The sequence below is a fragment of the Nycticebus coucang genome, chromosome 18 (genome assembly GCF_027406575.1).
Source record: "Nycticebus coucang isolate mNycCou1 chromosome 18, mNycCou1.pri, whole genome shotgun sequence".
NCBI classification, from domain to species: Eukaryota; Metazoa; Chordata; class Mammalia; order Primates; family Lorisidae; genus Nycticebus; species Nycticebus coucang.
In genome coordinates, this window is record NC_069797.1 from 53,793,542 (window position 1) to 53,860,947 (window position 67,406).

The 67,406-nt window shown below is 50.9% G+C and overlaps 5 protein-coding genes and 1 non-coding gene across 14 annotated transcripts; 4 read left to right on the forward strand and 2 right to left on the reverse strand.

Annotated features, from left to right (window-relative positions):
- The first annotated feature begins 1,898 nt into the window (after positions 1-1,898).
- SP6 (Sp6 transcription factor) lies at positions 1,899-7,367 on the forward strand. The gene is made up of 2 exons (XM_053568497.1): positions 1,899-2,141; positions 4,523-7,367. Exon 2 carries the CDS (start codon positions 4,576-4,578, stop codon positions 5,704-5,706), a length of 1,131 nt encoding a protein of 376 aa, XP_053424472.1. The 5' UTR covers positions 1,899-2,141; positions 4,523-4,575; the 3' UTR covers positions 5,707-7,367.
- A 4,471-nt stretch (positions 7,368-11,838) lies between these two features.
- On the forward strand, positions 11,839-16,002 carry SCRN2 (secernin 2). Of its 4 annotated transcripts, none has more exons than XM_053568498.1 (8): positions 11,839-11,978; positions 12,390-12,563; positions 12,868-13,049; positions 14,091-14,290; positions 14,712-14,927; positions 15,026-15,194; positions 15,292-15,472; positions 15,707-16,002. In XM_053568498.1, exons 2-8 carry the CDS (start codon positions 12,390-12,392, stop codon positions 15,863-15,865), a joined length of 1,281 nt encoding a protein of 426 aa, XP_053424473.1. In that variant the 5' UTR covers positions 11,839-11,978; the 3' UTR covers positions 15,866-16,002. The 4 variants fall into 4 exon arrangements, with proteins under 4 accessions (XP_053424473.1, XP_053424475.1, XP_053424474.1 ...); XM_053568500.1 differs by having other exon boundaries at positions 15,029-15,194; XM_053568499.1 differs by lacking the exon at positions 11,839-11,978 and adding an exon at positions 12,026-12,310.
- A 392-nt stretch (positions 16,003-16,394) lies between these two features.
- On the reverse strand, positions 16,395-21,692 carry LRRC46 (leucine rich repeat containing 46). Its single transcript, XM_053569084.1, has 8 exons — positions 21,359-21,692; positions 21,153-21,258; positions 19,613-19,721; positions 18,304-18,350; positions 17,892-18,001; positions 17,618-17,687; positions 17,189-17,337; positions 16,395-16,944 (listed from the first exon to the last, which is right to left on the reverse strand). Exons 1-8 carry the CDS (start codon positions 21,366-21,368, stop codon positions 16,574-16,576), a joined length of 972 nt encoding a protein of 323 aa, XP_053425059.1. The 5' UTR covers positions 21,369-21,692; the 3' UTR covers positions 16,395-16,573.
- Positions 21,693-21,796: 104 nt separating this feature from the next.
- MRPL10 (mitochondrial ribosomal protein L10) lies at positions 21,797-33,325 on the forward strand. 2 transcript variants are annotated; one of them, XM_053569085.1, is made up of 5 exons: positions 21,797-21,874; positions 25,204-25,373; positions 30,333-30,497; positions 30,754-30,898; positions 32,158-33,325. In XM_053569085.1, the coding sequence occupies exons 1-5, from the start codon at positions 21,823-21,825 to the stop codon at positions 32,412-32,414; spliced, it is 789 nt and encodes a 262-aa protein (XP_053425060.1). In that variant the 5' UTR covers positions 21,797-21,822; the 3' UTR covers positions 32,415-33,325. The 2 variants fall into 2 exon arrangements, with proteins under 2 accessions (XP_053425060.1, XP_053425061.1); XM_053569086.1 differs by lacking the exon at positions 21,797-21,874 and adding an exon at positions 21,897-22,032.
- A 156-nt stretch (positions 33,326-33,481) lies between these two features.
- OSBPL7 (oxysterol binding protein like 7) lies at positions 33,482-48,307 on the forward strand. Of its 5 annotated transcripts, none has more exons than XM_053569081.1 (23): positions 33,482-35,343; positions 36,667-36,821; positions 36,934-37,059; positions 37,248-37,301; positions 37,907-38,020; positions 38,348-38,446; positions 38,565-38,682; positions 39,311-39,414; positions 39,755-39,847; positions 39,932-40,064; positions 40,146-40,240; positions 40,434-40,529; positions 41,320-41,372; positions 41,833-42,017; positions 42,631-42,878; positions 43,081-43,218; positions 45,168-45,231; positions 45,343-45,421; positions 46,240-46,384; positions 46,497-46,641; positions 46,727-46,853; positions 47,033-47,155; positions 47,301-48,307. In XM_053569081.1, the coding sequence occupies exons 2-23, from the start codon at positions 36,747-36,749 to the stop codon at positions 47,407-47,409; spliced, it is 2,523 nt and encodes an 840-aa protein (XP_053425056.1). In that variant the 5' UTR covers positions 33,482-35,343; positions 36,667-36,746; the 3' UTR covers positions 47,410-48,307. The 5 variants fall into 5 exon arrangements, 4 of the variants coding, with proteins under 4 accessions (XP_053425056.1, XP_053425058.1, XP_053425054.1 ...); XM_053569083.1 differs by having other exon boundaries at positions 33,482-35,279; positions 41,235-41,372; positions 41,924-42,017; XM_053569079.1 differs by having other exon boundaries at positions 33,482-35,279.
- An 18,334-nt stretch (positions 48,308-66,641) lies between these two features.
- On the reverse strand, positions 66,642-66,803 carry LOC128571415 (U1 spliceosomal RNA). The gene has a single exon (XR_008375832.1). It is a non-coding gene; the product is annotated as a U1 spliceosomal RNA (small nuclear RNA).
- Positions 66,804-67,406: the final 603 nt, after the last annotated feature.

Genomic DNA, 67,406 nt, shown 5'->3' on the forward strand with positions numbered 1-67,406 from the left:
ATTTTTTCATGGTTTGTGGACTCAGTTTAGCAGTTTTATTTTATTTTATTTTATTTTATTTTATTTTATTTTATTTTATTTTTTTAAGACAGAGTCTCACTTTGTGACCTCAGTAGAGTGCTATGGCATCATGGCTCACAGCAACCTCAAACTCTTGGACTCAAGCGACTCTCTTCCCTCAGCCTCCCAAGTAGCTGGGACTACAGGCATCTGCCACAGCACTCAGCTATTTTAAAGATGGGGCTCAGGCTGTTCTTGAACCTGTGAGCTCAGGCAATCCACCTGCCTCGGCCTCCCAGAGTGCTAAGATTACAGGTGAGTTTAGCAGTTTTAAAGTCATGCCTAGGTCGGGTGCGGTGGCTCACCTGAGCCCAAGAGTTTGAGGCTGGTGTGTACTATGACACGATAGCATTCGACCCAGGTCAACAGAGTGAGACTCTGTCTCAAAAATAAATAAATAAATAAATAAATAAAGTCATGCTTAGAGTGTGTACCAAACTGGACCACAAGACAGGTAAACTAATGGGGTGTGGGATAGCGGGTCTAAAGGTGAGATTAACTCAGCTCAAATTCCATTTCAGTTGTACCAATCCACTGTAAAGACAAAAATGAAATTTTAAACTGCCAATGGCAAAGAGCAGAGAGGAAGCCACCCCCCCCCAGGACAGAAATAGAGAAATTGATCTGAATTCCTCTGCAAAAAAAGGGCCATCTCCAGAGGTAAACGTGCTGGCAGGGGAAGATGCCCACAGGGAAGGAACCACCGGGCAACCTCAGTGCCAAGGCCAGGAAAGTGTGAGGAGTGGACCCCATTGACCATGCTTAGCGGGTGGGTCTGAGATCTGGACTGATCCGGATCTTGACAGTTTATAAGTGAGCACTGTAAATTTTACCAGAATGTTGCATTGTGTGTGTGCATTTGTTTTTCTCAAAGGAATCCATGACCCTTCTCCAACATTAAGAACCTTGGGTTGAAATACTCAGGTGAGACTTGGAAAGGAGTAGTGGCAAGGAGTACCTCAATTCTTTCAAGAAGTGTCCCTTCTCAGGGTCATCCAGGTGCCTGCCCAAACTTCAGAACTGGGCATGCCCGGGTGAGGGTGTCAGGCATAGGCTGAGCAGCTCCAGGACGGAGAGAAAGGGGAGAGGCGGATTTGAGAACTGGATTTAGGAAGCACTGGGGTTGCTATCTAAGGGGAGGTGTGGTGAGAGCTGCGGGGCCCTGGGAGACGAGTAGGGTCAAGCAGATACCGGCCAGGGATGGGGGACATTGAGGGTAGGGAGGAAAAGAGACGGTCACCCAGAAAGTCAGAGAGGGAGAACTGGAAAGCGAGAGGGGAGAGGACGGGGGAGAATGGTTGGTGGAGAGAAGCGGTGAAGGAGGGCAGCCAAAACAAATTTCTCGTGGTCTAGGTCTGGAGGTGGACTAGACACGTACTAGGAGCTCAATTCTATTTCCTTCTTTCCCCTTAGTTCCAGGACAGAGCTGCCCCGCCGGGACGGGTGGGAGAGGGCTGTCGAGGCAACCTAAGAGTTGCCAACTAAAGGTGGCTCAGTCTCACCTCTAGCACCCGCCCCCTCCTCCATTCCCTGGGGCCTCAGTCCTGCGACCCCTGCTACACCCAGCCAGCTCGAGTGCAGTTTTCTACTCCACGGGGCGTCTCAGACCCTGGCAATCGCTGGGCCCGGACCTCTAGCACAGGGAGTGGAAGGGACAAGGGAGGAGCGAACAAGTGGACGGAATGCGGCCTAGTTAGCCATCCCTCCTCCACCCCACCCCCTCGCCGGGCTGGGCCTCCGGTCCCGCAGAGCCCGCAAGGGTTAAAGGCGGCCGCAGGTGAGGTGGGCGGGGCTGTGAGTTCGGGGAAAAACCAGCGCTGAGGAGAGGATGAAGGCAGAGAGCGAGGTGAGTCACGGGTGTAGCTGGCTGTCCTCGCTCGCTCGCTCGCTCCCTGGCTGGCTCCCGCCCGCCCTCCGCCCTCCTGCCGGCTCCCACAGCCTCCTCAGCGGCTGCCCGCCGCCGGGTCTGGATCGCCCTGGACTCGGGCCCTTTGCCTCTGGATAGCCAGCGCGCAGGGCCGATGAGCGCCTGTCTGTAGCGCACCAGCCAGCAGAGCCGGGAGCCAGAGCGCAACTTCCAGGTAGGACCCCGGGTCCGGGGAGCCCCGGGTGCGCGCTACGGAGATACTGTCGGAGAAACGCGCTCAGAACGAACCGCAGCCTCCGGTGGCCTTGGGAGGGGGGTGGTTCTAAAAGATCCAAAGGCTTTAGATCCCCGACGAAGGGAAAACCAGGCGAACGGGAGAGACTGGAGGGACTAAGGAGGCCGGAAACTGGGGAAACTGGAGCAACTGGGACAACCGGAGGACTGGAACCTTGAGAATTGGGAGTACAGAAGTCCCGACCACCTGAGTGCCAGCGGCGCGGAAAGGCAGCAGTGGGAAGGGACATCAGGGTGTCTGTACTCGCCTTCCTGCGTTGAGGAGAGGGAAGCCTTGGGTGTGCGCCCCGCTCTCCTTGGTAGCAAGACAATGCATCCCAGGCTAGGGCTCTCTAGTTTTGGAGTGGCCGCTCTGGAGTCTGGGTCATGCTAGCTTCCCCACCTCCACCCCCTGGGGCAGTTCCCAGGCGCCAAAGTTATTAGGGTCCCGAGCCTCGCTGCTCCCGCCCAGCCCCTCCCGGGCTGCCCCGCCCCGGCCGGAGGCTCCATTCCTGCCGCTTCACCCTGTTCCTTTCTTGTGGTGAGGCCGCTGGAGTAGAGCAGGCGCCCCAGTCCTCCTCTCCCTTCCTCCCCCAGACTACCAGTGCCACCTCCCTGGTCCCAGAGGCAGGAGGTGGTAAGGGTCAGCTGAACCCTGCTGAGGGTAGGAAAAGACCCTGACCTGAATCACTGACTTCCTCCCCCATCATCAGAGGAAGCTCAGGGATACAAACTCACCTCGGGGACAAGCCCCAGGGCTCCCAGGCCTTAGGAAGAGGTGGTGAGAAGAATATATGGTGGAGAAAGAGGTGGGGGTATTTAGTACCTAATGGTTTAGGGAAAGAGACTAGGACCAGGAGTTTGGAGACTTGGTTCAAGGAGGCCCTATGCAGCACCTTATTTGTTGAGTGAATAAAACAGACATCCTTGTCAAGTCATTGCTCCAAATTCAGTTTGTTTCCTCTTTAGAATAAGAAGGTTGGCAGGGAGCAGGGGTTCTCAACAATTGGCTGCATCTTAAAATCACAGCAACTATTACACACGCCTGGGATGCATCCCCTTGTATAATCTCTTTGGGTGATTCTTATTCTTAAGTTCTGTAATTATGGCTTCTCTTGTTGCCCTCCTCTTCCCCCACTCCGACCCTGCATCCATTAAGGGGGTGGCAATTGTATCTTTTTCAGCTCGCTGGCAAGCTCTTCTTTGGCTTCCTACCTCTTCCTAGCTTCATATCTAGGTCTCCCTATCATGGAGAAGGGCATGGGTAGCAACCCAAGAGTTGGCCAGCACCTGTGTGGGTCAGGAGAGAGAAGGGGACTTGGCTTTCTCTGGTAGAGAGAACTCCCCCAGAAACTAGCATTGCAGCTGCACCCCAGGGAGGTGAAGTTCCTGCCTGAGGGAAAGGGGTGGGGACCATGTGTGGGAGTGGGTTTGGTGAGGAGAATGCAATCAGGCCAGGCAGCAGCCAGCTGGGGGGAGTAGGGAAGAGAGGTGAAATGATTTTCCTCTGGAAGTGCCTCAAGTGATTGCATGAGAACTCTTTCTTCAAAAACTCAGGACCTGCCTTGGGCTTCTGAAGGGCAGGTCATCTCAAGCTTTGGATTTTAAAAACAGACCATCCCCTCCCCCTGTCCGTATCTGTATCCAGACTTAAGGTGAGGTCCTGAGATGGGTTTAGTAGAGCTTCCATGTGAGCTGGGAGCAGGTATGCAAGGGGAAAGGCCTCTGCCCCTTGTGCTGGCCTGGACAGCTGAGCTGGGGATAGTTCTACCACTGCATTGTAGAGGTATCTGATTTACCAGCCTTGGAGCAGCCCAATTCTAGGGATAACCTGGGTTGGGTCTTTTTTTTTTTTTTTTTGAGACATAATCTCAAGCTGTTGCTCTGAGTAGAGTACTCTGGTGTCACAGCTCACAGCAACCTCCAACTCTTGGGCTTAAGCGATTGTCTTGCCTCAACCTCCCAAGTAGCTGGGACACAGGCGCCTGCCACAACGCCGGCTACTTTTGAGGGGTTATAGTTGTCATTGTTGTTTGGCAGGCCTGGGCTGGATTCGAACCCTCCATCTTTGGTGTATGTGGCTGGAGCCTTAACCGCTTGAGCTACAGACGCTGAGCTCATGACCTGGGTCTTATGGGAGGGATCACCAGATAAATGTTGACCTCCATCATCCTCTGCCTTCCTAGCACTCCCAAATTCTCTTTAGTCCCCACCCAGAGGTGCATCCCTCTTTTTCACCTGGGGGCCAGAGAGGAGGGGATCTGGGTTAGGAGAGAAAGTGAGCTGATTACTTTCCTTACTTCTCTTCTTTGCCTCCTTTAGGTACCATCTGAGGTGCCCCTGACCGTCCCTGTTCCCCACCCCTTATCCCGGCAATGCTAACCGCTGTCTGCGGCTCTCTGGGCAGCCAGCATACGGACGCGCCTCACGCCTCCCCACCGCGGCTTGACCTGCAGCCTCTCCAAACATACCAGGGCCATACGAGCCCGGAGGCCGGGGACTATCCCTCCCCGCTGCAGCCTGGAGAGCTGCAGAGCCTCCCGCTGGGCCCGGAGGTGGATTTCTCACAGGGCTATGAGCTGCCGGGGGCATCCTCGCGGATAACCTGCGAGGACCTAGAAAGCGACAGTCCCTTGGCCCCGGGACCCTTTTCCAAGCTCCTGCAGCCGGACATGTCACACCATTACGAATCATGGTTCCGGCCAACACACCCAGGCACCGAGGACGGCTCGTGGTGGGACCTTCATCCGGGCACTAGCTGGATGGATCTCCCACACACGCAGAGCGCGCTAACTTCACCTGGCCACCCGGGGGCTCTTCAGGCGGGCTTGGGGGGCTATGTCGGAGACCACCAGCTTTGTGCCCCGCCTCCCCACCCGCATCCTCACCACCTCCTCCCACCCGCTGGAGGGCAACATCTTCTGGGGCCGCCAGACGGGGCTAAAGCCTTGGAAGCGGCGGCCTCGGAGTCGCAAGGGCTGGATTCAAGTCTGGACACGGCGGCCCGGCCCAAAGGCTCCCGGCGGTCAGTGCCCCGCAGCTCAGGCCAGACCGTATGTCGCTGCCCCAATTGTCTGGAGGCGGAGCGACTGGGGGCTCCGTGTGGGCCTGATGGGGGCAAGAAGAAGCATTTGCACAACTGCCACATCCCGGGCTGCGGGAAAGCCTATGCCAAGACATCGCACCTGAAGGCACATCTTCGCTGGCACAGCGGCGACCGTCCCTTCGTATGCAACTGGCTCTTCTGTGGCAAGCGCTTCACGCGCTCGGATGAGCTGCAGCGCCACCTCCAGACCCACACCGGCACCAAGAAGTTCCCCTGTGCAGTCTGCAGCCGGGTCTTCATGCGCAGCGACCACCTGGCCAAGCACATGAAAACCCACGAGGGCGCCAAAGAGGAGGCTGCCGGCTTGGCCTCGGGCGAGGGCAAGGCCAGCTGCACAGTGGAGCCCCCGGGGGGCAAAGGCAAACGGGAGCCCGAGGGCAGCGTGGCTCCCTCCAACTGAGCTCCTGGTGCTGCCTCCATGCTGATCTGGGGGCACTGGGTTAGAGCCCCCAGGTCTGACATCCTTGGGGGACGACTTGAGTAAAAGGGGAAGGTGGTTATTTATTAAGGAGGGGGGAAATGGTGCGGGGAGAGAGAGATGAGGCGCTAGGAGAGGGTTAGTTTTCTGGGGCTGGACAGAACGCGTTTGGCTGTTTGGGCCGGGAGAAGCTGCGTGTGCCCCTCAGTTCTCCCCTTCCTCACTATTTCACTTGCCTCTGGGTGGGGGATTAGGGTAGATTACCCCTACCGCAGCTGGAGGGTGGAGGGGACAGGCTAGAGGAGCCAAGAGGAGTGGGGCCGGTCGGGGCGCTGGGGGTAGCTGTCTGGACACGTCTCTAGCCCTGGGAACCGGAACATAAAAGCGCCTCCGGAGCCGCCCTGTGGCCTGGGTCTCTTTCATCCCCCATAAAACGCTTCTGCCCCTAGGGCTTCCGGAGGGAGCTGACATGGGGTGGAGAAGGCTGGGGGTCTTCCTTGGCGGGGGGGTGTCTCTATCTGCCTTGGAAGGTTGTTGCTGTAAAAATAATTCCTTTGATGCACCTCCTTTATTAACCCTTTCTGACCAGTCTGATGGAGCCATGAAGGAAGAGGGGAAGAGGACTGGAATCTCTGACAGTGTCACAGCCAGGGCTGTGGGGTGGAGGGCAGAGTTAGCTGTGTTTGTGTGTTGGGGATGAGTGGGGAAGTCTCTTGCTAAAAGGAGAGAAACGGATTTGGTGAGGGAATGGAAAGAACTAACTAGCCCCTTCCCTTTCCAATTCTGATTCCGTCTTAACTCCTGGTCATTATAAAAACTGAAGTCCAGTGGCCCACACTCCCTATCTAGTACCCTAGGTAGGTTTTCAAGGCAGCCAGAAGCCCTAGCTGTAGATTTTTTTTTTTTTAGACAGGGTCTCACTTTGTCACCCTTGGTAGAGTGCCGTGGAGTCACAGCCCACTGCAACCTCAAACTCTTGGGCTTAAGATATTCTCTTGCCTCAACCTCCCAAGTAGCTGTGACTACAGGTGCCCGCCACAACAGACGGTTATGTTTTCAGAGATGAAGTCTCGCTCCGGCTCACGCTGGTCTCAAATTCATGAACTCAGGCAATTCATCTGCTTTGGCCTCCCCAGTGTTAGAATTACAGGCGTGAGCTGCCACGCCCGGCCCCAGCTGTAGAGTTGATGTAATCCCTTACCCTATGTTCCCATCAGTTGCCTTTCCTTTGGGGATGGAAGGAAAAGGATTATTTGGGATGGGGGGGCCAGATTATGCATGTCCCAAAAGAGGGAACTCCAGCAGTTCCCACTGAGAGTGGAGGACTCTGCCCCCTCCCTGGGCATCTCCTAACCATCAGTCCTGCTTCAGTATGATATTTGCCTTTGCCTCACATCCGCAAGCCTTGCCCTTGTGGTAGAGGCTCCTTCCTCCCCATCTTGCAGTGGTTCTCAACCTTCCTAATGCCGCGACCCTTTAATACAGTTCCTATGGGTCGCAACCCTCAGGTTGAGAACTGCTGTATAGGGGAATCTTCCCCCTCCTTAAGAAGGAGTTGTTCTCCCACTGGAGGGGGTTGTGCCTTCCGAGGTGACATCCAGGAAGCTGTCCCCATTCCCTTCTCCTTTAGATGCTAGAAGTACATATTGATTATGATCATGAGATTGGGAGGGAGGAACAGAGGAGGGGAGAAGCCCGGCAGAGGCTGGAGCCAGGCAGAGGGGAAAGAAGTGAATGTGAGAAAGGGTCTGGTAGGCCACAGGCCCCTGGATTTGGGGGGGGGGGGGCTTTCCCAGTCTCAAGGGCAAGGCCTCTGATCCCTCTCCCTCCCCTTGTTCCCTTTCTTTACTCAGAGCCCTCTGCAGGGATTAGCTGTGTATTGATTTTTAAGTTATAAACAAAGGGTATTTTATTTAATATTAGGTCATGTATGTGTGCGTGTTGTGTGTACCTGTGTGTGTATGTTTCTCTACTGAGCCTGGGGTCTCCGGCCAGGGAGACCCCATCTTGTTCACCCGTCCAAGGTCCTGGGGCCTAGGCCCACAGCATCTCTTCCTCCTTGGGGATGCTGGAGCCCAGTCCAAGTTCTAGGAGCTACAAGGGAAGCCAGGGCTGGGATCTGGATGGGAATATGTGTTGGTGTAGAAAGGGGCCCTCCTTAAAAGGGACAGGAGTGACTTTCCCTGAGGGCCTCATTAGCCTGGGGTATTTTAAGAGGTAATGTTCTTTCTTTAGTCTCCCTCTCTTCCCTGCTTCCTGTTAACCCAGCCAAAGGTCCCTTTCCTTGCTGAGAGGGTGAGGGGGCAGGAGGAGAGTTGACAATGCCTGCAGGTTGACTGGCCAGGTAGAGGGGGACAGAGAGGGAGGGCACTGTGGGTGTGGGATGCCTTTCTCCTCCACCCATCGAAACCAGCCACCCCCTCCTGGTGCCACTAAGACACTCTTTTCCAGTGGCCACTTTATGGGGAACTCCCAAGTGGGTGTTGGTGGTGGGAGGACATGGATATTCCCCCCATAAGAGCCCCAAGTTCTAAGGTATGCATTGGGGGCTTTGGATAGATTTTCTTCTGATCCCCTCTCTTATAGGTCTAGGTTGCTTGGCTACCTGCCTTTCTAGGCAGCCCCCCTAGAGGAAAATGTAGGAATTTTTTTTTTCTTTAACTGCTGTGAACCCACTTTGGGGGGGAGGAGGAGGAAGAAGAAACAGCCTGTGTTTTTATGCAATAATAAAGTCATCAACCACATTGTGCTTCATTTGTGTTCCAGCTCTGTTTCCTTTTAAACTCAGTGCCCCTGAACAGTGAGGACCAGGTCTGGGTTGCAGAGTGGGGCAGACACTTCAGTGCTGCAGTCCTTGGGAATCCTCACCTCCATGGGGTTGGAGAGCTGGGGCCCAGGGTCTGACCCTTCCCAGAGGTGGTTGCTACAGAAGGTGGGGGCATGTTTCCTTTAGGTTGATGGCTGGGCTGTCCTTTCCTGGTCTTCACCTGTGGAGATGAGAAGGTTCTCCCTCCTCATTTAAGCCCCTTCTGTCCCCTCTTCTGCTAAAAACACCTCCCTTAGCCTCTTGGCTTCCTCACCCTACCCCGTGGGGGTGTGCATGTCAGTCCATCCCTTTGGTGGGGGTGACTGGCTGTGATTTCTTCACCCAGGATGATCCTTATCAGGGACAAGGCGATGAAAGGCATCAGAGATATCTGATGGGCTCCCGCCCAGCTGGAAAGTATGAGGGAAAGGCTCCTGCTACAACTCACAGCTAGAGACCTGCCACAGTTACACAACCACTGTGGTGTGCACAAACATACCCGCACTGGACCATCATGTGTCTGCCCTCAGAGAAATGCAGAAATACCCATCTGTACACATTTTCCCAGGCCTCCCCATGCCTGGCACATCGTTGGTGCCTAATTCATAAAAACCTCATGACTCCAGAGCTTCAAAGCTAAGACATTTAATAGAGGATCAGTTTTTGGCTCCAAAGGAGCAGGGGTAGGTTATTGTGTTCTTTCACCTTTCTGTTCTACCTTTTTTGCCAAAATTATTATTTTCCCCTCATGGGAAATTCCACCCCCAATTTTTCAAAGCCAAATCTGATGTTCAGGTCAGCCTATCCAATCACTTGTTTGGGAGATTCTGGGAGTGTGGGTGCATGCGTGTGTGGGCGCATGTGTGTGTGGTGCATCTGTGTGTGTGTGTACGTGTGTGTGCCTGTGTGGTATGTGTGTGGCCGTGTGTGGGTGCTTGGGGGGGCACAAAGTTTAAGTCCAACTTGGGATGAGGGCATGAAAATAATTTAGGGCTTTATAGAGGGATCCAGACTGGTTTGAGGGCCAATTGTTTGTGTCCATTTGCTCCTGAATTTAGAAGGCTGGGAGGAGGAGGGACAGGTGTGTGTTTTCCTGGGATCTCTTTCCGGCTCCACTCCTGCAGGTGCTTCTTTTGTCTTTTTGGTTCTGGGGTAGTTAGACCCCAGGAACCTAGTGAGCGCTCTCCTCCCCCGCCATGGCTGCCCCAGGGACAGGAGGGCAGCTGCGGGTCTGGCTGGGCCTGTCTGGGCAGGGCTGGGGCCACCCCTCCTCCCCTTTCAGCTCCTCCCTCCCGCTGACCTGCATTCTTAGCGGGGGCCTTTGGTGGGGCTCTGACGCTTGCTTCCTTGCTTGCAATGCTGCCTGGCTGGCCTGGTCCCCCTGACAGAGCCCAAGGCCACTTTTGACCCCTCAGATGTGGCGCCTAGGCAGGAAGATCTGGAGAGAAATCAGGGCTGGCTTTCTGGGTGACCTCTCTGACCATCTCCTTTCCTGGGAAGTGGGAAGAAGAATCCCTCTAGGGTGGGAGAATGAAATAAGAAATGGGAAAATGACCGAAAAAGGCAGCCTGGGAGCTGCTGCCTGGGGCAGCCTCTCCACACCTCTCCTCCTGCCTGCTCCTAACCCACAGCGTGCAATCGGGAAAAGTGCAGGAGGTGACCCACCTTTCCTGCAGGCTGCTTTGCATGCCCATGTTTGCCGGCACATTCACACAGCCTTGACGTTTGCTTCTGGAATGACATCCATGGGCAACCTCCCAACCCCTCCCGACACTGCAACACTGCGCCAGAAGAAGTCTTCATCTCCCCTGGTGTGCCTGACTACTCAGCCTCTTAGCAGTGTAGGTTTGAAAGAATCCTTGAAACCAAACTCCTCCAACAAACTGTTACAACTAGTAAGCACAGAATACAAAGTCAATGTATAAAAATCAGTAGCGTTCCTCTATACGAACAATGAACGACCTGAAAAAGAAATCAAGAAAACTATCCCATTTACAATAGCTACCAAAAATATTTAGGAATAAATTTAACCAATGAGGCAAAAGATCTATACCCTGAAAATAGCAAGACGTTGATGAAAAAAAAAATTAAAGACATTTTGTGCTCATAGATTAAAAGAATCAATATTGCCAAAACGTCCACACTACCCAAAGCAACTTATAGATTCAATGCAATCTCCACAGAGCAAAAGAGATGCATCTGCTTAAATGCTGGTTATGGAGGAAAATGAATTTGAAACCAGAACGTTAGGGATCAGAGCCCATCTCCACATCTGTGTGCCCCCTTTGGCCAAGACTCCTTTGCTGTTTCAGTTTCACTATATTGTAAAAGAACCACCTTTTTTTTTTTTTTTGAGACAGGGTCTCACTTTATCACCCTGGGTAGAGCGCGATGGAGTCACAGCTCACAGCAACCCCAAACTCGGGCTCAAGCGATTCTCTTGCCTCAGCCTCCCAAGTAATTGGGATTACAAGTGCGCCACAACTCCCAGCTATTTTTAGACGGCGGGGGTTGGGTGGGTGTCTGGCTCTGGCTCAGGCTGATCTTGAACCTGTGAGCTCAGGCAATGCTCTCAGAGTGCTAGGATTACAGGCATAAGCCACCGCACCTGGCCCTAGAGCCATATCTTTGAACTAGAAATGTCTTTTTTTTTTGTAGAGACAGTTTCACTTTATGGCACTCGGTAGAGTGCCATGGCATCATACAGCTCACAGCAATCTCCAACTCCTGGGCTTAAGCGATTCTCTTGCCTCAGCCTCCCGAGTAGCTGGGACTACAGGCGCCCGCCACAATGCCCAGCTATTTTTTGGTTGCAGTTCAGCCGGGGCCAGGTCTGAACCCGCCACCCTCCGTATATGGGGCCGGTGCCTTACCGACTGAGCCACAGGCGCCGCCCTGAACTAGAAATGTCTAAATCGTCTTTTAAAGCTATCTTCCTGTGAGTGTAAGCACTGTGAGGCAGAATAGGCTTTACGGGATCATATGAGTTTTGTGCATATGTGCCTTTAAAAAAATGCATTAACTTAAGCTATCCCTACGCCTTCTGGCTTGCCTTCACTCTGCTATATACATATGTAATTTGTTCCCCTGGCTACTGCTACCCTGGGATTGTGTCTTTGAGATTCAAGCCAGGACTCAGATCGTTGAGGTTCTTTTTTAATCTCCAGATGCACCACCAATCTCTGCTCTCTGACAAATCTCTTTTCACTGAGGGCTTCTTTCCATTCGCAGCTCCAGATCCAGCTCTGCACAGTGACTCCCGCGGATTCATCCCAGCCTTTAACAGACCCGAAAGAGGCGCAGGGGTAGAAATGGTGCCAGCGCGCGCCCTGGTGGAAAACGGCAGAAGTGCAAGTGCTCCGTTCCAGTTCCGCCCCCTAGGCCGAAGGTCTTCCAGGTCACCTGGGAGCCTCTGCCAGTGGGACGAATCTGACCTGAAGCGGAGGAGGTAGCGCCCGGGGTCAAGCTGGGGGTCTTGTGGGGAGAGAGGGTGAACAGTACTGGGGACGCGAGGAGTGGAGAGGGGCGGTTATCTGGGCATGCGCAGGATCGTGATACTCTTGGAGAGGGGTTGGATAGCACGGGAGACAGTCGTAAGATTACTGCCCCGAGGGCCAGGACTCTTGAGTAGGGGCCGGACTCTCATAGTTTGCATTGTCTGCACCCCCTGGCTGACTCCCGAGCCTGGAGCTTGGGGACAATGGGTGCCTACGTTTGTGCACTGCGTCCGGTGCTGGGCGTCCCGGAGGCGAAGGCAGCCTCTTCCTTGCGTGTGTTAGGGTAGGGAGCTCACCGCAGCTGAGCCGGGATTATGGAGAGGTGGGGAGGGAGAGAAGAGTCACTCCCCACCTCTCCACAGATGGCAGCGTCGAGCTCTGACGCCCCATGTTCCTGCGACTGCTTTGTCTCCGTGCCCCCGGCCTCAGCCATCCCAGCTGTGATCTTTGCCAAGAATTCAGACCGACCGCGGGACGAAGTTCAGGAGGTGGTGTTTGTACCAGCAGGCACGCATACCCCTGGGAGCCGACTCCAGGTGGGTTAGGCCTTATGGGGTGCTGGAAAAGGTGGCCGATCTAGGCATTCTTTTGAGACCTCTTTCCTCTTCTCCTCATGCGTGGGAGGCTGCCAGTGGTAATGGAAAGAGGTTGAGCTTCACGCCTACCAACCCGGACCTTGAGCTGATTACTTAGCCTCTGTGGACCTCAGTTTCCTCATCTGTAAAGTGGGAATAAGACCTTCCTCAGAAGGACATGTAAGGCGATGGGCAAAGTGCCAGCATGTTGTAGGTACTACCCCCTTTCTGAGTGGACCCTTCCTTTCTCCTCCCTTACCTGTAGTGCACCTATATTGAGGTGGAACAGGTGCCAAATACGCATGCTGTGATTATGAGCCGCCCTTCTTGGCTGTGGGGAGCTGAGATGGGTGCTAACGAGCATGGTGTCTGCATTGGCAACGAGGCTGTGTGGACCAAGGAGCCAGTTGGAGAGGAAGAAGCCCTGCTGGGCATGGACCTCCTCAGGTGTGGACTCTGCCCTCCCTCAACCCCCTGACACACTGGAAATCAGGAGGCTGAAACTTAGCAGACCTCAGTTTCATCATCTGCAAAACGGGATGACCTGGCCTCATCTTCCCCTTCCCCAACTTGGTCCACTGGGCTTCTTCCTCTTAGCTCTCACCAGGGAAACTGCCCTGCCTCTCCTTTCTCTGGGTCTCATCACCACAGTCTGATAAGGAGCCTTCAAATGCAGGAATCTTTGGGCCTCTCCTGGCTCAGAAATAGACCAGCAGTTTAAAATTTTTTTCAATAGATGTAAATTTTTTCTTTTTTCATTTGAACCCTCACGTAAGCCAGGCACAGTGGCTCACACCTGTAATTCTACCACTCTGGGAGGCCATGGAGGGAGGATCCCTTGAGCTCAGGAGTTCAAGACCAGCCTGAGTAAGAGTGAGACCCTGGCTCTACTAAAAATAGAAAAATTAGCCAGGCATGGTGGCTGATACATCTAGTTTCAGCTACTCCAGAGACTGAAGTGGTAGGATCACTTGAGCCCAGGAGTTTAAGGTTGCTGTGAGCTAGGCTGACACCATGGCACTCTAGCCTGCATACCAGAGTGAGACTCTGTCTCAAAAAATAAATAAAAAAAAATCTCAATCTCATGTAGAGTCCTGATTTTTGAAATTTATAATAGTGGTATAGCTTTGATTGGAGAGGGGTTGAGGGCTCAGGGCACTTCCTTCTCTGAGACTGTTTCAGGCCTTTTCATGAGACCCTGAGAACATAGTTTGAAAACCACCAGCATGGGCGGCGCCTGTGGCTCAAGGAGTAGGGCGCCAGTCCCATATGCCAGAGGTGGTGGGTTCAAACCCAGCCCTGGCCAAAAAAAAAAAGAAAACCACCGGCATAATTATGTTTAGTACAATCAATGCTAGAGAATTTGCTGTGTTATTTGAATCTGTCATTAAACCTTTCTGGGCCTCTTCTTTCCACTGGAGCACCTGCCACCGGCCACCGGCCACTTTATACCCCTGTCCCCTTGTCACCTGACCCTTTCTTCACCAGGCTGGCTTTAGAGCGGAGCAGCTCCTCCAAGGAAGCCTTGCGTGTGATCACAGACTTGCTGGAGCGCTATGGGCAGGGGGGCAGCTGCCAGGAAGACCCTGCACCATTCTGCTACCATAACACTTTCCTGCTGGCTGACCGCACTGAAGCATGGGTCCTGGAGACAGCTGGAAGGCTCTGGGCTGCACAGAGGATTGAGAGTGAGGGTCCCAGGCTGGGGTCTGCCTACCGGAGGTGTTCCGCCTTTGCCTGCCTTGGGAGGTGGGAGAGATGGTCTTGACCCAGGAGCAAGCCTTGGGACATCCAAGGAGATGGGAACTTCAGGAATTCTCTTCCCCTTTTATCTAGATTAAGTTCTCCTCATGCTTCAGCCTGCCACTTCCTCTGTGAAGCCTTCCTGGACTTATCTGAGTGATCACATTTCTACCTTGTGTGTACTCACCATGGTTGCAAGCTTACATTTATCTCTGTGATTATTTTGTCTGTCTCCCCCACCACACTGTAGGCTCCATAAGGGCAGGTTGTTCCTTCACCATCATGTTTCCAACTCCTAGCCCAGCGCCTGGCACAGAATAGCTGCTTAATGATAAATGAATGACTCCCCCCCAACTCCCTCCACAGAGGGGGTCCGCAACATCTCCAATCAGCTGAGCATTGGCACAGACATCTCGGCTGAACACCCTGAGCTTCGGAGCCATGCCCAGGCCGAGGGCTGGTGGCATGGCCAGGGCGCCTTTGACTTTGCTCAGGTCTTCTCCTTGACCCGGCAGCCTGTGCGCATGGAGGCTGCCAAGGCCCGATTCCAGGCTGGGCGGGAGCTACTGCAGCAACAGTCAGGTCAGTGAGCAGCTAGCAGTGCAGCTGCTCTTCCCTCTGGGTGCTTCCCCTCCTGTGGCCTCCCCTTCTGCCCAGGGCCGTCACCCTCCCCTCTCCAGCAGGGGGTATCACAGCAGAAGTGATGATGGGCATCCTCAGGGACAAGGAGAGTGGCATCTGTATGGACTCTGGAGGCTTCCGCACCACAGCCAGCATGGTGTCCATCCTGCCCCAGGACCCCACACAGCCCTGTGTGCATTTCCTCACTGCCACACCAGACCCATCCAGGTGATATGGATGAGGATGAGGAAGGCTGGGGAGGGTACACTGCAGGGATGATGAGAGGATGTGATACACCTCAGCCCTTCCATTTGTGTCCCACTAGGTCAGTGTTCAAACCTTTTATCTTCGGGGTGGGGGTGGCCCAGGCCCCCCAGGTGCTGTCCCCTACTTTTGGAGCACAGGACCCTGTTCGGACCCTGCCCCGATTCCAGACTGAGGTGGATCGCCGGCACACCCTCTACTGTAGACACCAGGTGGCCCTGGGGCTGATGGAGACTGATCAGGTAACCCTAGGGAATGTCACTATCCTTCCCCCACTCCAATGGGACTCTGGAAATATGAGGGGAGCTGGAAGTGGAGGCAAGACTCCAGAGCCAGAGAAGAGTCCCTCCCTTCAAAGCCAGTCTGCCCAAGACAATGTTGGGAGGTCCCTGCTTTCTCCTGCAAGGTGACAGGCAGGCCCACTTCATCCTGAGGGAAGGCTGTCCTGTAACACGTGTCCTGGCTTTTCCCTGCAGGAAAGGGGGCAGCAGCTCCGGCAGAAACAGCAGGATCTGGAGCAGGAAGGCCTGGAGGCTGTTCAGGGGCTGCTGGTTGGCAAGCCGGCCTCAGCTCTCCAAGAACTGGGCTGCCTCTTCCAGACCTTTGTGGAGAGGGAGAGCCAGGTGTACGCCTAAGGACCCAGCTCTTCCAGGGCCCTGGAACAACTGCCTGGAGCTGGGCTAGTAGGATCAAAGAATCCCTTCATTCCCCTCAGCCATGTTCTGAGTGGCCAGCTTGGCCTTTACCTTAATAAATGTGATTTATTTCCTGACTCAGTGAACTGGATCCCAAATCCAGTGTGGGTGGAAAAGCCAAGCAAGGGCAAAAGGCAGCCCTGCACTGGCTGTGGGGCTTGTGGTTATCTTCATGGGCAGCAAATTCTTATCACTTAGGTGACAGGGACTAGTCAGGAGGATGGGAAGGGCTTCCCTAGAGGTGTGTGCATGGAGATCATCCCCAACACAGTAGCTGGGGAAAGTTAGGACCACAGGTCTTTGACTTGGACCTGGGAAGGACGCTCTCTAGAGGTGGCAGTGAGATATGCCCACTGTGAGACGGCATCCTCTGTCAGGAGCCAGGAAGCCTGCAAGCCAGCATGGGGCCTGAAGTGTGTCCCACCTTTGGGTAGTTCTTGAAAGATTAGAAACTTGGTCCATAGAACCATTTTCTGTTTCCTGGTGGTTTTACTGGTTGCTTTCCCTGAGATGCCCCCAAATGACACAAAAGGTGTATTCAAGGCCTAGAGACACTTTATTGGGGATGGGCTCCTGCCACGTGGGGGGTGTCTGAGAAGGAGGGCAGGCCCCACTCCACTCTACTTATAGGGACAGGCCAACGGAGAATCATTTCTTGATTCTCTTGGTTGTAGTTTTGGTTGTATTGCGAACCCCAACCTGAGAGGCCTTGGAGGCTACAGCTGTTTGAGCCCCCTTCCTTGCCTGGACAGAGCTTTGCTGGCCCCTGGGAAGCAGAATGCTTGGTTTCTTGGTGGGTGAGGAGGCCTGGGGTGAGGAGGCTGCCTCAGGGAGTGTCTCCTTCCTTTGCTTGGGAGTGACAGAAGGGCTGCTGTCCCCAGCCATGGGCACCCTAGGCAGCAGGGGCAGGTCTGTGAGTGCGGGCTGTGTCTCCATCCTCAGAAGGTGCTCTGTGAGGGCTGCCTGCTGCCTGTGTGCCCGGTGCCTGCTCATCTCCTGCTCTATATCATGGAGGAAGCCTACGAGGAGTGGGGCAGTAGGAGGGGACTCAGGGAGAAGGTCTTGGGAGGACTCCCTGCCATCCCTGGTAGGTAGGAGCCTGAGGCTAGGGCCAAGAGCTGCACTGTCTATCACCTCTGGCCCAGAGGCTGCTCTGAGCATGGGCTCCCCTCCTCAGATACCACTGCCACCTTAGCTTTCCCTGTGCCCCACTGGGCAGGGGTAGCTTCTAGGGAGGCTGCAAGCCTTGAAAAGCAGGGTCACCTCGCTCTGAGCAGAAGGGGCCACTCAGCTCTGCGAACTCCTCATCCTCACTGCCTGAGGGTTCATCTTCTTCGTCCGAGGCCCAGCGCTCCAACACAGGCTGCCTGTCCAGATCTAGCAGCAATGGCAGGGCTTCTTTCACCATTTCCCTGCAGGGCAGAAAGGACAGAGACTATTCAGGAGGGCACCCCAGTGTGGAACCTGGGAGGAGCTAAAGACACAAGCCACAGCACTGATCTGGGGTGGGGGGAGGAGGCATCTGGGGTTAGCCCCAGGGAACTGAGGGCTGGCTCTTGTGATACAGGGATTTGGAGGGGGGAAGTCCCATAGACAATGACCTGGCTCTGCAGACTGAGAGGGAGCCCACATGGAGTTAGCAGGGGGTGCTCAGCCATGGCCTCTTTCCTCCCACTCTCTAGCCCTGCTCACCGATAGCCATCCTGGTTAGTGCAGCTGTTTCCAGTCAGGTTGAGGATGAGAAGGCTCTGGGGAAACTCATCTGCCCATGCCAAGAAAGGGAGAATGGGGTTCTCATACCCATCTTCCCAGCCAAGCTGCTACCTCTCTGCCCAGCCTCCTGGAGCCCATGAGGTTGAAGCTTGGACCTGTAAGGCTATGGCTAATGCAAGTTCAGGAGATGGGCCCAGAGAATGGCAGACCCCACATGGACATATTCCTTGAGCCAGGGCAATGGCATTCTTACCCAGCTTCAGGGTTTCTATCAGGTTCTCAGAAAGGTCCAAAAACTGGAGGCACGGGAGGTCAATGAGGTTTTCCACCTGCCTGATTTGGTTTCCTGCCAGAGATAGAAAGCTGCAGGGGAAGGAAGTGGTATAGAGGCAGAGCTGAATCACAGAACAAATGGAGCTTCGAAGAGATAAGGGCACCAGGCACCTGGGTCCCCTGTCTAGATGGCTGGGTAACATGTGGGGACACATGGACTTCTGGGGTGAGGGAAGCATAGTTAGGCTTGCTGGGTCCTCTGCTGACAAGGAACCAGGCTTGGAGAGATCTGAACCAGTTCTTTGGGAGTGTTGCTAGGTTCCCCATACCTCCCCTCCCACCCCACTCCACCCCTGCCCCGCCCAGCCCTGCCAAGCCTTGACATCACATACCGCAAGGAGGGGACGCAAGCCAGGTTCTCAATTCGCTGAATCTTATTCTGCAGGAAGAAACCGAGGTGGGGAAACCAAGCTGAGGTCAGCTGGGTAGACTCTTTAAGGCAGTGGTTCTCAAACTTCCTAATGCTGCGAACCTTTAATACAGTCCAAAGGGGTTGCGACCCACTGGTTGAGAACCACTGCTTTAAGGGGACAAAGCTCCAAGACCCTGTCTGCTCTTGCAGTTGGAGATCTGGCACTTGGGGAATGATAACCCCCATCCTTGCACAGGATGTCAGTACATTAAGAAAGATAATTTGCTTTCTCTAAGTGGGGTGAAGGGGATAACTTGAAGTAGTTAAATTGGTTAAAGAATATGCTTCAGACCCCCAAACCAATGAATAGCCTAGGAATCAGAGAAGGAACCAAGAGACCACTAGGGAAATGGAAAAGGCCCTGGTGGTGGCTTGTATACAGAGAAAACCATGAGCATATTTTCATTTGATTTGTAAAAGTTTCTGTGGGGAAAGTTTAAGGGAGCTGGGTATAGTCAACCTGACTATCTACCAGCCATCAACAACAACAAAGAGTCTTTAAGGATCTGAAGGGTGTAGTGGAGAGGTGTCCAACTTACAGTCTGAGGGCTACAAGCTGATTTTGTGAGGACTTGTTTTACTTATCTGTGGTGTTGAATATCATGAAAAATATGTGTGGACTTTTTTTTTTTTTGCTAATCAGCTTTTGCTAGTGTTTGTGTTATTTACTACGTGGCCCAAGACAATTCTTATACTTCCAATGTGCAGCAGAGAAAGTAAAAGTTTGGACACCCCTGGGTAGAGGACCCTTCATAGTTCCCTCATCATCTTCTTCAAAGCAAGAAATGGGCTTAAGCTACATAACATGAAAATTTTAGGGTAGACATCAAGAAGAATCTCTAGACCAATAAAAGTATCTAATAAAGAAGAGCATCTTTTTTGGTTGTTGTTGTTGTTGCAGTTTTTGGCCAGACGGGGTTTGAACCCACCACCTCTGGTATATAGGGCCAGTGCACTATTCCTTTGAGCCATAGGTGCTGCCCAGGAAGAGCATCTTTTAAGAGCATGTTCAGAAAAGAAAAAAAAAAAGAGCATGTTCAGGGATCTCTTTTGGGGAAGTCAATCTTTCAATTCAGAAGAATTTGTGGTTGCCTGGGAAATATTTAAATGAAGCTCTGCTTGCCTGAACACCAGGAAGGGACAGGATGACCTGATTGGCTCTTTTTGGATTAGATAGATTAGGTCCACAGGGAGGCAGGAAAGAGGAAAGGAAGAGGGCAAGAAGTTACCGCTTGCAGATACAGGCTGTGAAGATTCTGGAGGCCCTCTAAATTGCTGATAGTGGTAATCCCCTCCCGGTCTAGGCGGACAGTCTGTAGTTCAGCAAGAGTGTGAAACCTGGGAGAAGAGTTGGCAGGGTGTTATAATAAAATGCTTCCGTGGTCTGTTAGCCAGGAAGATGGTGGAAAGATGTTTCAAGGAGGAATAGATAGGCTAGGCATCATGATAGCTCTGCCACAACGCCTGGATAATTTTCTTCTTCTTCTTTTTTTTTTTTGTGGAGACAGAGTCTCACTTTGTCGCCCTTGGTAGAGTACCATGTGATCATAGCTCACAGCAACCTCAAACTCCTGGGCTTAAGTGATTCTCTTGCCTCAGCCTCCCAAGTAGCTGGGACTACAGGCGCCCACTACAACGCCCAGCTATATTTTTAGAGACAGGGTCTTGTTCTTGCTCAGGCTAGTTTTAAATCCTGAGCTCAGTCCACCCACCTTGGCCTCCCAGGGTGCAAGGATTATAGGTGTGAGCCACTACGCCTGGCCATTTTTAGTAGAGACAGGGTCTTGCTCTTACTCAGGCTGGTCTTGAACTCCTGAGGTCAAGTGATCCTCCTGCCTCAGCCTCCCAGAGTGCTAGGATTATAGATGTGAGCCACTGCACCCAGAGAGATTCTTCATTTCTTTCTCTCTTTCTTTCTTTCTTTTTTTTTTTTGAGACAGAATCTCACTATGTCGCCCTCCATAGAGTGCTATGGCATTACAGCTCACAGCAACATCAAACTCTAGGGCTCAAGCGACTCTCTTGCCTCAGCCTCCCAAGTAGCTGGGACTACAGGTGCCCGCCACAATGCCCAGCTATTTTGTTGTTGTTGTAGTTGTCATTGTTGTTTAGCAGGCCCAGACTGGGTTTGAACATGCCAACTTCCGTGCATGAGCCCTAACCACTGATCTACCGGTGCCAAACTGAGATTCTTCATTTTTTTTTTTAATTTTTTTATTAAATCATAACTGTATACAATGATATGATTATGGGGCATTCTTCATTTCTAACAAGTTCCCAGGTGATGGCAATGCTGCCACTCCTTCCTCCTCTGAGTAGGAAAGTGGTAAGATATGAGAACAGGGTGTCAGAAATTGGACACTTGTGGAGAGTGGCCAAAAATAAGTTTGAAAAGCTAGCAGAGGTCAACTCGTGGTTTGGATTTTGTTCTGGAGATAACAGGAGCTAAGGAAGTTTCTATCAGGGAGGGCCTGATCAGATTTGTCAGTAGGATCACTTTGGCAGCAGCATGAGGAGGTCAGGATGGGAACAGGGAGACTAATTAGGAATTTGTGGAGAGGTGAGGACAGCCTTATATCTAAGGCAGTTGAGTGAGGATGATGAAAGAGATATGTTTTTTAGGGGGGGAATCAGTTGGACACCACCGACTAGATATACGAAGTAAGTAGAGGGAGACAAATCTAAGTTGACAAATTAGTAAAGCTAAGGGAACTGGTCGTCCGGAGCGTTTCGGTTTTCCAGCTCCCCTATCTTCCCCTACGCACTCACATCTTCTCTGACAGTTCTTCATCCTCAGGAAAAGTCAAGTTCCGCTTGGCGATGAGAGCTTCAGTAATGCAGAAGCCCTCTTCCTCTCGACTCTGGACAAGCTTGGCTGTGAAAAGATGAGTCCAATTGTCACACTTCCTCATTCGTGGAAGCCTTACCCCACTGTTTTCCAACTGTTTTACCCACCATTCCACCTAACTACTCACTTCCAGGCATTATCTTTAAAAAAAAAAGGCAGCTCGTCTGAGGCGGGAGACGCCTAGTAGCTTCGGCAGACGCTAGCGATGGCAGAACCCAGGAGGAGGAGAGAGAAGCTCAGAAACTTGGGAGACACGGACAGGGGTTCAGAACAAATTGTTGGGATGGGGTTGAAGACAAAAGTAAACTGGGGGTGAAGGGTCTGAAGTTTGAGGGGTATGGAGAGGCTTTGAGGGCAAGAAACTGGATTGCAGGCAGGAGTGGCGAAGAAGGAGCGGTTCCTAGCGGCCCCGCGTCGTTGCTAGGAGACCGCTCGCCAGGTGGGGGGTGGGGAAAAGGTGATGCTAGTGGGCGGGCACAGCGCAGGCGGATTACTGCACCAGCCCACTACTTCCGGCTCCGGCGCTTGCTGCCCCACAATCCTTAGCTCTTTCCGTTTCCGCTTGGCTCCTGGTCTGCCCTTCCGGTGGAGATGGCCGCGGCCCTGGCGGGGGTTCTGCGAGGGGGTCTCCTGCCCCAAGCGGGTAAGGAGTGGCCCGCTCGTGGCGGGTCTGGCCTGCACTTTCTTGTCCTCATCTCTTCTCCTGTAATCTCTGACTCCGGACAGCTCCCAGTGGCCGCTGATCCCAGCTAGATGGGTGGCCTCCTCATCCTGTCCAATTCCTTGTGACTCCAGAGTCTGGTAATCACAGCAACGTGTCCAGCTCTTGTCCGCCTCCCGAGTTTCTTTTGCGTGGACCACTCCAAGCCCAGACCTTTGCGTTATTCCTTCATGTTAAAAATCTTGGCCTAATTGCAAGTTGTGGCTCAATGCCTGTAATCCCAGGGCTTGGAGAGGCAGAGGCGAGAGGATCGCCTAAGGTCAGGAGTTTGAGACCAGGGCAACATAGTGAAACTTGGTCTCCAAAAACAACCGTACCAAAAAAAAAAAAGAAAAAAGAAAGAAAAAAACAACCATACAAGGTCTCAGGCTAAATGTCATCCCCCCGGGACTTTCCTTGCCACCCTCTGCAAATCAAGTTTCTTCAGTTAATGTTGTACCATGCATGCTGTTTATTGACTCCTTAGCCCTATCACAGTCTGAAATTTTGCATTTGTTTATTCGTTTGTTTCCTATTAAATTTTAAGGTCCATAAGGGCAGAACCATGTTCATTTAGTATAGCCAGCAGGTGGCATGATGCCTTATATTAGTACTCATGCAGTAGGTATTTGTTCAATGAATGAATGTGAGTGTTTAGTATAGGCCAGGCATTGTGATAAGTGTTTTACATGCATTATCTTATTTAATCTTAAAGCATCCTATGAGAGAGATGTTATCATCCTCTCTTTACAAGGTGATAAAACCTCTTACCCCAGCAAATCTCTATGCTCTCTGACTAGTTAGAGCCACCTCTGGCTGAACCTTTTCCTGAAGTCCCATCACAGCCTTGGGAATGGCCCAAAATGGGAAACTTTAGTCTTGGCCCTTGTGTTGAAGGTGAAGGGGTCACTTTGGCTTCTACTTTTGAGTGCCTCTCTTGTTTTTGAGAGATGCTCTCCAGCATTTCTTGTAAACAGGGAGAGGAAAGAAAAGAGACTTGTCTGAGAGAGCTGTGAGGGTGATGTAACATTTTTTTCCCCTTCTTGTTTCAAATCACAAGAAAAGGCCTGGGAGAGCAGTGGTTAGTACACTGGTTTTCAAATTTTAACTGCAGCATCACAAGGAGGGCTTATTAAAACACTATTTTCTGGGCCCCACCCCAGAGTTTCTGATTCATTAAGTCTAGGACAGGGTCTGAGAATTTGTATTTCTTTCTTTTTTTTTTTGTAGAGACAGAGTCTCACTTTATGGCCCTCGGTAGAGTGCCATGGCATCACACAGCTCACAGCAACCTCCAACTCCTGGGCTTAAGCGATTCTCTTGCCTCAGCCTCCCAAGTAGCTGGGACTACAGGCGCCCACCACAACGCCCAGCTATTTTTTGGTTGCAGTTCAGCCAGGGCCAGGTTTGAACCCCCCACCCTCGGTATATGGGGCCGGCGCCTTACCAACTGAGCCACAGGCGCCTTTGTCACCCTTGGTAGCGTGCCATGGTGTCACAGCTCACAGCAACCTCAAACTCCTGGGCTTAAGCGATTCTCTTGCCTCAGCCTCCCGAGTAGCTGGGACTACAGGTGCCCACCACAATACCCAGCTATTTTTATAGACGGGGACTGACTCTTTCTCAGGTTTGTCTCAAACCTGAGAATTTGTATTTCTAACAAGTTTGTAGATGATGTTGATATTTCTGGTGGTGGTGAGGCATTTTTTGAGAACTAATTGCTTAGACCAGGGATTGGCCTTATTGTGACAGGGCTGGTCACCACGTTGTACAAATAAATTTTTTCTTTCTTTCTTTCTTTTTTTTTTTTAAGAGACAGAGTTTCACTTTATCGCTCTTGGTAGTGTGCTGTGGCATCACAGCTCACAGCAACCTCCACTCCTGGGCTTAGGCAATTCTCTTGCCTCAGCCTCCCGAGTAGCTGGGACCATAGGTACCTGCCACAATGCCCAGCTATTTTGTTGTTGCAGTTTGGCCGGGGCCGGGTTTGAACCCCCCACCCTTGGTATATGGGGCTGGTGCCCTACCCATTGAGCCACAGGTGCCACCCATAAATAAAATTTTATTGGAATAGCCGGGCCTTGTGGCGGGCACCTGTGGTCCCAGCTACTTGGGAGGCAGAGGCAGGAGAATCGCTTGAGCCCAGGAGTTTGAGGTTGCTGTGAGCTATGATGGCATAGCACTCTACTCGGGGTGACAGCTTGAAGCTCTGTCTCAAAAAAAAAATTTTTTTTTATTGGTACATATCCTTATCTATTTGCTTACATACTGTCTATGATTGCTTTTGCCAAAGCTGAATGTTAGTGACAGACCATATGGCCCCCAATATTTTTTATTAGATGGCCATTTAAGAAAAGGTTTGTTCAACCCTCTCTTTCTTTTTTTGTAGAGACAGAGTCTCACTTTATGGCCCTCTGTAGAGTGCTGTGGCCTCACACAGCTCACAGCAACCTCCAACTCATGGGCTTAAGCGATTCTCTTGCCTCAGCCTCCCAAGCAGCTGGGACTACAGGCGCCTGCAACAACGCCCGGCTATTTTTTGGTTGCAGTTTGGCCGGGGCCGGGTTTGAACCCGCCACCCTCAGTATATGAGCCAGAGGGGCCGCCCCTCTCCTTTCTTTCTTTTTTTTTTTTCTTGAGACAGAGTCTCACTCTGTTCCCCAGGCTAGAGAGTGTCGTAGCATCAGCCTAACTCACAGCAACCTCAAACTCTTGGGTTCAAGCAATCCTCCTGCTTCAGCTTCCCAAGTAGCTGGGACTACAGGCATCTGCCCACATCACCTGGCTAATTTTTCTATTTTAGTAGAGATGGGTTCTCACTTTTGCTAGGCTGGTCTTGAACTCCTGAGCTTAAGGGACTCTCCCTTCTGGGCTTCTCAGAGTGCTAGGATTGCAGGTGTGAACCACTACCCCCAGCCTTCCTCTTAATGCAGCAGTTCTCAACCTTCCTAATGCTGCAAGCCTTTAATACAGCCTGTCGCGACCCACAGGTTGAGAATCTCTGCTCTTAATGTGTTCAAAATGCTTTCTTTGTTTTCTTTGCACTTAACTAAGAGCTGGAGAAATAGGACCTCAAGGGATCAAGCAGTTGACCTAAGGTCACCCACTATAAGAAGAGAAAGTTTGAGAATTCAGGATTTAGGCAGACAATTCCTTATCTCACTCTTGTGCTGAGTGTAGCCCTGTGAGTAGTGATGGTCTCTGCCCAGAGGGTCTGCTTTTTCTCCATCTGGAGCAAACCAGGGCCTCCATGTTGCTGTCTTTTTTCCCAGGCCAGCTGCCTACCCTCCAGTTTGTACGCCATGGTTCTAAGGCCGTTACCCGCCACTGGCGTGTGATGCACTTTGAGCGACAGAAGCTGATGGCTGTGACTGAGTATATCCCCCCAAAACCTGTTGTCAACCCCAGATGCCTGCCACCTCCTCCAAATCCTCCCAAAGAGGTAAGGAGGAGTCGGTACAAATCAGTTGGTGGTGGGATGGTGGACTAAAGTAAGCTTGTCACTGGTCATAGTGAAGTAGGACTCCAAGGTACAGTCAACTCACATTATTTTATTTCCTTACTTTGACTGCGTGGTTCAGGTACTTTAAAATGAAATCTGTCCTTGATTCTGTATTGGCCTTTGGGCTCTGAATTGGATGGACCTCTTGGATTTATTTCTTCTGTCCTTGTCTCCAAAAATGTGTGTGTGTGACATCTATTCAGGTAGGTGGGGGTAGGGGAGAATATCTGTCCTGTCATAAGAGGAATTGAAGAATTCATGTTGGGTGGCGCCTGTGGCTCAGTGGGTAGGGCGCCGGCCCCATATACCGAGGGTGGGGGGTTCAAACCTGGGCCAGGCCAAACCCCAACAAAAAAATAGTCCCAGCTACTTGGGAGGCTGAGGCAAGAGAATCGCTTAAGCTCAGGAGTGGGGGGTTGCTGTGAGCTGTGATGCGACCGCACTCCACCCAGGGCAACAGCTTGAGGCTCTGTCTCCAAAAAAAAAAAAAAATGAAGAGTCCATGTTTTTCTAGAGAAATGGTAGAGATTTTCTGTCCTTAAATAGAACAGAAAGATCAGTGAAGAATCTGTAACTTTGTGGGGCTCCTGTGGCTCAGTGAGTAGGGCGCCGGCCCCATATGCCGAGGGTGGCGGGTTCAAACCCAGCCCCGACCAAACTAACAAAAAAATAGCCGGGCGTTGTGGCGGACGCCTGTAGTCCCAGCTGCTCGGGAGGCTGAGGCAAGAGAATCGCGTGAGCCCAAGAGTTAGAGGTTGCTGTGAGCCATGTGACGCCATGGCACTCTACCCGAGAGCGGTACAGTGAGACTCTGTCTCTACAAAAAAAAAAAAAAGAATCTGTAACTTTGTGATAGTTCGGTTATGGTAGTACTAATAAATTCTAGTTTTTTTTCTTTTTTTTCCTTGAGACAGAGCCTCAAGCTGTCGCCCTGGGTAGAGTGTCATGGCATCACAGCTCACAGCAACTTCCAACTCCTAGGCTCAAGTGATTCTCCTGCCTCCACCTCCCAAGTAGCTGGGACTATAGGCGCCCGCCACAATGCGTGGCTATGTTTTGGTTGCAGCTGTCATTGTTTAGCGGGCCTGGGGTGGATTCGAACCCGCCAGCTCAGGTGTATGTGGCTGGCGCTTTAGCCACTTGAGCCACAGGCGCTGAGCCTAAATTTTAGTTTTATAGTTGTCTGCTGCTGCTTAAGGACTAGTTAGTTGTCATCTCCTGCTAGGGGCTGGAACCCGTAGGGATGCTTGGCAGCTGTAGCCTGAGGGTCTAGATCAGGTGTCAAACACCGATGGAAGAGCTGATATGTGTCATTTGGCAGCAATTCCTCGAGGACACCCACCTGGGTTTTCTCTCTGTGAGAGCTTTCTGAAATGAGTCCTGAAAGGTCAGTCTTTAGAGCAGTATGAGGCAAACCATGTGTTAGTGGCTGGGCCTCTTTTACTCGCACTTAGCTTTTGTCCAGTTGAAACTGATGGATAGCATTTCTCCCCCAATTCAGACAAAAGTAAAGTCTTTGGGCTCAGTGCCCGTAGCACAGTGGTTATGGCATCAGCCACATACACCAAGGGTGGCAGGCTCAAACCCGGCCCCGGCCCCGGCCAGCTAAACAATGACAGCTGTAACAAAAAACAGCCAGACGTTATGGTGGGTGCCTGTAGTCCCAGCTACTTGGGAGGCTGAGGCAAGAGAATTGCTTAAGCCCAAGAGTTGGAGTTTGCTTTGAGCTGTGACTCCATGGCACTCTACTGAGGGCAACATAGGGAGACTCTGTCTCAAAAAAAGAAAAGTAAAGCCATTGAAGGAATTTTCCCTGTCAGGGTTTTTCCATTATTTTTTCTTTCTATTCTTTTTTTTTTTTTGAGACAGAGTCTCCCTATGTCACCCTTGGTAGAGTGTGATGGCATCACAGCTCACAGCAACCTCCAACTCTTGGGCTTAAGCTATTCTCTTGCCTCAACCTCCCAAGTAGCTGAGACTACAGGCACCTGCTATAGTGCCCGGCTATTTGTTGGTTGTAGTTGTCATTGTTGTTTGGCAGGCCCGGGCTGGATGCGAATCCGCCAGCTCCGGTGTATGTGGCTGGTGCCTTAGCCGCTGAGCTACAGGCACGAGCCTATCCTTTTTTTTTTTTTTTTTAAGATAAGGTCTTGCTGTGTCCCCCAACTAGAGTATAGTGGCATCATCATATAGCTCATTGCAACCTGAAACTCCTGGGCTCAAGCAATTTTCCTGCCTCAGCCTTCTAAGTAGCTGGGACTACACACCCAGCTAAATTTTTTATTTTGAATTTTATTTTATTTTTTTCTTAGAGACAGAGTCTTGCTTTGTCGCCCTTGGTAGAGTGTCACAGCTCACAGCTATCTCCAACTCTTGGGCTTAGGTGATGATCTTGCCTCAGCCCACCAAGTAGCTGGGACTATAGGCTCCTGCCACAACGCCCGGCTATTTTTTGTTGCAGTTTGGCAAGGGCTGGCTTCAAACCCACCACCCTCGGTATATGGGTGAGCCTCACTGAGCCACAGGTGCTGCCTGTATATGGGGCTGGTGCCTTACTCACTGAGCCACAGGCGCTGCTAATTTTTTTATTTTGTATAGAGACAAGGTCTCACTCTTGCTCAGGCTAGTCTTGAGTTCCTAACCTCAAGTCATCCTCTTGTCTCAGCCTCCCAGAGGACTAGGATAGCCTAGTCTTAAGCCAGTGGTACATATTACCTCATAATTATAACAGAATCTAGAGCAGTACCAGGCAATAGAACACTCTGAGTGATGGAAATGTTATATATGTTCTTTGTCCAGTGTGGTAGCCAGTAACTATATTGAGCACTTGAAGCTAAGGTGACTGAGGAACTGAATTCTTTTTTTTTTTTTGAGACAGAGTGTTACTTTGTCACTCTTGGTAGAGTGCTGCGGCATCATAGCTCACAGCAATCTCAGACTCTTGGGTTTAAGCAGTTCTCTTGTCTCAGCCTCCCAAGTACTTTGGACTACAGGCACCCACCACAACGCCTAGCTATTTTTTTGTTGTAGTTGTCATTGTTTTATCAGGCCCGGGCTGGGTTTGAACCTGCCAGCCCTGGTGTATGTGGCCAGTGCCCTAGCCACTGAGCTACAGGCACTGAACTGGAACTGAATTCTTTTTTTTTTTTTTTTTTGGTTTTTGGCCAGGGCTGGGTTTGAACCTGCCACCTCCGGCATATGGGACCGGCACCCTACTCCTTGAGGCACAGGTGCTGCCCTGGAACTGAATTCTTAATTGTATTTAATTTTAATTAATTTAAGTAGCCATCTGTGCCCATTGGCTACTGTATCAGAGAGAGCAGACCTAGAGCCTAGATTTAGCATAATAGTGTATCTTGCATAATTTTACCTTACGAAATATTAATATTTTCATGGAATTCTTTTTTTTTTTTTTTTTGAGACAGAGTCTCAGTAGAGTGCTGTGGCGGCATAACTCACAGCAACCTCAAACTCTTGGGCTCAATGAATTCTATTGCCTCAGGCTCCCGAGCAACTGGGAATACAGGCGCCTGCCACAATGCTCAGCTACTTTTGAAGACGGGGTCTTGCTCTGGCTCAGGCTGGTCTTGAACCTGTGAGCTCAGGCAGTCTGCCTGCCTCAGCCTCCCAGAGTGCTAGGATTACAGGTGGGAGCCGCATCTAGCCATTTTCATGGAATTCTGCAAAGAGCCCTATGACATCCAAGTAATTCACTGTTTAAATAAATCTTAGATTGATTGTATTGGGAAAAAAGTCTCTTAAACAGGCTCGGAACCTGTGGCTCAAGTGGCTAATGCCCCAGGCACATACACCTGAGCTGGTGGGTTCAAATCCAGCCCAGGGCTGCCAAACAACAACGATGGCTGCAACCAAAAAATAACTGGGCATTGTGGCAGGTGCCCGTAGTCCCAGCTACTTGGGAGGCTGAGGCAGGAGAATCGCTTGAGCCCAGGAGTTAGAGGTTGCTGTGAGCTGTGATGCCACGGCACTCTACCCAGGGTGATAGCTTGAAGCTCTGTCTCAAAAAAAAAAAAAAAAAAAAAAAGTCTCTTAAATAGTTTTTACAGAGGTCTGTAGGTATTTGTGGGTTCCCAAGTTCCAACTTCAAGAAATATCGTCTTAAGAAAATGAAGACTTGTTCTGTGAAAACATCTCAATTTTAGACTAACACTGCAAGAGTTGTATTTATAATTGGTAAAATAATTCAACATGAGTACAGTGTCAGATTCATGATGCTCCACTCATGTTGAATTAAAGTAATTTTGACAATTTTGGTTTGTTTTTTTTTTAATTTTGGCAAAATTGGTTTTTTTTTTTTTTTGAGACAGAGTCTTGCTGTGTCACCTGGGCTCCAATGCCATGACCTCAGCCTAGCTCATAGCAACCTCCAACTCCTGGGTTCAGGTGATCTTCCTGCCTCAGCCACCTGAGTAGCTGGGACTATAGGGACATGCCACCACACCCTGCTAATTTTTCTGTTTTTAGTACAGACATGGTCTTGCTCTTGCTTAAATTGGTCTTGAACTCCTGAGTTCAAGGGATCCTCCTGCCTCAGTCTCCCAGAGTGCTAGGATTACAGGCATGAACCACCATGCCTGGCCTAATTTTGACAATATTATTGTCTAACAGTGTTGCCTAGGGCAGGCTGCTGACCTGTCATGGAGTGGGGAACTGAGTGTTCTCAAGTTCAAAAAACACCTCTCTAAAGACTGCAATTATCTAACAAAAATGAGAAGTTTGGAGTGGGAGATGTTATACATCTCTGAGAGTCAGGGGCCCAGTTATCCTATCTTATGCACGTCGGGTATCCCTGGAAGCCCTTGTACCTATCCTGGAGTAACAAGGGTGCCAGTAGAAGTGACCCCTGATATCCCCTTGGTCATCCTTTCCTGATTTCAGGAAACAGGCTTCATCCGGCTCCTTCGCCGAGAGATAGCAGAAGTCTTCCAAGACAACCGAATGATAGCTGTCTGCCAGAATGTGGCTATGAGTGCAGAGGATAAGCTGCTTATGCGGCACCAACTTCGGAAACACAAGATCCTAATGAAGGTCTTCCCCAACCAGGTAGGGAGCAGGCCCCTGGCATGGGTTGCCCATCTTTCTTCCTTCCCCACTAGACTCAACCTTCAGCATCTACTCCCTGGATATGATCCTTTTGACTTCTCCCCTCCACAAGCCACCCTGTAGTCTGGTGTTCGACATGCTGAGAATTAGGAGCTAAGAAGACCACTGGGTTGTACCCTCAGCCTGACACAGCCTGTGACCAAGGTAGGTGACCCTTCCACTTATCCCTAATAAGCCATTTTTTCTGTGGTCCCAGGTTCTGAAGCCTTTTCTGGAGGAGTCCAAGTATCAAAACCTGTTGCCTCTTTTTGTGGGGCACAACCTGCTGCTGGTGAGTGAAGAGCCCAAGGTCAAGGAGATGGTCCGGATCTTAAGGATTATGCCTTTCTTGCCGCTGCTAGGTGAGCAGGCACCCGTGCCATTTAGGGGGTGGGGGCAGGTGCTACAGCAGCCTGGGGCCATCTGCTAGCTTTGTCTGGGTAAAACTGTGGACACTTGTAGAGGGAACATCCTCTTGAGAATTGCCTGAGTCAACAGCACATTTATTGAGGGCTGCCTGTGTCACTTGTGCCCCTACATTGTCTCACTTACCCCAGGTCACTTCTACACTGGAGGAAACACTGGGAAAGGCAGAGACTGGGCTTGGGGAGGAAATAGGGGGGAGATAATTCAGGCACCTTGTGTCTTATCAGTGGGTGCTGAAACCCACACAGATGAAGATATTTTAAAAAAGTAGCTCAAGTGAAAGGTGCTGAGAGACAATGACCAATGTTTCACAGATCCCCTGATACAAGGACTTACTGGAGGAACTTACATTCTGTAGAGAATGCCGCACATATCCCCTGGAAATTCAGATTTCATAGGTCAGAGTGGGGGAGGCAAGAGTGTGTGCTTTTAATACCCACCCCCATACACTCTGTGATTCTTTTTTTATTTTTTTTTGTAGAGACAGAGTCTCACTTTATTGCCCTCAGTAGAGTGCCGTAGCATCACACAGCTTAGCAACCTCCCAACTCCTGGGCTTAAGCGATTCTCTTGCCTCAGCCTCCCGAGTAGCTGGGACTACTGGCGCCCACCACAATGCCCGGCTATTTTTTTGTTGCAATTTGGCTAAGGCTGGGTTTGAACCCACCACCCTCGGTATATGGGGCCAGCTCCCTACCCACTGAGCCACAGGCGCTGCCCTCCTTTTTTTTTTTTTTTTTCAGTGTTTTTAATCCATGTAACTTAAAATTTATCATCTTAACCATTTTAAGTGTCCAGTTCAGTGTTATCTAGTACCTTCACCATGCTGTACATCACCACCATCCATCTTCATAACTCTTTTGATCTTGTAAAACCAAAACTCTGTACCCATTAAACAATAGTTCCCCATTTCTTCCTTCCATTCTATGATTCTTATCTTAAAGCAAGTTAGGAAACACTGACTTAATGGGGATTAGGGACGGGTGGATATATCATGTAAGGGTTTTCTGAGAGAAGAGTCAGGAAGGAGCCAATGCATCCCAAGCAGCGTGAGAGCGGGTGGGGCACTGTGGAAGCCAGGTTCTGTGGAAGGGGGAAGTCAAGGGGGATGGAGCACAAGTTCCTAGGGTCCTAACATTGCTTTCAGAGAGGGTGGGCATTTTCAGGGAGCTCTGCTAACACTGTGTTCTTCCAGGTGGCTGTATTGATGACACCATCCTCAGCAGGCAGGGCTTCATCAACTACTCCAAGCTGCCCAGCCTAGCCCTGGTGCAAGGGCAGCTGGTAGGAGGCCTCACCCTCCTCACAGCCCAGACCCACACCCTACTTCAGCACCAGCCCCTCCAGCTGACTACCTTGTTGGACCAGTATGTCAGACAGCAACGTGAGGGGGACTCTGTTGTTTCAGCCAGTGGGAAGCCAGATCCTCTTGACCCTGTCGCAGCCTCGTAGCCAGCCCGTTCTACCCAGCCCTACCCGTGAACACACTGTGCCATGTTGACTGTCCTGTCTTCTGTGGGAGATGCAAAAGAACTTGGGTTGGGGAGTGGCTTGTGTTACTTGGGCTTCCACCAACAACAACCTCCTCGGGTACAGGTCACCTGGAGATGCAGAATGGAGGCCGTCACAGAATGACAGCTGTTAGTCATTGGCTTTGTCCTTATTTTTCCCAACTTGGGACCTGATAGGAACATAGTCTCTCTCAGCTGTCCAGGTCCAAAGCAGAGAAGCTGAAAAGATGACGCTCTTGGGCCCAGTCTCCTTGTTCACTGTCCCTTGCTGCACATATCTGCTCAGCCCACCCCGCCATGCACTACCTGCCCCAGTAGCTCAGCTGAACCGACATGCTGAGGATGGCACCTGGTGAGAGCCGACTGTGGGCCAGCTCCATGCTGAGCGCTGTCCCTGTATTCCCTACTCTTCACCATGTTTACACATTTCACAGAGGAGAAAACGAAGGGGCAGAGAAGTTAAATAGCCTGCACAAGGTCATGCATTTAGTAAGGAGCAGATCAGGGACTTGAACCAGGCTGTTTGCCCTGAATGCCACATGCTGAATTCCTACACTAGAGCTTCCTCATGAGGTTATCCAGGCATCCTTGGATGGTATTTCTCTGCCTGTGGGCTGTGTGTGTCGTGGAAAGGTTGGGTGCACTGTCAGATAACAAATGAAATGCGTAGCCGGGTGTTGTGGCGGGCGCCTGTAGTCCCAGCTACTCGGGAGGCTGAGGCAAGAGAATCCCTTAAGCCCAGGAGTTGGAGGTTGCTGTGAGCTGTGTGAGGCCACGGCACTCTACAGAGGGCCTTAAAGTGAGACTCTGTCTCTACAAAAAAAAAGAAATGAAATGCGTTCTCATATTTAACCTCCTCTGACTACTTTCTGACTGTCACTTACCCTTCCTAGAAAATCTTCCCTCTTCCCTATACCTGTTCCCGCAAATGGCATCTCTTGCATGCTTGTCCTATTGAAGGCAGTTGACAGCTGTGTCCAGTAGGTAAACATCTCAGGTGGTTCTGAACAAAAGGGCTTGGCTTGAGAGGAAACTAGGATTCTCTGTTAAGAACTTCTGGGGCCCTAGAGTAGAAAACCTCATCCAAGTCTTGGGGAACCAGAAGTTCCTAATAAAGGAGATAGGATGCTTAACTAGAAGTCTGCCATTGTCCTTAACTGGAGCACATTCTGGGTAGATACAGGGGGTGATACTGGGAGGTGACTTATATTCATTCCTTCCTTGAATGGAACAGTGCCACAGCTCCCTTAGTCCTGGACAGGGGCTATCTGGCAGTGAGGATCTGCCACAGCTTTTCTGTGGCCTGGGCCAGACCAGCTTCCCAGCTCTGCTGTGTGCCTGGGGATGTTCAATCACTATAAAGTGAATTAAAAGGCCCTTGAGGTTCCTGGATGCCAGTGCTGGTCTGCCCAGGGCTGCTTAGTGGCACTCCCAGAACTCTGCCAGCTGTAACAACACCTTGCCAGGGTGGCTGGAGCAGTGCTGACATTGTGAATGGAGCCAAGAAGGCAGGCATCCTTAAGGGATATAAGACCCTGATGCACAAGCCAAGCCCATGTGGGGATGAGGTAGAGGGAGCAAGTGGCCTGCATCATATCTGGGACCAGATAAGAACCTCCAAATTACATCCTTCACCTGGTGGTGGTGCCTGAGGCCCTGGCATTAAAAGCCTATGGTGCATCTTACAAGGGTACATGTGAAACTTAGTAAATGTAGAATATAAATGTCTTAACACAGTAACTGAGAAAATGCCAGGAAGGCTATGTTAACCAGTGTGATGAAAATATGTCAAATGGTCTATAAAACCAGTGTATGGTGCCCCAGGATCGCATTAATATACACAGCTATGATTTAATAAAAACAACAACAAAATGATACCGGGGGGCGGGGGAGAAGCCCGCTTCTGTCCAGAAAGAAAACTGCATTACACTTAAAGCTGTCGGTCTGTGCCACATTCACATGAATGAATTTTAGATCTTTCTCAAGAGCGGGTTTTTCATTACTCAACACAGTATTCCAGCAGAAAAGGAAAGGAGGGTACTAAAGTTAGCTCCACCCAGCCCTTTTAATAGCCAGCTTTGACTGCCCCAGACCTGCTCAGATCCAGGCTCAGCAGGTGCTCTGGTTTCATCTTACTGCGCTGGTGCTTCCAAACCCCACAGGGGCCAGGCCTGGTGGGAGATCTCCCGTTTGAAAGGCCTTGGCGTGGGTGCACACTGGCTATCCCTCTCGCCTTGACTGCTCCTGCTGACTGTGCTCTTGGCACTCTCTCCTGTGGTCCCAGAGGGGGATCCATCTTTTCCCCGTCAACCTGATACCTTTGCTGGCTCCAAATTTTGCAGTCTATTTTCAGATGTAAAATGAGAGGTGGGGCTTAATAAGGAAATGGCCTTGGGCACTAACAGGGTCAAGGCCACAGTAGTCTGAATAAATCCTTTACCACCACTGGCTTGAGTCCATCAGTTCCCAGTCCTTTCATCTATCTGGAACCATGCCCAGTGAGGACTGTGCCCCAACTCCCAAGCCACAAAGGTGCTGGGGGAGTCTCTTCAGCCCTGAGTCCTCCGGGGAGCAGGGGGGCAGAGCTGAGCGGCCTCCTGGAGCTTGGCGGGAGGAGGGGGCGGGGAAGGAGAAGGTGGGGAGATCCGGCTAGAGGGGAGGCTCCGACGTCTCCTTCCTTCCTGGTTCCCGCAGCAGCTGCTGCCACTGCTCAGCTCAGTGAGGAGGGAGAGAGTGACTCGGAGACAGTGACTCAGAGGCAGAGCGGCAAGAGGGCCAAGGAGCACAACCGTCCATGGACCCTGGGGTAAGAGGGCCGCGTGGCATCAGCTGACATTCTTTCAAGACGAGCTTACCCCCACCTGAAGCTGGTGGGTCTGCTTCCCTGGAGATGAGGGCGGGAATGGAGGTGGAGGGGGCACACACCTGGCTCACCTGAAGCCCCCACCACCCTACTGATAGAGTCTCCCCTCCACCCACAAGCAGAGGGGGACTAGATCCCATGGGGCCAGGATGAGGGCACAGAGATACCCAGATACCGGAAGAGTTTGGGAACTTTCAGTGGCTGAAAGCAGGAGTTCCTGCCCCTATCAGCCGGGTCAGCCCCTTACTGCATGTGTCCCTCTGCTCCTCCCTCCGGGCCACACTTACTCTACCAGCTCCTGTCCCTTCCGGGCCTCAGTTCCTCAGGTGCTTGCAGGCTCCATAGAAAGATCTGAGCTGCTTCCCTAGCCTCAGGCCGGCCTCGCCCCTCTCGTCCCCTCCCCCGTCTCACACACACAGTATTTCATACATTATTCATTTCCCCATGAAGCCAGGATGGCCAGGGCCGGTGCCAAAGGCGCCTGTGGGCACTACTGTGGGACCATTTCAGACCTCAGCATGTTGTTGGTCACCTCTTTTCCTGTGCATAGGGGCTCCTGGAGCCACGCTTAGTGAGGAGTGTGCCCTGACAGTGTCCTGCTCCCTCTGTGGGTGGACGGCTCCTCTCAGAGGCCCCAAGGACTGGGATGGTAGAAAGGAGATGATAGGCTTGGGGGAAGGGGACTGAAGGTCCCAGGCACGTCTCCTAGGGCCATGCTTGGTGGGAGGAAGCACAGAGGAAAATGGGGGCTATTTTAGACCTCAGTTTTCCCATGCAGAAAATGGAAGCCCAAGAACTAGAGGATATGGAGATCAATTGCGGGGTTCTGATTCTCTGCAGGGGGACCGTGGCAGAGGAGTCTCTAGGCCCTGGTTGGGTGAGGTGGAGGGATCCTGAAGGAAGAGGCAGCTGGATTGAGATCTTGCTTGCCCAGTCTCTGAATCTTGTCTTTTCTTGGAGCCTCTTCTTTACCTCCCCAGCCTCACCTCTGAGCACCATCAGGGAATCCTCCGAGGAAAGCACTGTTTTTTAGAGCCTTGGAGTGTGTGTGTGCCCAAGGTGGGGCCGGCCATACTTCTTGTGGTTTTCTCTTGGCACCAGCCTGTCTGCTGTGCGCTGTTCACCTATCTGAGCAGTGGCTATAGCAGAGGGTGTAGGCAGGGAGACCTGCCCAGGGTGGGGTGGGGACAGAGGGACAGACTCCAGGAGAGGCATGGCAGGTGACGGAAGATGTGCTGATCAGCACTGAGAGCATGCAGGAGGGATTGGAGGTGGGAGAAAGGGATGGCAGGAAGGGTCTGTGTTAATGTGGTCTCCCTCTTGTTTCCAGGGCCCCCCTAGGAACAGGTGACATCCTTCCCCTTCTGCCCTGCTCTGCACCCCCAGCACGGAGTAGCCGTTCTCTTCTCCATGGACTTCCAAGAGAGGGACCCTCCGCCCCTAGCAGAGAGTGTTCAGTCCTCAAAGCCCAGTGGTCCCCAGCAGGTCTGAGGGCGGGACAGTTGTGGGCAGCAGGTGGGCAGGCCTCACCTGGGCAGGGGTGGGGGCAGTTGTGGTGGACTCACCAGTGCTCCCCTCCCTCTGTCCTGGACTGCAGGCCTCTGAGCTGTGGGAGGTAGTGGAGGAGCCTCGGGGCAGGCTGGGGGCAGAGGGTATCATACCTGAGAGGCAGGAGGGCCACCTGCTTAAGAAGAGGAAGTGGCCTCTGAAGGGCTGGCACAAGGTAGGGTGGGCAGGGCACAGGGAGGGGCCAGATGTGGGGGTGGGATGGAGGTGGCAGGGGAAGCTGCTGGGCAGTCCAGGGAGTCTGTGCATTGAGAAGGAGAAGAAAAATATGTTTGTGGTTGCTCTCTCCTCACACTCTTTGCTCTCGGGCCTCCTGGGTCCTGCTCGCCCTGGGCAACGTCACAGAGATACTTTGTGCTGGAGGATGGGATCCTTCACTATGCAACAACTCGGCAAGATGTGAGTTGGGGCCGTAGCTTGGGCCTGTGGGAGAGGTCTGGCTGCAGAGTACCCTAGGCAGGCAGGGGGGATCTGAAATCAATCCCAGCAAGGTCTGAATCCCAGGTGTGCCGTTTGCTGAGTTGTGTGACAGGCAAATCACTTCCCTGTGCCATAGCTTCCTCCTTGCTCACACAGGAAAATCACAATCACTGATGTGTAGAGCTGTTGTCATTTTAAGGGACGTAATATACGCAAGGCTCTCGGGCAGTGCTTGTGGCACAGTGGCCCAAGAAGTGGGAGTTGTATCACCCTCATCCTTGTCCCATCCAAACAAGGAACTGAAGGTCTGGACACCCATATTCTCTCCAGGAGGGTGTTTCCATTGAAGCCTTACTGATCCCTCAGGGCGTGGATATTTTCTCTTGATTTGTGACTCTCTGGAGTAACTACTTGGTGAAGTACTACTTGACGTGGCTCTGTACACAGGAGGGTGATGACAAGTCCCTATGATAGTGTGCTGCCTGGCCCTTGAAGCTAAAGTTGCCTCAAGGATATAGATGGTGGCTCTGTGGTCCTGGAAGCCTAAAACCAGTTCCCCTGTCCCCATCAACTCTCCACCCCAGATTACCAAGGGGAAGCTCCATGGCTCCATTGATGTCCGGCTGTCTGTCATGTCCATCAACAAAAAGGCCCAGCGCATTGACCTCGATACTGAAGACAACATCTACCACCTCAAGGTGACATCCCTGGGAACCAGGGAGTGTTTTGGCCTCCAGCTTGGCAGAGATGCTGAGTACATAGGGGCAGGGGCTGAGGGTCCCTGGAGCTCAGGATCTGTCTCTGAGTTTGACAAGAAGGAAGCTCCCAACATGCCCCTGTTTGTAGTTATTTGAATAGGCTCAGAGCTGAGAGCTCAGATACTGGGGGATGTTGTGCTCCCCCTCCCTGCATTGAGCTTTGCATAGACTGAGTGCTATTGCCTGGGGACCAGAGCCCCAACTTCTTGCTCCTGGAAAACAGTTCCTTCCTTCAGGTAGCCCCTCCCTGCTCCATCACCTCTGCAGATCAAGTCCCAGGACCTGTTCCATAGCTGGGTGGCCCAGCTGCGTGCCCACCGCCTGACCACACCCCGTGGCCTGATGCCCAGCACCACTCACCGGAAGGTAAGATGGGCCCTAGGATGGGAGTAGGTGAACAGGTGATTCAAGGAGTGGCTATGGGGAACTATGAGACCCAAGGAGGTAGACATCATCCTTCCTGACCCTTGGCCTCTTCTCACAGGTTCCTGGCGCTCAGCTTCCAACAGTGGGTAGCACCTCAGCCCTGCCTGGGGTTGGACCTCGGGAGAAGGTGTCTTCCTGGCTGAGGGACAGTGATGGACTAGACCGCTGTTCTCACGGTGAGGAGCTCCTTACAGCATTTCTGTGGGAGGGGCCTATACTGTCAGATCTAGATGGCATCAGCTGAAGAGAAAAGGTTTCCTCCTTGCCTTAAGGGAGCCCCAATCTGATGGAGGAGGCAGCCTTGGCCTCCAGGATCAAGGGGATCCTGGGGAGCCCCACCCTACAGAGGATGGCAGAGCTCATGCCTTAGCCACATAAACGGACATGCGTGGATCAGGGACCAGGAATCATGGCAAAGGTGCTAAATGCTAGTTCAGGGAAGGGTCCCACAGAGCAGCACCACAGAAGGGGTGTGCTTTACAGTTGGGTGACTGTGGTAAGGGGCAGTGATGTTGGCCTGGAGAGGGATGTGCTGACCCAGTGGAGAGAGAGAGAGAGAGAGAGGTCCCTGGTCTGGGCACATGCAGCAGGGATGACGCATGGTCTAGAGACAGAGGGAATTGGGCTGCAGGCTCTCCCAGGCAATGAGAGGGAGCCTACACTGAAGGGTGGGGGTTCCTGGAGCTGCTCTGGCTTCATGTCAGGGGAGGGGAGCAGTGTCAGGATCTCCAGGGCTGCCGGAGAAGTCTTTGGAGAAGAAAGCTGGAGTTAGGAGAGCAGTGACCTCGTTGATTCTTCCCCCAGAGCTCTCGGAGTGTCAGGGCAAACTCCAGGAGCTACACAGACTTCTGCAGGGCCTGGAGTCCCTACACCGGATCCCCTCAGCCCCTGTTATCCCCACACACCAGGTAAGGCCTTGCCAGGGCCCTTGAGCTGGTCACCCCCCGGGACAGGTTCCAGTCCTCTGTGTTTGACTGCAGTCTCCTGGAGAACCCCATGTTCCTGGTTGCTTGCTTCCCTATCCATGTCCAAACTGTCAAGGTTTTCTCTCTCCTTCCTCTGTGCCCACACCTCTGCCAGAGTGTCCCTCTTCTTCTTTTGGGATATCAATCGTCCCTGTCACCTTGCTGGCTTCCGTGCCCTCTGCGCCTGGGGTGACCTGTGCCCTGTGCCCTCCCTAGTTGTTTGCCTGTCCTGGGCTTTGATGGTTACTGCCCTTTTTCCCCACCCTGTGACTGAAATTGCCAGGCCTCAGTGACAACTGAAAGACCCAAGAAGGGAAAACGAACAAGCCGCATGTGGTGCACACAGAGCTTTGCCAAGGATGACACCATTGGACGGGTGAGGTGGGGAGTGGACCCGGTATGTCTGGATCGGGATGCTCTGAAAGAGGCTGTCTCCTTCAACCTTCCCCCTTATCTACAGGTGGGTCGTCTCCATGGCTCTGTTCCTAACCTGTCTCGCTATCTGGAGTCTCGGGACTCCTCGGGCCCCCGTGGGCTGCCCCCCCCAGACTATGCCCACCTGCAGCGCAGTTTTTGGGCCCTGGCGCAGAAGGGTGAGTGCATGCTGGGGGTGTGGCAGGGAGTGGGAGGGAGAGGATGAGGAGTCTGACTGACAGTCTGCCCTGTCCCCGCAGTGCACAGCTCCCTCAGCAGTGTCCTGGCTGCCCTCACCACTGAACGGGACCAACTAAGGGACTTGCACCAGGGTTCAGAGCTATCAAGAATGGGGGTGAGGCTTGGAGGACAGGGTGGCTGGTGAGAGGAGAGGACGTGAGGCTGAGCACTGTGGGCCTTGGGTCTGACAGCAGATCTGGGCTGGGGTGAGGGTTGGCAGAGGCAGGCAGTCTCTGCAGAGCTGTAGATGGAGGGGTAGGGAGGACCTCATTCTCCTAGCACCCCATCCCCTCACCCTCTCTCTGCAGGTCTCTGAGGCCCCAGCTGGCCAGAGGCGTCTCCACTCTCTGTCCATCTCCTCAGATACCACTGCAGACTCCTTCAGCTCCCTCAACCCTGAGGAGGTGAGAGCCAGGGTGGGAAGCTACACTTTCTTTCCCAGCAGGAGTGAGGGCCCAGGGTGGGGGCAAGGTTTGTTTTTTAGTCTAAAAACGGAGCTCAAAAATCCTGGCTCCTGTGTCTTTCACATAGCTTTGGCAGCAGTCATCCTGATCGTCCCCTGACAGTTTACATTTAAATCAGAGTCCTGAGAGGTAGCGGTTCTTACTCTCAAGACAACAAAACTGAGACTCAAAGAATCTGATGATGAACCCAGGCTCCCACAATTATGGACTGCCTGAATTTGGACTTAGGTGTTCTCAGCACAATGTCTGGGGCTGTACTTGATGCCCCAGCTTTGCAACCCCGAGCCTCAGTGTGCCCATCTGCACAATGGAGGTAATAATGGCACTTACCTCACAGGGTAGGCAGCAGGACTGAGTTAATATGCACAAAGGGCTTTGGGTGAGCTTCAGAGTCAGTGCCCAGGAGGTGTAAGCAGTTACTATGGAATCTGTGTGCCCTTATTCCCAGGCCAGGGTTTATACCACTCCTCCTTCATACCTTGCTCGCTCCCCTCCACCTCTTCTCCTGCTCAGCAAATGTCAGATTCAAATAGTGATGTCCCCGGTTGTGCTCCCCTCTCAAGGAAGCTGTCAGGGTAGGGTAGCTCTGCTTGACCGTCTTGTCTTGACCCCTGGGGTCTGACACCCATCTGGCTGCTCTCATAGCAAGAAGCTCTGTACATGAAGGGGCGAGAGCTGACCCCCCAGCTGTCCCAGAGCAGCATCCTGTCCCTTGCTGATTCCCATACAGAGTTCTTCGATGCCTGTGAGGTCCTCCTCTCGGCCAGCTCTTCTGAGAACGAGGTGAGGGGAGAGGGAAGCTGGCAGTGAGAGGGGAGGGACCTTGGGAGAATAAGGGTGGGTTTGGGTTCAGAGAGACTAGAGGCCATAGATAAGTCTGAGTCTTTGCTCACCCCCTCGGCTGCTATCTCTAGTAACATGTCCAAATTTATTAGGTTTGTGTGGCCCTGCTCAGAAATCTCTGCTGGGAACTCTTCTCCCAGTTTGGCCTGTTTTATCCCCATGGGTTCTCCTGAAACTGCTGCCTCATCTTCCAGTGACCCCATTTTGGCTTCATCACTCCCTTAACTCCTTTCCCTGTATCTTGAATCTCAGTAATTCCCAACTTCCCTTCCCTTTGTGTCCTGTTAAGTCCCCAAATTCTCTCCTAAGATGGCAGGGCACACTCAGTGATGCCAGGCCTCTGGGGCAGTGTCTTAGGGCTCAGAGCCCCCAATACATTCTCTTCCCCTTCCCATCAAAGGGTAGCTGGGCAGATTCTTGCCAGGCCCTGGGCACTGCCCAGCTGCCCGGGGAGGCCCAATCTGCCCGGCCTGTCATCTGTCCTGGCCCAGGGCACAGAGGAGGAGGAGTCATGTACCAGTGAAATCACCACCAGCCTGTCTGAGGAGGTGCTGGACCTCAGGGGAGCTGAGCGCTATCAGAAAGGTACCAGCCAGGACATGCAGGCAGCAGGGACTGGGATGGGGTAGAGAAATGAGGTTTGTCCATGACCAAGGCCCTAGGTGGAGGCCATTGCTTGTGGTGACTGGTGGGTTAATGGCTTTGTGTGATAACCCAAGAGTTGATCTCAAGAGTCGGGGAAGGTGAAGCCATGAGCTGGGGAGTGTTCCTGGAGCAGCTCAGGGGGATGGGCCAGGCTCAGGCCTGGAGCTAGCCTCCATGGCCACAGACAGAGAGAGCCCATATAGGGACTGACAGAGATACAAAAGAACCCCCTTTGCCACTTGTTAGCAGTGTGGCTTTGGACCTGTCATTTTACATCTGGGAGCCTACTTCCTCAACTCTGAAATAGGCCAAATAATTGGCATCCCCATATCTGTTTCTGTGTTTACAAAGGGACAGAAGGCAAGGGTGGGGACTTGAGAAGGGCTTCTGGGGAGCGAGGTCTCTGGCAGCAGTGAGAACTGGGGCCTGGGAGTGGCCATCCCCATGAGCACTTCAGGAGCGTGGGAGGAGCAGGCCCTGGACTGGGCTGTCGGCCTGCTGTGTCTGGGCTGCCAGTGCCCCAATGGAGAGTGACATGGTGGGATGGGCCCAGGGGGGTGTGTTCCAGGAAGAGCCGCAGGGCCACCCCGTCGCCGCTGCCTGCCGGCGGCCAGTGGGCCTGGAGCTGACGTGAGCTTGTGGAACATTCTGCGCAACAACATCGGCAAGGACCTGTCAAAGGTGTCGATGCCTGTGCAGCTCAACGAGCCGCTCAACACTCTGCAGCGGCTCTGTGAGGAGCTGGAGTACAGCGGCCTCCTGGACCAGGCCAGCTGTACCGCTGACCCCTGCGAGCGCATGGTACCCCCCCACCCCACCCTGGGGCCCAGCCTGAGCTTCCTATTCCTCTCTCCCAGGCCCTGGTCTCCCAGACAGTCCTGGCTGGGCTGTTAATTGCTACTGAAGTTCCACCCCAAGACCCCAGACTTTGCTTGCAGTGGGGTGGTGTCCCCATCCTTAAGCCACTGCCACCAAGGCATTCTCCCTGCCCTCCACCCTGCAGGTGTACATCGCAGCCTTTGCTGTTTCTGCCTATTCCTCCACGTACCACCGAGCAGGCTGCAAGCCCTTCAACCCTGTCCTGGGAGAGACCTACGAGTGTGAGCGGCCTGACAGAGGCTTCCGCTTCATCAGCGAGCAGGTGCGGGCCTCAGAAGAAGAGCGCTGACCTCAGGTGGCTAAGATAGGGAAGGACCTAGGCTTCAGGGGCCAAAGCTGGGCTTGAGGGGCCAGGACATAGCAAAGGAGTGTGGGCACTTGGCTCTGCAGCCCAGGTTAGGGTTTGAGAGCTCTGCTCAAAGGTGCTCCTAACTTAGTTGGCAGGGGGATGGGGTCAGCCTTGAAAGAGGGAGCTTCTAACCCACATTCTGAGTCCTGGCCATGGGACTCTGGAAGCTCTACCTGGGAAGACATGTTCCAGAAGGTGATCATGGGCTTGGATGAATCGGAGGGTGAATCGGAGTGAGCCAAGAGTACAGGGGGCAGGGAGGACGTTCCAGACAGTATAAAGGAACAGGTTTGGGAAGATGAGAGACATGGAGCTAGAAGATGAGGCGAGCCAGACTCTGAGTAGTCTTGTCAGTGAAGGTGAGGAGGGCTTTGGAGTTTTATTGGTTCATTATTAAATCCTAAAGGCTGCAGTCAGGTGCCCATAGCTCAGTGGTTAGGGTGCTGGCCACATATACCGAGACTGGTTTAGCAGCCTAGGCCTGCTAAACAAAAAAGAAAAACAAAAAATATCCTAAAGGCTATAGATATCACAGGATGTGAGGCAGTGGAGTGGTGTGTTCACAATGGCACTCTGTAAAGCACATTGGGCCATGCACACAATGGCTGGCAGAGGCCTTTGGGGGCTGTTGTGGTCCTCTCCATCAGAGCCTATGGGGACCTGTACTCTGGCCATGGCATGTTGAGTTCAAGAGCTGTTCCTGTGTTGCCCTTGAGGACTTGTGGGCAGTAGGACGTTCTTACATGCAGGGAGTGGGGAGGTGGCCAGTAAGAGGGAGAAGTCTGGGTGGCCTCCCCTGGCTGGGGGATTCCATGGGCACTGTTAGTGCCGGTCAGCCAGGTGGAAAGCATGTGGGGGAGGAAACTGAGTCAAGGAGCACACTGTGTATGTGTGCTTGACTTCCACGGGGAGATGTCCATGAGGTTCTGCAGTCATGGACAAGGTCCAGGTCCAGTGGGCCTGGAGCTCCTGAGAGAGCACCAAGTGGAGCTAAAAGATCGGGGGTGGCCAGCTTGGAGGGAAGGGGACGTCGTGGGAGGACTGCCCTGGGAGGACTGGAGAGGCAGGAAGACAGGAGTGCTAGGGGAGCCCTGAGGGAGAGGGAGAGGGACAGGGATAGCAGATCCCTGGGACCTGGGGAGTGTCTCTGGCTTCCTGAGTGAGGAGTTTCAGAGAAAGAATGGGGACAGAGAACTGGATTTCAGCGCACGTAGAGTAGAAGTTAAAAACAGAGAAAAATGCAGACTGTTTGCAAAAAATTTTACCAAAAGGGAAAGAGGAGAGAGAGGGTGGCAGTTAGAAAGAGGCCATTTGTTTGTTTAGATTTTCAGTGATCTTGAAAACATGGTCAAAATTTACACAGTACAATCATGTGTACAATAGAAAATAAGCCTCCCCTCCGAGGGGACGATGCTACCAGTTTTTGGGAATCCTCCCGGAAATGCTTTATGCATATGCGAGCAAGAATGTATGCATCTAGGGAGGGAAGGTTTACTATTTTTTAAGGTGGAGGAAACAGAAAATCTTTATATTCAGACAGAAAGAGAATATATAGAGGGAAGAGTGTGGGTACTGGAGAAGGGGAAATGGGGTAGGGGTGGGGTGGGGGCGGCTGGATGAGGCCCTAACAGAAGGCGCTGCCTTCCCTACTCCCCATTCTCCCGCGGATCATGGGCCTTGCAAGGAGAATAAAAGATGAGGGACTTGGATGTTGGCCAGTGATGACAGGGACAAGAGACCTGGACCTAACTGATCTTCTCATTGGAAGGGGAACTGAGGGGGGGGTGGATAAAGGACTTTGGGGAGAGTAGGCCCCCAAGGCCCTCAGGAGCAGCTTCAAGAGACTGTCTTTGTTCACCTAGGTCTCCCACCACCCCCCTATCTCCGCATGCCATGCAGAGTCTGAGAATTTCACCTTCTGGCAAGGTGAGGAGTAGAGGGCAGGGTAGGGTGGCCCTAGGGATAAAGGACAGGCAGGGAGGGGCTGGAACACTCTCTGGTCTTATCTCTGTTGTTCCTTCCCCAACCCAACTCCAGACATGAAGTGGAAGAACAAGTTCTGGGGCAAATCTCTGGAGATAGTGCCTGTGGGGACAGTCAATGTCAGCCTGCCCAGGTGGGTATTTTTACTCCTAGCATCCAGACCTAGGGATCTTCCAGGCTGGAGGTGGAGTGGGTGTTAGGGACAAGAGAGAAAAGTCTGAAGCTGCCTGCAGTGAGGACAGCATCTGTATGCTTTACACCTATATTCATGGCAGTTGCCAAGAAAGAAAAGTGAAAAGCTTAGAACGGACAGCTGGAAGGGCCCATCAAAGTCATCTGACTCGGTGGCTTTCACACATTTTTGACCGTGACTCACAGTAAGAAATGCTTTTGAGACTTCATGCCAGTGCATACACACAAACATAGAGACCTAAATTGATTTCAGGACTAATGGGTCACAAACCACATTTGAAAAACCAACCTTCTTCTAACTCATTTTATAGGTGGGGGACTGAAGCCAGAAAGCCAGGGGGCTCATTGAGAGTAGTCTAGGAGTTAGCTAGAAGCAGGGGAGGAGGGTGGATTTCAGAGTCAGAAATACTGGGTCTGAGTTTTGGTTCTGCTGCTTAATAGTTACAAAACAGCAAGACTTGATGCCCTAGCCATGGCTGCTCATCTGTAAAACGAGAGTCATAGTAACACCCAGAAGAAGTGAGGATGAAACAGTGGTGTATGTGAGCAGCCCTCCATTGTCCCTGGCATCCAAGGGCAGGGACCCTATCTATATTTTTACTCCCATTACTTAGGCATTTAGAAACTTTATAAATGGGTAGGGAAGTGGTAGCTGGAACCAGGGCCCCAGAGTTCCTGCCACAACCTGTAGGACAAGCATTCCTGACTCATGTTCCCTAGGGCCCAACCAGATGCCCTCCCACACCCTGTCTCTCTCAGATTTGGGGACCACTTTGAGTGGAACAAGGTGACGTCCTGCATTCATAACATCCTGAGTGGCCAGCGCTGGATAGAGCACTATGGGGAGGTCCTCATTCGAAACACACAGGATAGCTCCTGCCACTGCAAGATCACCTTCTGCAAGGTGGGTCTACCACCCTGACCCCACCCATCCACCCCCAGCAGCCTCTGCCTCCAGAGGTCACCCTGAATTAGGAGGAAGGGATACTTGCTAAAGCCTCCCTTCCCCACCCCAGGCCAAATATTGGAGTTCCAACATCCATGAGGTACAGGGTGCTGTGTTCAGCCGGAGTGGCCGTGTCCTCCACCGACTCTTTGGGAAGTGGCATGAGGGGTTGTACCGAGGACCCACACCAGGTGGTCAGTGCATCTGGAAACCCAGTAAGTGGGGTGACCAGGGAGGGCTTCGCAGGGCCGAGGGCAGCTAAGGCGCAGTCCACCTGCCCCAGCCCCTTGCCTTCCCCAGACTCAATGCCCCCAGACTATGAGCGAAACTTCGGCTTCACTCAGTTTGCCTTGGAGCTGAATGAACTGACAGCAGAGTTGAAGCGGTCACTGCCTTCCACCGACACGAGGCTCCGGCCAGACCAGAGGTCAGTGCCACCTTAGAACCACCTCCCTCCTCACGAGGTTTCACAGAGCTAGGACTTTGTCCTTCCTTTGCTGAGTTGCCTTGAGGAAATGGGGCTTGTTTGGGAGAGAGCTAGGCAAGGACAGAGGCACTGGATTTGGGGGCTCCTGTGGGTGGGCTGATTATGATCTGGGTCTGCAGGTACCTGGAGGAGGGAAACATACAGGCCGCTGAGGCCCAGAAGAGAAGGATCGAGCAGCTACAGCGAGACAGGCGCAAAGTGATGGAGGAGAACAACATCGTCCACCAGGCTCGCTTCTTCAGGTGCCTCCACCTTGCCCTCCACCATGGGTCTCTGCAGTCTGGGCTCTCCTCTCCCTTTGGCCTGCACTGAGTGCAGCCAACTGCAGGAGGAGTGGAGAAGGACCTCCGCCCAGCCTTCTCACTTCCACCCGCCTCTTCCCCCCAGGCGGCAGACAGACAGCAGCGGGAAAGAGTGGTGGGTGACCAACAACACCTACTGGAAGCTGCGGGCCGAGCCCGGCTACGGGAACCTGGATGGGGCCGTGCTCTGGTAGCCCTGGCCCTGGGGCAGGAGGCTTTGCTTCCTCGCCCCTCCTGCCTCCATCCCTACCACGGACACATGGGTAGGGCCAGCTTCCCTGCTGCCTGCCCTTGAGACCAAAGGGGCAGCCCTGGCTCTGGCCCTCTCTCCCCTCTGCTGGTCAGAGGGGTGGCACCTCAGCCCATCTCCCACCCCATGGTTGAGGTGAGAAGCAGAATCTGTGCTTCCCCAGTCTCGTCACCCCAGACAATCAGCATGTAAGACCCTTCTCGCTCTCTCACCTCCCTTCTTGTCCCCCTTGGGGTGCTTGGGGGTGACTCTGACTCCCAGGATCTGTTCCCCATTTCAGTGCCTTCTTAGGACACAGGGGACCCCTTGATGCTCCCAGGCTTTCTGTGCCCAGGGCTCTGTCCCCAGCTGTGAATTTCCAGCCAGTGAGGAAGAGCAGATGGCCTCTTCCACCCCACACCCCACTTCCAGAGTCTTCTCCACTTGGCCCTGGCCCAGTAGGACTTTCTCTGGCTCCCTTTGGTTGGTCCCTGGGCATCTCTCCCGTCCTCCCAAACTGCAAAATGCCTGCCGCTTCTAGCTCCTTTGTCCCTGATCCTCAGTGGATTCCTCAGAGGGGACAAGGCCCCTCCAAGAGGAGGGGAGCAGCCCGAGGCGCCTGGCCTCCAACTGCGGGCAGTGACTGTGTGGGTGTGTCAGTTCGTGTAGGAGCGCATATGTGTGTGTGTGCGCACGCGCGTGTGTGTGCCCATGTCCTGCTTGCAGGCGAGCAGGGTTCCTTCTGTAGCCCTGACTCCCATGTGCTGGGTGTCCGCCAGCGCTGCTGCTCACTTTCTCACAGGCTGCCTCTGAGGAAGGTGAGGTGCTCTGACATTCCAAGCTCCAATAAAGACTGTCCCAGACTTTGGCCTGCGCCCATTCACTGAAAAACATGTATGCTGTAGCACAGTACCTATGCATGAGACCTTGTGTGGAAATAGGGTCTCTGCAGATGTGTCTAAGTTTAAATGAGGCCATATTGCTTTAGGGTGGCTCTATTCCAATGACTGGTGTCCTCATAAGTAGAGGGAAATTTGGGCACACAGACATATACGAGGGAAGATAACTGTGAAACACGGAGACACACAGGGAGGGGGCCACGTGGAGACGCGATGCAACTACAAGCTGGGAGTGCTAAGGATTGCTGGCAGCCGCCCGGAGCTGGGAGAGAGGCTCGCTCAGCCTCCACGAAGGAGCCAACTCTGCTGACGCCTTGGTTTCAGACTTCCAGCCTCAGCGCTGAGAGAGAGAATAAATTGCTGTTTGTTATGGCAGCTCCCGGAAACTGCTGCAGCCACTACTCACCTGAGCTGAAAGCCCAGGGGCATCTTCCCGCCCCCAGATTCTCACACCTGTCTCTTCTTCCTCAAGGGTCTCTCCATTCTGGCACCTTCTCTGCCTTGCACCTGGCTAGGTTGGGCCCTCATCAGCCCTTGCCTGGACTATTTCAGAAGCCCCCAGCCCTTCCAGGTTAATGCTGCCCTCCTGGGAAGTATTTCAAAAGAGAAAATATGGCACTTCACGCCTGCTTAAAATATATCCATTGCTTCCCAGCACATAGAGGAAAAATTCAAACTTTTCAACCAGTGGAAAATTGCATGGGCTGTGTTCCCCTGTATGGCAGAGTGCTAACCGCTACACTCAGCATCCTTGGCCAGGCCTGTGCCACCCAAGATCAGAAGAACAGGGGAGCTGTTCCACCCGCTCCCCTGCCACTATTACTCCAGAGCTGTGTGATGTTGGCCAAGTGGCTTTACCTTCCTGTTCAGAGGCTTCCATCCCTCATGTGGCCTCTTCTGTGTCATAAAAGAGAATGTCTGTGAAGTGGCTCAGGCTCTTTACTCCGTCCCTGTCAGCAACAACACCATGCCCCAGTCCTGCCCTGGTCTAATAGCTGTCCCCAGAGGATGTCATGCTTTCTCTGAGGGGTGGCAGGGTAGTAAGAGCAGAGGGAACCCTCCAAGCTATGCTATCTTTTCCCATCATCATCCTTTTCTTCCACCCCTCCTCCAGCATCTGCGGAGGAGAGGTGGTCCACATTTCCACAGCTATTTATGGAGAGTGTTAAAGTTAAAACGAACACACTTATCCTGACACCATATGCCAGAAATAACCTCAACCCATTCCAGAAAAAGCCAAAGCCTGCATACATTCAGGATCTTTTTAAACAGTGCGCACCACCCTACTCCTGACCCTTTCCCCTCAGTGCAACACAGCAATGACTGACCAGACTGTGTTCAATTCCACATATTTTAAGAACCGGGGTTTAAAATAAACCAATTTCCAGAGTTATTTTTCCAATGGAGACAAGAAACCAGAAATGCCTCTACCCATGGGAACCAAGACCATCTGTGATTTGTGCCACCTAGACAGTGTCTCCCCAGAGTTCTCTCCCAGCCACAGCCCAGGTGCCTCCTCGGCAGCCTGGAGGAGAGGTGGAGAGGGTGAGATTGCTTCTGTCCTTATTGGGGTGAGGGGCTTTTCCTTCTGAAAGAATGTTGTCTTCTTAGAAACCATCCTCATCTGGCCAGTGTTCAGTGAGTCATTGCTGATGGGGGGCTCAGGGCAGCTGAGGCAAGCTCGGAACTCTGGCCCCAGGCTGGGCTCTATGGACAGGGTGTGAAGGACCCAAGACAGCCTTGGGCCCCAGAAGTGGTGTCACCTCATGGCAACCGGGAAGCCCAGAGTGGGGTGTTCACATTGGTGGTTGGAGAAAGGACTGGTGGGCCCCCTTCTCAAGGCTGTATCAGCCTAGACCAAACGACCCAGGACTTGTCCTCAGTGTAGCCCAGCACAGACCCAGACCTCTTGGTTCTGGTTGGAGGACATAGCAGACCTAGAGTAAAGGGGAGGAATTTGGGACTTGATGCCCCAAATCCTTTTGTTGTTGTTGGGGAAGGATCTCACTCTGTCACCTAGGCTAGAGCACAGTGGCATCATCACAGCTCATTACAACCTCAAACTTCTGGGTTGAGGCGATCCTCCTGCCCTAGCCTCCGAAGTAGCGGGACTACAGATTTCTGCCACAATGCCTGGCTAATTTTTATATAGATGGAGTCTCACTCTTGCTCAGACTGGTCTGGAACTCCTGGCCTCAAGTGATCCTCTCACCACAGGAGTGAGTCACCACACTTAGCCTAATGGCCCCAAATCTTAACTGACAGAACAACAGTTTGTAAAGCCAGGGCCCCAGTTCCCTGATGAACCAAGAAGGTTAGAGATAGATCAGCAGGCAAAATGCTCAGGCCGAACAATGGGGACACAGGGATAAGGAAACAGGCAGGTGGTGTCACGGTCCACACTTCACCCACATGGACACTCCAGCACCAAACTGCTCCACTCAGAAAAAGAGATTTAAAAACTGTTCTTAATTTAGCTATTGAAAAGCTGATGGGGACACCTGGGTTACCAGAAGCAGTGAAAAAAGAAAAGGTCAAAAATACTTTTAATCTGCAATTTCCTACATCTCTGAATAAAGGGCTTGTATGTATGTGTGTGTACTTACCAGCGTGTGTCTAACCAGAGAGGGGAAAGAGCACCAAGCCAGCCAAGGGGATGGGAAATTCAGTTCCCTTTACAAGGCTAAATGAGGTCCCACCCTGGAGTGCGTGTGCAGAGCAAGAGGCTGCTGGTCCACATCACGCCTCCCTGCTCCATCCACATGGCATGCAGCCCAGATGTGTGCAAGGCGCTCATCTTCTCTGTTCCAGGGAGAAGGAAGGCAGTGTGGGCAGTGGGGGTGGGTCTGAAGCCCCTGATCGATGCCTGCTCCCTGAGGCTGCAGAGACTTCACATCTGACCTCAATTCCATTGGCTCTGGGCTGCCCCTGGAAGGGCTCACAGTTCTTCTGCTCCAGGCTGTCCTGGTCTAGTCCCAGTTCTCTCACACGCACCTTCAAGATCCTGGGTTACATTACCTAGCCCTGTCCAACCTCTTCTGTGAATATGCAAGGGAGCCTTGCAGTTAGATCATTAATTTAATGATTCCTCCTTACTGGAAAGGGCACATTATCATATGCAATTCCCCCTTTTATAGACCCTCTAGTTCTGCATGGGCAGAAAAGGAGGTAGACTTATTCTCTCTCCCTGGGACCCACCTTTGTGCCCCTTCTGATGGTCAGAGAGAGCAGCATAGATTTCATAGAGACCCTCACAGGCTGGCCTGGGCCAGGTCTTCCTCATCAGATGATCTCTTCCTGGTACAGACAGGTAACCAGATCGCCTGGCCTTATATAAAGTGCCCTAGGAACTGGTCTTCCCTGTTTCTTTCTTTTTTTTTTTTTTTTGTAGACAGTCTCACTTTATGGCCCTCGGTAGAGTGCCGTGCCATGGCATCACACAGCTCACAGCAACCTCCAACTCCTGGGCTTAAGTGATTCTCTTGCCTCAGTCTCCCGAGTAGCTGGGACTACAGGCACCCGCCACAACGCCCGGCTATTTTTTTGGTTGCAATTCAGCCGGGGCCGGGTTTGAACCCGCCACCCTCGGTATATGGGGCCGGCGCCTTACCAACTGAGCCACAGGCGCCGCCCTCTTCCCTGTTTCTTGCTACACCCTCATCTTTTCCTCATGTGTACTGTAAGAGCCAATGCCATCAGAGGGGGATGCACAGTGCTCTCAAGACCTCCAGCAGACCAGAGTCAGCTCAGCATGGGGCTCTGGGGCAGGGTGGTCCCAGGGGCTGGGAGAGCTTGGCCCCACGGTATAGAGGTTCTAGGGTGCCATCGCATCTCATTAACACATTTTATCATGTGGTGCAGACTTCAGGATGCTGAAAGATGGTTCCAGGCTCTAAGGTATGTGGAGGGGATGGTTTTGCATGGAAAAGTCCAAGCCATTGGTGTTATGCCCCACGACGCCAGGTCCCTAGGGATGCTGGGCCTTGTTGACTGCTATTATTTTTATTTTTATTTTTTTTTTTTTTTTGAGACAGAGTGTCACTATGTCACCCACGGTAGAGTGCCATGGCATCACAGCTCACAGCAACCTCCAACTCTTGGGCTTAAGCGATTCTCTTGCCTCAACTTGCCAAGTAGCTTGGACTACAGGTGCCCACCACAATACCTGGCTATTTTTTTGTTGTCATTGTTGCTTAGCTGGCCAGGGCCAGTTCAAACCCACCAGCCTTGGTGCATGTGGCCAGTGCTGTAACCACTGTGCTACAGGCGCCAAGCCTGTTGACTGCTATTTTGAGAGGCCCTCAACATGAAGGATCAGTTCCAAGATGGTAGGTGGGCATGCTGGCCTATGGGAATGGTGTGGGTGGAAAAAGAGATTGGAAGGGCCAGTGCAGCAGCAGGAAAGAGAGAGAAAAGCAGTGAGTGCCAGTTACTCAGTCTGTGTCCAGGACCAAGGTGGTGAGATTCTCCAGTCATCCTCAAGAGGGCGCCCGGGGCTCTCAAATGGGCCAAGTGGGTCAATCCTCAGCCCCATCTGACGTGTGGCTGCACCTGCCATCTGCTCAGTTTCAGGCCACCAACGTCAAGCATGTGGCCTTAGCTGGGCCCAGAGCAGCAGACAATATTACAATCTGTATTCCTGCAGATTGCCTGCCACTCCCCCTGCCCCCTTGACCCTTCAGAGACTCATGACTCAGGAAATCCCCTGTTCTGAGAGACTCAGGTGTCCCCAGTGACTCCCAGAAGCTGCCCAGTGGTCTGGGGAAGGGTGGTCAGTCCCCCTCTGTTGGTGCCTCCTCACTACCAGGTAACAGCTGCCTTAGGACAGCTGGTCAGGACCTCCCCCCCGTACAGGGATCCCTCATAAAAGGAGTTTTCCCTACGTTTCTACTAACTTCTCTCCTGTTTCTGTGGGCCAGAGCCCATCACATTCTGGGGCAGAACCCCTGAATTTAATCCTATATCCTAACTTTTGGCTTCCAAAGAGAATGGCAGGTAGAGTGGGGAGTAGGAAGGGTATCAGACAAGAAAGCCCTCAAATTTAGGGTGAGGAATCTGTTAGTTGTGGGGAATAAATTTACCTGATCCCCTTATAGACACTGTTCTGGGTATCTGGGACCCTGGAATTCCTGATGGGTCAGCCATTGGCCCACTGTGCTGGTACTTTCCTAGGTCACCTCCTTAAGGGTAAACTGTGCCTGATAATACCTGACAGAGCATGGGTGGAGAGTGGGGGAGTCAGCTTTGGCCAGGTGTCCCCACACTGACTTCCCAGAACTTCAGCAAGTCTGAGAATTCTAAAATCAAACCTGCCTTATTAGTTCATGATGCAGTTCTATTTGTAAACATTGGAGGAGAGGAATTATTTAAGTTGTTAGTTTTCTTTTTTTTTGTTTTTTGGCCGGGGCTAGGTTTGAACCCGCCACCTCTGGCATATGGGACCGGCGCCCTACACCTTGAGCCACAGGCGCCGTCCAAGTTGTTAGTTTTCTAACTTTTAAATATTTAATGTATCATAAATGTGCCTGCATCTGTGCTCTTGTCCTGAGCCCTCCAAATGTTAGGGCTGGGCCTGGGAAATTCCTTATGGGCTCCTGAAGGGTGAAGCATGTGCATTATGTGTGTGTGTGGTTTTGCAGGGTGCATCCATGAGCCCTCCTGGGAGGGGTGAGAGTGGGGATGAAAAGAAAGGGACCCATTAAGCCAGTGCCAGCTTAGCAGAGAAGTGGAGGCTGCTATGGGAAGTCATCTCAACTAGGCCCAGGGGTATAGAGAATGGGGAAGTGAGGAAGGGCAGATCACATTAGCCCTTCATCCTTCTCCCTTACTTAGCAAATACTATAGGCCCAGGGCAGGCGGTTTCCCCCAAGCTGGGCCTAGTGGGTGGCAGCCTCAGGGCCCACATGGTCCCCTCCCATTCCCTGCTCTGCCCTTGGGCAGGAAGAGCGCCCCTAAGAGTGAGAGCTGAGCCCTGGCCCTGGCTCTGGGTCTGCCTTTACCTCCTTATCCTCAGTCTCCTGTTCGGTAGTGTGGGGACAACAATGCTCGTGCTTGGCCAGGAGTGGTGGCTCACACCTGTAATCCTGGCACTCTGGGAGGCCAAGGTAGGTGTACTGCCTGAACTCACAGGTTTGAGACCAGCCTGAGCAAGAGCAAGACCCCTGTCTCTAAAAAATAGCCAGACGTTGTGGCAGGAGCCGGTAGTCCCAGCTACTTGGGCGGCTGAAACTAAAGAATAGCTTGAGCTCAAGAGATTGAGATTGCTGTGAGCTCTGATGCCATAGCATTCTACAGAGGGCAAAAAAAATGAGACTTTGTCTAAAACAAACAAACAAAAAATAACAATGCTCGCCCAGCTTCCTCTCCAGTCTCCTGTATGTCACAGGACAAAGTAGGACTGAAGATTGTTCAAGCTGTGCAGCACCAGGCAAAGGTGGCTTCAGATTATATAGGCCAGAGTCAGAACCAACTCTGCTGGCCCCAGCATCCATGGGCCCTCCCATCGCCCCAGCTAGTTCTGCCTGGGAGAAAGAAGAGAGTTTAGAGCACAGACACACAGACACCAGTTCTTGCCTTGAGTTTCCCAGTATTTTTGTCAAGAATAGGAGGACACAAAGCATCTCCCTCAAAAGGTGAAAGGGCTCAGACATTGGTCAGAGGGGAGTGGGCAGCACTCTTCAGCTCTGTGATCCCCTCGCCATCAGTTCCCGGGACAGAACACCAGGCCACATCACATCTGTCACCTAAATATCCTCTTCCCTAGCTAAGAAGCTTTAGACCTTGCTGGAGTTCCTGCCCCACCCACCACAGACAATTGGCCAGAAGGTGCTGGAAGGCCAGGAAGTCCTGGCAAAGGCAGGGGCTGTAGGGCAGAAGTGGGCGCCTGCTCCCAGGCATCACATTCAGCGCACTCTGGGACCCACACCGGGTGGCACCGGGGTATGACGTGGCTGGGAACACGAACCCCGAGGGGCAGGCAGGCGGGTGGGTGGCAGCAGCAGCCTGGACGGAGGTCAGTTGCCCAGCCCGGCGCGCTCCAGTGCAGCCAGCCCGGTGGCCGCATGGTGGAGCCCGAGGACCAGAGAAGCTGAGCGGAGGGAGCCGGCGCGGGCGGCCTGGGTGGCTGATGCCCAAGCTGCGCGATCCCTAGCTCCCCGGGGGCTGCCGGCTCCGAGCGTCAGGAAAGGAATTTTCACATAAGCTTGCATTTTTTATTTTTTTATTTTTTTTTTATTGTTGGGGATTCATTGAGGGTACAATAAGCCAGTTACACTGATTGCAATTGTTAGGTAAAGTCCCTCTTGCAATCATGTCTTGCCCCCATGAAGTGTGACACACACTAAGGCCCCACCCCCCTCCCTGCATTTTTTATTTTTAAAACAGAATCTCACTTCGTCACCCTGAGTAGAGTGCCGTCGTGTCACAGCTCACAGCAACTTCAAACTCCTGGGCTCCAGCGATCCTCTTGCCTCAGCCTCCTACCAGGCCTGGCTAATTATTATTAATATTTTTGAGACAGAGCCTCAAGCTGTTGCCCTGGGTAAAGTGCTGTGGCACCACAGCTCACAGCAACCTCCAACTCCTTGGCTCAAGTGATTCTCCTGCCTCCGCCTCCCAAGTAGCTGGGACTACAGGCGCCTGACACAACGCCTGACTATTTTTTTTTTTTTGGTTGCAGCCGTCATTGTTGTTTGGCGGGCCTGGCTGGATTCGAACCCGCCAGCTCAGGTGTATGCGGCAGGTGCCTTAGCTGCTTGAGCCACAAGCGCCGAGCCTATTCTATTTTTAGTAGAAACGGAGTCTTGCTTTTGCTCAAGCTGGTCTCTAACTCCTGGACCCAAGGAGTCCACCCACCTTAGCCTCCCAAAGTGCTAGGATTACAGCCATGAGCTGAGCCACCTTGCTGGCCCTATAAATATATATATATATTTTTTTATTTATTTTGTGTGTGTGTGTGTGTGTGTGTGTGTGTGTGTGTGTGGTTTTTGGCCGGGGCTGGGTTTGAACTGGCCACTTCTGGCATATGGACCGGCACCCTACTCCTTGAGCCACAGGTGCCGCCCCCAATATATATATTTTTTAATTTGAGATAATGTATCTACTTCATTCACATCAATTTTTTTTTTTTTTTTGCAGTTTTTGGCTGAGGCTGGGTTTCACCACCTCCGGCATATGGCGCCCTACTCCTTTGAGCCACAGGCACCACCCTCATATCATCAAATTTTTTATAAGTTGTTTACAATATTCAATTTTTGTTTTTTTGAGACAGTCTTACTTGTCACTCTTGGTAGAGTGCCTGTGGCATCACAGCCCACGGAAACCTCAAACTCTTGGATGTAAGCAATTCTATTGCCTCAGCCTCCCAAGTAGCTGGAACTACAGGCGCTGGCCACAATGCCTGGCTATTTTTTTATAGATGAAGTCTCACTTTGGCTCAGGCTGGTTTTGAACATGTGAGCTCAGGCAGTCTACCCACCTAGGCCTCCCAGAGTGCTAGGATTACAAGTGTGAGCCAGTGTACCCAGCCAATATTCTATTCTATTATTATGCTTTTAATGTTTGTAGGATCTTTAGAGATTTTCCCTTTTCATTCTTGACTTTAATAGGAATGTTTTTGTTTTGTTTTGTTTGCAGTTTTTGGCTGGGGCTGGGTTTGAACCTGCCACCTCTGGCATATGGGTCCAACGCCCTACACCTGTGAGCCACAGGCACTGCCCAGGAATTGTTTTTTTAATCTCACATTCCTTAACTTGAAATAAATTGGTTGTTTATTATGTAATCTAGATCATAGTACTGTTTCTTCCCTTAGAAGAAAACTAGAATAAAACCCTTTAAAGGATTAATACTTTTTCTATTTTAAAATTTATTTTTACATTTATTACATATGTATGCCTGTTTTATTTTTATTTATTTTTTCTTTTCGAGACAGAGTCTCAATGTTACCCTTGGTAGAGTGCCCATGCCGTCATAACTCACAGTAACTTCAAATTCTATCGCTCAAGTGATTCTCTTGTCTCAGCCTCCCGAGTAGCTGAGACTGCAGGTACCTGCCACAACGCCCGGCTACTTTTTAGAGATGGGATCTCGCTCTTGTTCAGGCTTGTCTTCAACTCCTGAGCTCAAGCAATCCACCCACCTTGACCTCCCAGAATGCTGGAATTACAGGCAAAAGCCACCTTTCCTGGCCTAATCCTAGCACTTTGAAAGTCTGAGGAAGGAAGATCACTTGAGCTCTGGAGTTCAAGATCAGCCTCAGCAAGAGTGAGATGCTGTCTCAACTGAAAATAGAGAAATTATCCAGGTATGGTTGGTTGGCATACACTTGTAGTCCCAGCCACTTAGGAGGCTGAGGCAGGAGGAATTTTGAGCCCAGGAGTTGAAGGTTGCAGTGAGCTATGATGATGCCACTGCACTCTAGACCAAGAGACAGAGGAAGACCCTGTCTTATAAAGAAAAATACCATGTATGGAAGTTTGCTTTGGATTCAGGTGAACAGTCATCACCATTATGCTGTAGGTGGCACTTATGCTGACAGTGATGGGGAAGATGGAAGGCTTGAGAAAAGGAGGACCAGGGCAAAGAACATGGTAAGGATCTGGGAAAGATTTGGTGAGGACAGCCACCTAAACTAGTGAGGAGTGGTTCAGCTTTCTGTTAAGGAGAGAAATTCCAGGAGGATCACTCCTCTGATTGAGTTAGTTGAGGGAAACAATCCATAATTTAGTAACACAAAATTTCTCCTTCCTGAGCTCAACATAAGCACTTTCTGCAGCCCAGAAATTGTCCTGATGCTTTGAGATACCCAGTGAAACACTCCCTGGCAGAGTTCCAGACCTAGATAATGTTCCTCTTTTATTCCCCCGATTCTGATTTTTTTATTGAAAGAGGCCAGGGCAGGCTGTAATTCTTCTGGGGACATCTTTGGAGATACTCTATCTTTTCCCCACTACTTTTGCTCTGCCTTTTGTAGGGAAAGAATAACCATGAGAACCTGTGTCTAAGGTTGGGTAGAGGACGCGGCCTAGCCATCCAAGCCCGGACCCAGCACAAATCCTTTGTCTCCTACCTTAGGAACGATCACGAACCAGAGAACCAACAGGTCTCCAATTTAGAGTTGAGCACAGTAATAGTTTAGGATAGTCTTGCAAAATCCTGAGGGATAGAGAGAAGAGAAATTATTCTGACCGTAGAGGAAGGGAAGGAGAAGAATGCTTGAGATGACCTGATCTGTCCAGGGTGCTGATAACTCACAGGCTCTCTTACCAAACAGATTAAGATTCTGCATTAAGTATGCAATTAGCTCTGGGGTCTCATTGCCACTGTCATATAGAACTGAAGGGCCAGTGGTCCTCAAACTTTTTAAACAGGGGGCCAGTTCACTGTCCCTCAGACCTTTGGAGGGCCGGACTATAGTTAAAAAAAAAAAAAAAAAACTATGAACAAATTCCTATGCACACTGCACATATCTTATTTTGAAGTAAAAAAACAAAACAGGAACAAATACAATCACACCGCCTCATGTGGCCCACGGGCTGCAGTTTGAGGACCCTGCCTCTTCCCCCAAGAAAGTTAGCTCAGGGCGGCACCTGTGGCTCAAGGGGTGGGGGGCCGGTCCCATATGCCAGAGGTGGCGGGTTCAAACCCAGCCCCGGCCAAAAACCAAAAAAAAAAAAAAAAAAAGAAAGTTAGCTCAGAGACAGTCAGTTTATCTGGAACCAAATAGACCAGGATCCTGAGGAGCCTTGAAAAGAGTAACAAAGCTCAAAAAGAAGCATAGCTAAATAGCACCTTGCTGAAGGGTATATGAATAGTTGATTTAAAAATTTTTAACAAGAAATAATAAACTAAAAATTCAGGATATTGATAAATTCTGGGGGAGCCCAAGAGACTTTAGTAGAGAAGGAGCACACAGATAGATACCAAGTTGTTGGTATTGTTCAGAGTGTTTGAGTCACAGGTTCCTACTTAATATTATAATGTATATCCTAAATATATGCCGCTTGCATGATTTTTATGTACAAAAAATGCAATATTAAAGACAATGATGATAGGCCAGGCACAGTGGCTCACACCTGTAATCCTAGCATTCTGGGAGGCTGAGGAAGGTGAATTGCTTGAGCTCAAGAGTTTAAGACCAGCCTGAGTAAGAGTGAGACCCCGTCTCTACTAAAAATAGAAAAACTAGCTGGGCATGGTAGCAGGTTCCAGCTCCTCGGGAGGCTGAGGCACGAGGATTTCCTGAGCCTAGGAGCTGAAGGTGACAGAGTTAGACTCTTTCTCAAAAATGAATACATAAATTTAACAAATAGTGATAACAGACCTGAAAAAACTGACTCTGAAGCTAGCAGTGGGAAAGGCATAGTCAGAACCCTGATTTCTGTATAGTTCCCTAAAGACTCTGATAAAGAGGTACGAGGTACTTTTGGAAGTAGAGGAGCAGGTAGGGAGGGTAGGGGAGGAGGAGGGAAAGAGGATGGTTCAAAAGCCTATGTGAAATAGACACATCCTCAGATTTTCTTCCATACTTGACACAGCCAGATAAAGTCCCTTTCCAATTCCCAAAAGAAGACTGAAAGTTTATTGTGTGGAGAGGTTAAAATAAATAGTCTAGGTGGTGCCCGAAGCTCAGCCAGCAGAGCACCGGACACAATACACCAAGGGTAGTGGGTTTGAACTTGGCCCGGGTCAGCTAAAACAACAATGACCACTGCAACAACAAAAATAGCCAGGCGTTGTGGCGGGTGCCTATAGTCCCAGCTACTTGAGAGGCTGAGGCAAGAGAATCTCTTAAGCCCCAGAGTTTGAGGTTGCTGTGAGTTGTGATGCCATGGCACTCTACCCAGGGCAACAGCTTGAGACTGTGTCTCAAAAATAAATAAATAAATAAATGGTCTCTGACACCAGGGGCAGCTGAGGATGGGGCTGCTATTTAGGAAACAGGAGAATAAGATAATGTTTACATGTTAAATTTTGAGACTCCCTCCTAAATCTCTTCTTCAACTCAGCTTCTTCACCCTGGCCAAAAGATTTAAACTTCAGAGGGGAGGGAGCATCAGATATGCTCACAAGGGAAAGACATGAAAGGGGTCTCCCCAAAAGTTCCAGCCAGATCATCACAATAAGCCCATGGCCAGTAACCCCAGTCATTAGCACAGCTGTGCCTAAAAGTTTTTGGTGCCCTGCATCAAACAGATACAGACAAGGGTGATCGCTGATCACCAAGTGTGAATTGCAAACACTTCAAACTGGAGCAGTCAGGAGACTTCAGAAGAGATTTCTTCAGAGAAGATAAAATTATCTGAAAACCTCAGACATCTAAAGAAATCTTATAATGTGAAAAATGGGACCCAAAATAAACACAATGAAAAAAGCAACTTGGAGGAAGCAGAGACATCTAGGGAAAGGAAATCTCAGTAATGCCAAGATTAGATCAGAGAGGTTAGATCAAGTATTACATTTATGAAACAATACAAGGTGTATTTTTTAAAAAAGAATATTCAGAGGACAAAAATATTTTCTTGGAAACAGAAAACATGATAGCAGAAAATTCAATGGAGAAGTTGGAAGATAAAACTTAAATCTCTCAGAAAGCAAATAAGGCATTTGTATGGAAATGGAAGAGAAAAGACAAGAAAATTGCAGGACCAATCCAGAAAGTCCAATTCCTAACAACAAAAGTTTCATCAAGGGACAATAGAGAAAAAGAAAAAAAGAAATCACTGATTAAATAAACTAAGAAATTTTCTGAGATACAAAAGATGTGAGTGTTCACATTGAAAGCTCAGGGAATTGATGAAAACAGACTCATATCAAAGCACACTGTCACCGGCAGGCAAGGTGGCTCAAGCCTGTAATCCTAGCACTCAGGAAGGCCCAGGCAGGTGGATTGCGTGAGCTCACAGGTTCAAGACCAGCCTGAGCCAGACAATCTCTAAAAATAGCCGGACATTGTGACAGGTGCCTGTAATCCCAGCTACTTGGGAGGCTGAGACAAGAGAATTGCTTGAGCCCAAGAATTTGAGGTTGCTGTGAACTATGATGCCACGGCATTCTACCAGGGGCTACAAAATGAGACTCTGTCTCCAAAAAAACAAAAGCACACCGTCGTGATACTTCCAAATGCCAAGGACACAAAAAATTCTTTAAGCATCTTGAGAAAGAAAAAATAAGTTCACATAAGAAAGATCAAAGATCGGCAGCGCCCATAGCTCAGTGGGTAGGGCACCGGCCACATACACGGAGGCTGGTGGGTTTGAGTCCGGCCTGGGCCAGCTAAAACGACAATGACAACTGCAATAAAAAAATAGCTGGGCATTGTGGTGGGCACCTGTAGTCCCAGCTACTTGAGAGGCTGAAGCAAGAGAAGCGCTTGAGCCCAAGAGTTTGAGGTTGCTGTGAGCTGTGACACCACTGCACTCTACCCAGAGTGATAGCTTGAGACTCTATCTAAAAAATACAAAAAGAGGGCGGCGCCTGTGGCTCAAAGGAGTAGGGCGCCAGCCCCATATGCCAGAGATGGCGGGTTCAAACCCAGCCTCAGCGAAAAACTGCAACAACAAAAAAAATAATAATAAATAATACAAAAAGAAAAAGAAAAAGAATTCAGGACACCTGTCAATCATTAAGTAACATCTTACACCTCCCAAAAGCCCTGCCCAGGCTGCCCCAATAAAAGAAAACATATTGGGCGGCGCCTGTGGCTCAAGGAGTAGGGCGCCGGTCCCATATGCCGGAGGTGGCGGGTTCAAACCCAGCCCCGGCCAAAAAAAGAAAACATATTGAGAGTCAGTGAGCGAGGGAGTGAGTTCGTTTATGTCCTTCCACTTTGAAGAAAGACTGTTCCATCATATCACAATAAACTGCTTATGTGAGATTGTTCCTGTGGTCTCTTTGTCCTATTGGCCCTGCTGGTGATTTTTTCCCACTTAAAGAGCCACAGAACTAGGATAATAGAACTAGGAGGCTGGACTTGACACTTCGGAGTGTGTGTGTCAGCTAGAGCTGAGAGCAGACTGCCACTCTGACACCACTGCAGAGAGAAGCACAGGAACTTGCCAGGGTGATGGTGAGCAGCAGCCAGCAGCCACCTCAGGATGGAGCAGGAGGGAAGCTTTGCTTCAGGAATGATTCTTCCATAAAATGAAACTGGTCAAAATACCTAATGTGTCTGAAAATACAGTAGAACCTCCGTAAGCTGACCACCCAAGAGACTGTAACAAACTGGTAGACATACGGAGGTGGTCAACGTAAGGAACGAGGCCTACCATGCTGATACGTACATGTGGTGCATGTCCAGTCTGTGAAAATGTGATCAACTTAAGGACATGCTCAATGTGGGGAGGTGGTCAGCTGTGGAGGTTCTTCTGTACTGAGAAGTGATTTAGACAATTGGCAGAGACTCTGGAGTTTGAATATAAATATATGCACAGAAATATAGGCAAACAAAAATAATTATTTATTTTAGAGAAAAAAATTGACCAGAAGAAGAAAAATAATATTCTATGTGTTTCTGTTATAAATAAGATTTTACTTGATCCTGGCCAGGTGCAGTGGCTCATGCCTGTAATCCTAGCACTCTGGGAGGCTGAGGCAGGTGGGCTGCTTGAGCTTAGGAGTTCGATACCAGTCTGAACAAGAGCAAGACCCTGTTTCTTCTAAAAATAAATAGGAAAAAAAAAACTAGGTGGGCATCGTGGCAGTGCCTGTAGTCCCAGCTACTTGGCTGAAGCAGGAGGATTATTTGAGCCTAGGAGTATGAGGTTGCTGTGAGCTAGTCTGACACCATGGAAATCTAGCCCAGGCAACAGAGTGAAGCTCTGTACTAAAAAAAAGAAAAAATTCTACACGATCCCAATATTGGAAACTGACCTAGCCATATTAGGTTTTCCTCAACCTTTATGATATAATTATATTGAGAAGGAGTGTGGGGAAGTGAGTGTTTATAATGAGCATAGCAGGTGAGGGTGGTAAATCCTTATCTTTCATACTGGGAAAGTAAATAGATAATGCCTCAAAACTGGAAAATGAATAAATGGCAATAAACATGTTATTTAGAGCTAAAAGAGCTGAAGGAGATTGCCTCTGGGGAACGAGTAATGGGGGATGTGGGAGGCTGCAGGTTTTCATAATAAGCTTTCTGGAACAGTTTAGCTCTTCAAACTACAGTGTGATAAAATAAGAGAAAAAGTTCAGGCACAGTGTCTCATGCTTGTAATCCCAGCACTTTGAGAGACCAAGCCAAGAGGACTCTTTGAGTGCAGGAGTTTGACACTAGCCTAAGCAACACAGGGAGACCCTGTCACTACAAAAAACAGCCAGGTATGATGGCACATGCCAGATACGTGGGTGGCTGAGGCAGGAGGATCTTTTGAGCCCAGGAGTTCAAGGTTGCAGTGAGGTGTGATTGCATCCCTGCACTCCAGCCTAAGCAACCCTGTCTCTGAACAAAACAAAATAAAAAGAATAGAAAAACTGAATTAAAAAATTTTAAAGATAGGTGAAACTTGTATTTATTGACCAAGAAATATTTCTGTGACTTATTTTTGAATTTAGAAAGCAAATTTCGGAGTAGTGTGAATAATACAATGTAATATTCATCTTTTGCGGAGGGAGACAGAGTCTCAGTTTGTCACCCTCAGTAGAGTGCTGTGGCGTCACAGCTCACAGCAACCTGAAACTCTTGGACTCAAGCAATTCTCTTGCCTCAGCCTCCCAAGTAGGTGAGACCACAGGCACCCGGCTATTTTTAAAGATGGGGTCTTTCTCTGGCTCAGGCTGGTCTTGTGATCTCAGGCAATTCACCTGCCTTAGTCTTCTGGAGTGCTGGAATTACAGGTGTGAGCCTCTGCACCCAGCCTTTTCCTTTTTAATGGAAAAGAAAAAGCCATGAATATATGTCTATTTACATATTTACAGTAGCATCATTAGCATAATTATTCTTTAGCATAAAGAATGATGTGTAGAGATACACAGTAGACCCTAAGCATTAGTTGTGTCAAGGATGGAATAGGGCGAGAGAGAGAGAAAAATTATTATGACTGTCTGAATGTCTTCTGCACTGTTTGGCTTGTTATTATGAACATGTCTTACTTTTAGGATACAAATGAAAAACATTTTTTTTTTTTGAGGAGTCTCACTCTGTTGCCCATGCTAGAGTGCTGTGGCATCAGCCAACTCACAGCAACCTCAACTCCTGGGTTCAAGGATCCTCCTGTCTCGGCCTCCCAAGTAGCTGGGACTACAGGTGCCTGCCATGAAACCCAGCCTGCACCTGGCCAAAAATGGGATCTTCTTTGCAGCTGATAATGTGATTCTCCATATTATCCGTCTTCTAGATGCCTGCATGAATAAACAAATAAGACCATTCAAGAAAAGTTAGAAAAGTAAATGTTAAAAATAAGTACTTTTAGGGCGGTCGGTGCTTGTGGCTCAAAGGAGTAGGGTGCCGGCCCCATATACCAGAGGTGGCGGGTTCAAACCTAGTCCTGGCCAAAAACTGCAAAAAAAATTAAGTATCATTTACATCAGATATTAAAATATTTTCTAAATTACTTAGTTAAAATGTGTTCTTTTGAATGGATTTTTACAAATAACATTGACCATAGAGATTGGAGCATATTTAAGAATTTAGAGTGTGCTAAGGGAAACATTATAAATCAGTGAGAAAAGGCCAGGTGTGGTGGCTCACACCTGTAATCCTAGCACTCTGGGAGGCTGAGGCTGGAGGATTGCTTGAGCTCAGGAGTTCAAGACCAGCCTGAGCAAGACTGAGACCCCATCTCTACTAAAAAATAGAAAAACTAGCAAGGTTTTTCTGATGGTGATCGTGCACACCTGTAGTCCCAGCTACGAAGGAGGCCAAGGCAGGAGGAGGCTGAGGCAGAAGGATCGCTCCAACCCAGAAGTTTGAGGTTGCTGTGAGCTGGGCTGATGTCACAGCACTCTAGCTTGGGCAATAGAGTGAGACTTTGTCTCAAAAAAAAAAGAAGAAAGAAAAGAAAAGAAAAAATCATTGGGAAAGAAAAAAACACTAGTTCAGCAAATAGTATTATGATAGTTAATAAATGATGTATTCAAAAATGAAGTCAGGTGGGGTTTTTTTTGTTTGTTTTATTTTGTTTGAGATAGGGTCTCACTCTGTTTCCTGGAGTGTAGTGGTATCACCATAGTGTCAAACTGTTGGCCTCATGCTATCCTTCTGCCTCAGCCCCTCAAGTAGCTGGGACTACAGGTGCATATCTCCACACACAACTTTTTTATTTTTTGTAAAAACAAGGTCTCTCTATGTTTCTGAGTTGGTCTTCTAGGCTTAAGCTATCTTCCTGCCTCGGCCTCCCAAAGTGCTGGGATTACAGGCGTGAACCACAGTGCCTGCAAAGCCAAAGTTTTATTGAATACCACTGACTAAAATCAACTGCAAATATGCTGCGCTTAATATTTATTTATTTGACAGAGTCTCAAGCTGTCATCCTTGGGTAGAGTGCCTTGGTGTCAAAGCTCACAGAAAGCTCCAACTCCTGGACTCAAGTAATCCTCTTGCCTCAGTTTTTCTATTTTTAGTAGAGACTGGGGGTTGGGGGGGTGTCTTGCTTTTCGCTTTTTGTTCAGGCTGGTCTCGAACTTGTGAGCTCAAGCAATCCACCCACCTCGGCCTCCTAGAGTGCTAAGATTACAGGCCTGAGCCATTGCACTCAGCCTGTACTTAATATTTTAAAAAAGATAAAATTATTCATGTTTATAAATCTTTTCTTTTTTATTATTTGAGGCAGACTCTTAAGCTATTGCCCTGGGTAGAGTGCCATGGCGTCGCAGCTAAGAGCAACCTCAGACTCTTGGGCTTAAGTGGTTCTCTTGCCTCAGCGACCCAAGCAGCTGGGACTACAGGTGCCCAACACAACGCCCAGCTATTTTTTTGTTGTAGTTGTCATTGTTGTTCAGGCCTAGGCAGGGCTCGAACCCAGCAGCCTCAGTGTATGTGGCTGGCGCTTTACCCCCTGAGCTACAGGAGTGGCCCTATAAATCTGTTCTTGAAATAGTTTAAACAAAGATTTGCTTCTTTTTGTTGCAAAAGTGATTCATTCTTTTTTTTCATGTTGTCCACCTCTTTGTAAAAAAAAAGATGTGTTCTTAATGTACACTAAATTTAATTCCTACAGGTGTATAAAATAAAAAGTTAAAGTGGCTCTTTCTCCCACTCCCACCTTCTGAATTCCACTTTCTGAGGTCACTATTTCTAGCAGTTTGAAATAAATGTGTCCAGTTGTATTTTTATTGAATTTTTTTCTTTTTTCTTTTTAAAGGGGAGCGTGCAAACGCCACCTCCCACTACAACAAATTATGCAGCTGAATTTCTCACATTTGGGGAAATTGCAGGGGTCAGCACATCCGGAGTGCAATGGATGAGCCTCGCCCTGGGAAAACCACCTTCATGATCATGGTATCTCCCCTGCCAGGTAAGTATTTTTTTGTTTTGTTTTGTTTTTGAGACAGAGTCTCAAGCTGTCACCCTAGGTAGAATGCCATGGCATTACAACTCACAGCAACCTCAAACTCTTGGGCTTACGTGACTCTTGCCTCAGCCTCCCAAGTAGCTGAGACTACAGGTGCCTGCCACAATGCCCGGCTATTTTTTTTTTGTTGCGGTTGTCATTGCTGTTTTAGCTGGCCTGGGCTGGGTTCGAACTGTAAGCATCAGTGTATGTGGCCAATGCCCTACCCACTGAGCTATGGGTGCTACCAGTAAGTATTTTTTTATTGAATTTTTTTATTGGGATAACTGTAGGTTCATAGTGCAATCATAAGAGATAATACTGAGAGATGTATACACTTTATCAAGCTTCTCCCATAGGTAACATTTTGCAAAACTTTAGTATAACATTACAACCAAGACGTTGATACAATCCCATCCAACTTATTCCAATTTGCCTAGTTTTACTTGTTCAAATGTGTGTGTGTGTACTTAATTCTATATGATCCTTTCACCTGTAGGATTTTCTAACCATAAACACAGCCAAGATACTGAACAGTTCCCAGCACTTACAAGGATCTCGCCCTATAGCTCTTT

Bases quoted from the DNA above. Each gene is read 5' to 3' on its own strand.
- SP6 (XM_053568497.1), top strand. From the start codon at position 4,576: ATGCTAACCGCTGTCTGCGGCTCTCTGGGCAGCCAGCATACGGACGCG.
- SCRN2 (XM_053568498.1), top strand. From the start codon at position 12,390: ATGGCAGCGTCGAGCTCTGACGCCCCATGTTCCTGCGACTGCTTTGTC. The intron at 14,291-14,711 runs GTGAGGGTCCCA...CTCCCTCCACAG, and splicing joins GGCTGCACAGAGGATTGAGA to AGGGGGTCCGCAACATCTCC. The intron at 14,928-15,025 runs GTCAGTGAGCAG...TCCCCTCTCCAG, and splicing joins GCTACTGCAGCAACAGTCAG to CAGGGGGTATCACAGCAGAA.
- LRRC46 (XM_053569084.1), bottom strand. The intron at 17,688-17,891 runs GTAAGAATGCCA...TGGCATGGGCAG, and splicing joins GATAGAAACCCTGAAGCTGG to ATGAGTTTCCCCAGAGCCTT. The intron at 16,945-17,188 runs GTGACCCTGCTT...CACTCCTCGTAG, and splicing joins CCCCTTCTGCTCAGAGCGAG to GCTTCCTCCATGATATAGAG.
- MRPL10 (XM_053569085.1), top strand. From the start codon at position 21,823: ATGGCCGCGGCCCTGGCGGGGGTTCTGCGAGGGGGTCTCCTGCCCCAA. The intron at 21,875-25,203 runs GTAAGGAGTGGC...CTTTTTTCCCAG, and splicing joins GGGTCTCCTGCCCCAAGCGG to GCCAGCTGCCTACCCTCCAG. The intron at 25,374-30,332 runs GTAAGGAGGAGT...TCCTGATTTCAG, and splicing joins CTCCAAATCCTCCCAAAGAG to GAAACAGGCTTCATCCGGCT.
- OSBPL7 (XM_053569081.1), top strand. From the start codon at position 36,747: ATGGACTTCCAAGAGAGGGACCCTCCGCCCCTAGCAGAGAGTGTTCAG. The intron at 38,447-38,564 runs GTAAGATGGGCC...CTCTTCTCACAG, and splicing joins CCAGCACCACTCACCGGAAG to GTTCCTGGCGCTCAGCTTCC. The intron at 46,385-46,496 runs GTGGGTCTACCA...TCCCCACCCCAG, and splicing joins GCAAGATCACCTTCTGCAAG to GCCAAATATTGGAGTTCCAA.